Source organism: Cydia amplana, chromosome 1, assembly GCF_948474715.1.
Source record: "Cydia amplana chromosome 1, ilCydAmpl1.1, whole genome shotgun sequence".
Lineage (NCBI taxonomy): Eukaryota > Metazoa > Arthropoda > Insecta > Lepidoptera > Tortricidae > Cydia > Cydia amplana.
Genome location: NC_086069.1, coordinates 16,882,869 through 16,954,957, shown reverse-complemented (window position 1 = coordinate 16,954,957; position 72,089 = coordinate 16,882,869). Strand labels below are relative to the sequence as shown.

The 72,089-nt window shown below is 36.1% G+C and overlaps 1 protein-coding gene across 2 annotated transcripts; it reads left to right on the top strand.

Annotated features, from left to right (window-relative positions):
- Positions 1 to 20,384: 20,384 nt before the first annotated feature.
- On the top strand, positions 20,385 to 60,550 carry LOC134649410 (uncharacterized). 2 transcript variants are annotated; one of them, XM_063504167.1, is made up of 8 exons: positions 20,385 to 20,891; positions 21,218 to 21,288; positions 40,104 to 40,182; positions 41,557 to 41,756; positions 47,577 to 47,787; positions 48,392 to 48,519; positions 57,361 to 57,529; positions 60,413 to 60,550. In XM_063504167.1, exons 3-8 carry the CDS (start codon positions 40,116 to 40,118, stop codon positions 60,541 to 60,543), a joined length of 906 nt encoding a protein of 301 aa, XP_063360237.1. In that variant the 5' UTR covers positions 20,385 to 20,891; positions 21,218 to 21,288; positions 40,104 to 40,115; the 3' UTR covers positions 60,544 to 60,550. The 2 variants fall into 2 exon arrangements, with proteins under 2 accessions (XP_063360237.1, XP_063360232.1); XM_063504162.1 differs by having other exon boundaries at positions 20,385 to 21,119.
- The last annotated feature ends 11,539 nt before the right edge of the window (positions 60,551 to 72,089 follow it).

Sequence of the window (72,089 nt, the reverse complement as noted above, 5' to 3'; positions counted from 1 at the left end):
GTTATCTGTAATATTTAGTAGTCGTTATTATTCCGGTCGGGCAAGGTTAAAAATTGAGGGCCTACCGCGAACCACGTTCGACGTGTTACCTCCCTGTCACACTTACGTACGAATTTACAAGTGCGACAGAAAGGCAATACGTCGAACGTGGTTCGCGGTAGGCGCTCTGACGCTGCGGTCTTAGTCACGTAGTATTGTGGGTTCGAGTCATTCGTCAGGCTTACCTAGCTCCTTATTGTCACAGCTTTGAAATAAGAAGTTTGAAATATAATTTAAGAAGCATTTTTTCAGCAACAGTAGATCAAACTGTCATCAAAATAAATTATTTATCTATTACTTACTATACTATACGTACGTCTATATCTGAAACAATCGTCCAAAAATCACTATGTATAAATAGTTAAATCGGCCAGGTAATTTGCTGTAAAATAATGAATAATATAGGATGATGTATGTTTGAGTTTCTATGTCTAACTCTAATGTGATATGTAAACTTGTTGTGTCAACTGATTTGACGCTATAAAACCCCATTAAAATATCCGTAAGTATACAGTATGTAAACTAACGAAAACCATTTACTCAATCCCGTTAATATGTAGGTCACACGGAGCAACTTTTACTATGGCACCGACCCCGAAATCGCGAAAAAAAAATTTGGTTGTTTCATACATTTCTATGGGAGAGTCAATTTTTTTTTCGCGGTTTCGGGGTTGGTGCCATAGTAAAAGTTGCTACACATTAACGGGTTTGAGTAAATGGTTTTCGTTAGTTTACATACTGTATTATTTCAATTAGCCCGCACATAACTCTAAGCAGCTATTAACTGAAACTATAACCGTTGTTCCAGTTTGTGTACTTGCAGCTAATTTATGGCACGTAAACATTACATATTGACATCGGAATAATCGCATCCAATAATTGTATCGGCTGATGATAATGCTCGCCGTTAATTTTAAATGATGTGATAGAACATCAATTGATGCCTACCACATACATTCAACTTTCCAGCACACAAAATATCATTAAAATTTGTGTCCAAAGGACGTAACAACTGTAATTCAAAATAGTTATTGTGATACAATTTTTATTAAGAGCCATCCCTACGAGTATCAATAATCAATTAAAGGTGCTTAAAATACGGGCGAATGAAAGTCTTTTAGAATGTCACGTCGCGTGTTAGGAATAGTTTACTTACTAATGAACACCAATAAAACTACAATGTAACGACATTACGCCTACTTCAGATTATATGAAATATAATTATTCTGCATTATCACTTGTAAATTTTTCGGCACTTCTATGTAGTTTCATTCTATGTATTCCATTCCATACATTTTATTTTTTGATGTAATGACAGTTTGTTGCCATTATAAAAAAAAAAAAGATTCAGTGTTCCGGATCCGGGACCGCACATGGAAAGGTGTCCTACTTCAATGCTGCGGAGCTGCAGGCGCGCAGCAACGTGTGGCCGGCGGGCGAACCCAACACGGTAGTGGATAATATTGAAGTGAGTGAAACCATGAGAAGTATGAAACTTTGAAGTGCGTTTCTTTTTGTATAATATGAGTTAGAGCCGAAATAACAAAACAAGTGTCCATTACTTGTGTTCTCGAACATGTAATCAAACCAGTAATTTGCTTGAATAAAACTCTCTACAGAAGTTAGAGGGTTTGGTCACTTTTCAGTATTATGGAGGACAATTTCAGAACAGAGGATAATAGGTACCTTTGGTTGTTAGTATACATAAAAATGCCGGGACTGATAGCTACAGTATTTGGAGTACCAAGGCCGCATGGATCAGGTTGATAGCCTGCTTGACAAATGACGTCCGAATATGAGGGCCGTGGTCGACAATGATAATGTCGACAGTTATAAATGGGTAGCTGCAGCAAATGGCGTGATCTGCGCTAGTTTGTAGCACGGAGAGTATTGCAGTACTGTAGTCATATGCATTGTCATTATTACAACAATTGTAATAATCAGATATTTTATCAACCCGTTATACAAAAATAGCCCATTAAAATGACTTACCCATCTTCAATATCGCACATTTAGGGCGGAAATTCATTCATTACGATATTTCAAGAACTCTTGAGAGGAACAAAACAGAAAATAATCGATTATCCTATTCATATATATATGAATGAATGAAATCGTTTATTTCAGGCAACTAGTGGCCCATACATAAATACCTTAAAACTAGCATACATATTATAAAAATATAACTAAACACTAAAAACACATTATGATTGCGATGCATTACGCAACCCCGCAGTGTCAGGGAACCGGCCGCGGAACCGCCGAAACTTGACACCCTTCGGCCAAAACTCCTCCTTGGTGAAGGTCGCTAGATGTTCAGTCGGAACGGTCACCACAAACGAATTAAAATTCGCATTGTGTCGAGATTCCAACTTCGCGGCCCTCAGGATGAATCCGGTTTTTACTTTCACATACTTTACGATATCATCGACCTTCGTAAGGTAGTGTAGACGGGACACATACAGCAGCGTCGACAGTGTTGCAGGACGCAGCAAATGATTGGGTCCGGTCGGTGCGGTACCGCACTGGTTCTGACGAGCTGGTTTCCTTCTCTTCTCCACCTTTTTAAAACCATCTTCGTCGCATCGCGACTCCCTTAGAGCCGGCTGTTGGTCCTTGTGAACATGTTCACGAAGGCTCTGCACCCCTTTCTTCGGCCGCTGCTTAGGCTTGGACACAGCAGGCGGCTTAGCGGCAGTAGCAGCGTAAGAACGTTCCAGGGTTAACGTACTCTCGCGTGACGTGCGCGTCTCCGGTGACGTAGACGGGCGGGCGGCGGGGCGCGGGTTGGCGGTCGCCTTGTCAGCAATCGCCGACGCATCCAAATTCGCGGGTTTTAAACCGCCGATGGACACATTCCGCGCAACGTGACATACGGCATTGTTAGAGGTATCTGACCTGTATGTTCCGAACTTGCGCTACGTAATAATGCCAATTCGGAACGTAGCTCACTGATGGTATTATTAGATACCTCTAACTTAGCCTGCACTTCTGCCAGACTCGTCTTCAGGAATGTAATGTCCTTCAGCAGCCTGGTGACGTCGACGTGATCGAAGGTAACCGGTGATATACTATCCTATTCATATATCCACCTAACTAACTAATACATTGATCTATATAGTAGAGTGAAGAGGCGTCGCCCGTGAATTTCGTACCTTTTATAAGACCTCCGGTATGCTGCTGCTTTTACTACTTTTTTCTAGTCCCGTACTTATATTTCTCATTTAAAGGGTCGTCCACACACTTTTAAACCCCTATCTTATAGTCTATTCCCCAAAAAAGTATTATTTATCTATTATTTATCAGTATCTTTTTGGCACTTTTACGATACTTCGTGTAATCACCACTTAAAAAATATTCTATGAAATACATTGTTGCCAACCTAATTTTAATTGTCATCTCTGACAGATGAGTGAACCATAGATATGTTTTTTTTTATTTCATTCATTCTTTTCCCGTCCGTGCCCTCCATTCTTTGCTACTTCTTGAATGAAAAATATTTGTTATTTTTACATTTTAATTTCAAAGTAAGTGCTTGGTCGTAGAAAAAGTATTGTATGCAACGTTGTTTAACTGAGTCAAAAAATACTGGTGGCGTCTTTATTAACAATTTTCGGCTTCGCCTCTAATTGTTACTCACGCCACTCGCCTTTTTTGACCTCTCTTAAACAACGGTTTCATAAAATACTATAATATTTGTCAACACAAATCGCTTGCTGTTTGCTGTACTTTACATAAAGCCACTATCAGCCGATATTTAGTTGGAATTTGATTCGTCAGTTCGAATTTATTACCTAGATTAATGGAAATCTGGTATGAACAGAATAATAACACGCATTCTATTACGTAATAAAGCAGTTTTGTTCACGTATAATAGGTATGCACATTGTAAAATGTAAGCTACTCATCACACTATGGTCATATCTCCAGTGGTCGTGTGATGAAGCTTACTAAGAAGTTGATGATTTAAGTTATTTATTTTCAATAAGTGGCAAATGGTGACAGATGTATGATCATTGTCACTTTTTATTTTAACCACATCTAACGAGATAAAGAAAAAGATAATTTTCATGAATAGTTTTGAGTTAAGTAATAAACAAAAAGTAATTGTTTATGATCAGCAACGCACGCTTCTTCATGTGGACACAAATTCAAATCAGCTACAGGCTTGTCTAAAGTCAGAATTATTTTGTTGTAAATTTTACAGGAGAGCGTTTTAACCTTGTGCCGCCCAATGTACATTAGGATGTACACTCAGTTTCGATGGAATGTCAACCTAAGCTAAAAACAAAGTAGGTAGCATTTCATTTGTCTAGTAAAATTTTCGAACAAATGAAATTCAACCCAATTGATAGAGATTGAGATACAACAAGATTCAAACTTCCTTTGCCATAATTTTGTATGGTGGGCGGCACGAGGTTTTTATAAATAGGAGGCTTACCATAACTTTTATACAACATCATGAGGATTGTAAGTCATATGGAATGTCATATTTCGAATGCGCCAATCAGCGTAAGCGATCTTCAAGGTCGTTTCAAAACAAGATCAAACCCGTAACAAATTGTTAAATCAGAATCAACCTCCTTATTAACTCCTTGTTATATCATATCGCACGTTCAAAAATATGGACTTCATTGTTATCTAAATTCAAACATCACAAATCGTTTATTTAAAGATCATACACGAAACTGAACATTTTTGACAAACCTTACTTAGGTATCTTTACACAAAAATAATTGGTTGCTACAGCAAGGTGAACGTAATTTCCTCGGTAGATTTTGTAAATGTAGTTAATGTAATAGGTAGGTACATTATTAGTTAAAGGTGATTGATTGTACAACATATTTTTGCTTTTAGCAACGAGTACGATAGCAGTAAAACGACCAATATATTTAATGGAACTATCACATCGACCTTTATTATTAAAATTAAACAGTAAGTACTTTTTGATCTACAGGTAACTACTTTAGCAAACTGCTTTATAAATAAAATATCCTGGAGGATATCAGTTAGCCTAGAAATCGAACCTGCTATGTTTTAGACTAGAGGAAATCGGTGTACCGTGTTGTTTTAGTCACCCATAATTATCTTAAAGAAAACAAAACAACCATACTTACGTGCTTATTCAAGAGCATCGCATCAAACCCCATTCATCATTTGCAAAGCGTCATTTATTAAACATTCAAAACTAATCTACATGTATCTTAAACCAGGGTTATTTAATTTACCGGGGAAAAACTCGTGCCATGACAAGAGATAGCTAAACGAAATTCAATTTCCGATACACAGCAAATTTAAAAAGGGACCGACCGTGCCTTTCCCGCGTTATCCATGCTTAATATTAATGTAGAATCTATTCTGGGTTGAATGGTGATTCCTTGGCATCCATTATAAGGTTTGGTAAGAAAACCTTGTAAAGATGACATAGATGTCGTAGCTTTATGTTTGCAAGCACTGCGGTGAAAATATTAAGTAGACTTCAATTTAACTAGCTTTTCCTCTTAATAAAATATGTAATAACAAAAACATTGAACTAGATACAGTAGAAGTCTAAGAATGAAATTAAATGAAACTTTTGTTTTCTACTAAAAACGCAGTTTAACTTATTTTACGTATTTTATAATGTTAATTTGGATAAACAAAGCTTTTTTTGTGTTATAGGTGTATGTATCGCTAAGCCACAACTAGACTCGGACTCGCCAACCGAGGGTTCCGTACTTTTTAGTACTTGTTGTTTAGTACTTGTTGTTATAGTGGCAACAGATATACATCATCTGTGAAAAAGTCAACTGTCTAGCTATCACGGTTCATGAGTCATGAGATACGGCCTGATGACAGACGGACAGTTGGATTATAATATAATAGGGTCCCGGTATATATAATATAATAGGGTTGGAATATAATAGGGTCCCGGAACCCGAAAAACGGGTTTGTGCGGTAACATAATATAGCATTATAGGTAGACCCATACCTACACCGTTGCATCTTATTCAGTATTATTGCTCTTCGAATACGGAATAACACTCAAGGGTATTACATGTTTGCATGATCTCCATGTTTGAGGAAACTTCGTCAAATGGGGTTGACGTAGTAGACGCGATCATTTCGTAGTACCTACTCGGTGCACGTCAAGTATTATTGGCGAGATTGGATAAGATGGGATCATAACCTTAGTCTGATAAATAATATTTCTTTCTTTCAAAATCGTTTAATAACACTTAAACCTGCGGCCCATTTCATTTTGCGTTAAAAATTTGGAGTTTATTCAATTTCTCCACGGCTTATATTATTAAATATTGGTGCAATATTTACAAAGGTATTAGGTACATCAATTTTAGACGACTTTTTTATGGGATCTCCTTTCTAACAATAAGCAAAATCCTAGAAAGTTTGACCACGTGGCGCAAATTTATTGGTAAATAAACATCAATGTATAAAATTAAAATTCCTTGCAGCCGAACATAAACCCCTCTTCTTTTTGCATTTGCGAGTGGCAATCCAATAAGGCGCCAACCGACTTCTTCGAACTAAGCCCCCGTACAAGACCTCCAGGTTTCACTACCCAACGACGTGTCTGGTGCCTGCTGAACCGCTTCAGAACTGACGTGGGCAACTCCGCATACCACAGGAACAAATGGGGATGGTGTGAGTCGGCGGCATGCGGATGTGGAAAACCGGAACAAACAATCCGTCAGATGGTGCTAGAATGCCCCAACACCAAATTCGGTGGCAACATTGAACAGCTCAAGACCTTGACTGGGAAAGCCGTGGATTATTTTAAGAACTCTAGCTTTAAATTTTAAATTTATAACGCAGTGACATGTATAGATATGCCATACGATAAATAAATTTTTGCATTTAACAAAAACATCTGTGTACACGGCAGATGCTTAGCAGAACCGCAACAGCTGAGCAAACTTAGCTCTGTTCATACTCGTATACCGAGTTCCTAACGACTTTCGACAAATAGTAAGTTCTAGGATATGGGTCACACTAGCCAAATCTTAGTTAAGTCTAATAGTTACCAAACGAGTTACTTTTTTAACCATCGTATGTTTGAATAAGGATGTTTTATTTGATATTGAAATTAAGTATAGGTTAATATACTTACTTACTGCGTAAGAGGGTTTTATACTAGAGTAAAGTACGAGTAATCGACAATTTCCGTTTGCCATGTCACTTTTAAAAAGTCTAGTGCAAGTTCGTTTAACTCGGGCACCGAGGGTCCCGAACAAACTTTAAATTATCTCATGAAACTATAAACAAGAAAGATTGTTGACCTAAAGTACCTATACCTACTAAGTTTAATTGTGTACAGCGCCATCTATCAGCAAATTGGCTAACTAATTTTTGCAACCTAATGTTGTATGTATGTCGATTTGTCAGGTATAATTCTTTATCATGGAAACCGATTTCTTCAAACAAAAACGTCATCTTGGTTTGACACTGACAGATCCGAAAAGCACAAACCGCAAACCGCGTCCCGAAAGTATTTTCTGTAGCTACCTACCTACCTATGCCGTCATGTGAATGCGAATGATGTATAGCAATATCAAGATTATTCTTACATATCGGTACAGGCGTAACGGCAGACCTCGAAGGAGATGGCGTCGATCTTGACGTCTTTCGGGAAGATTGGCCTAAAATTGCCCTAGAAAGAGACGCGTGGAAGAAAGAGAGGGAGGCCTTTGCCCAGCAGTGGGACACAACAGGCTAACAAATAAAAAATAAATAATCGGTACATTTTAGGATGGTTTAATGACACCAAAACTCATGCGGGAGCAAATTCTCATAGTGCCATATAGCGAAGTGGAAATGCTGATGAGGACCACGCTTGAAGTCGTTTCGTTTTTGTCAATTCATATTTATACCCTTACATCATTTCTAGCACCAATGTGTTAGCTATTGCAATATTCAGAAACTACCTAAGCATTACCAAAACGACCTAAAGGACGATGAAGGGATTATGTTTGTATAATAAATAAATACGTTTTGCCACATTAATCTTAGTGGACGTAAGCTCTTTTGTATCAAATGGCTCGCATATGAACCCTTCGCCGCTAATACCGTGATGGCGACTATTTATCATAATAATTTTCTCACTTGCACGAGAAAGGACGCGCTTCATTAGGCTGAGATTAATACATCCAGGGATGAGAGGGAATGTTTTGATACAACCGTGCACTCACACATTGGGCGATGTGAACATCAGGCAAGAAATTTAATTGAGAGACGAATTCACTAAATAAATATCTCATGTTTCAAATATAGTGCATAATCCTTTGTCATCGTATTTTCTCGGAAACGTTCGTATTTGTCATGCTACTTTAGTCAACCTCAGTGCTTTCGGTCTTTGGTGTCATAGAAATAATTATAGATAAAATTAAAACCTACCAAATAATACCAATAATTATATATACCAATAGTAAAAATTGCCCATTCTGCTACCAAAGCTCTATCTAGTGTCAGGTAGAACAATCAAAGCGGCATTTACCACAACTAATTAACTAATAAACTATGTAGTTTTATTTCCGCCCCTGCAAGGATTTGAGTCCGAGTATACTTTTTAAAAAATAGCTTAGCTTAATTAGCTTAGGTTGTCTGGAAGAGATCGCTTACAGCGATAAGACCGCCTGTTGCTACCTTTATTTACACTGTAAATCTGTTATTGTATTTTTCTTTGTGGTGCAATAAAGTGTATTTACTTACTTACTTACTTACTTACTTACTTATAATAATGCCATTTCGATATTATATATGGCTTGTGTATACAAGTAAGTTTCAGTGTATAGTAACAGTTTTTCAATTCAAGCATATGTTTTATCAATTAATTCTAGCCCTTTACGTACTTAAACGTAGGTGTTGGTATACAGAAGTGTAGCATTTCTCATATTCTTTCATATGAAAACCCTAACAACTGGCTACGTAACAAGTATATTGTAAAAAAACAGTTTATATGTTTCACTCTTTTTTTTAAATAGCTCAGTCCCTGCACGTTATCTAAAGTTGGTGTCATACAGTAAAATAATGCTATTACTAAGCCCTTTCAAATGAGATATGTCTCAATAGTATACATCCATGGGACAAATTGCCCATTCTCCTTTGCTCACTTGTGACTCATAATACCTAAAACAATGGTTGAGTATTTCAAAACTACTTTTCTTAGTCTTCTTCATAATAATATTAGGTATGTATAAATGTTGCTAGTGGTTTCAACTTGCAGGAATAGTTGGAATTTAGTTAAAACATGGCGGACTTGTGAGTGAATTCTTCCGCTAGCAAATGGAGAACCGCTGCACTGGCAAACTTAGAACAACTTACCCAAATCTAGACCATACCTTACACGTACCTAAGCTACAATATGTAACTTAATTTACATATAACTTAAGGTATACTTTTGAATGCTCGGTCTACTAAAACAAATTAACGAACGTTCTACTTTGACTTGGTTTTGTGAAGAAATAACAAAAGAACGCAATATATATGTATCGTTGTATTACTTACCTACTTTATAGTTATTATCTGCAAACGCATTGTGAACCGAAAGTAGGTACGTACCTATATTATATTATGAGCTTTTCTTAGAACGTGGTTTTCAGTACCTATTATACAAAATAGTCATTAAAATTAAAATTAGACGGGTTACTCACGTAATATTAAGTAAGTGGAGTCATTTAAATTTACATGAAGTACTATAACTATCACATATATAATTATATTACATATCAACGTAGCAGTGAAATATTTACTCACACATTATATAGGTATGTATAGGCACAGTTAATTCATCGACTACTCCTTGAGTAAGTTCTTCGGACCACATTCCAGCTCCATAGTTAAATCAGCATTTGTAACTTCATAATTGTCCTCCTCTGACCCCTCAAGACACCCCCTGCCTTCATGCCTACCCCCCACCTCTATAAAAACCAGTTGAAAAAAATTGTGTAAGTACATTAATTTGAAAAATAGTAAAAATTGTGCACTCTGCAATAGAACTTTGGCCATTAAAAATAAGTGTTTCAGTAATATTAATCGTAATATGTTTCGAATGTTTCATCTTCATCTTTTCGTTTTATTTTGATTTTAATGTTAGCATGAATCACGATAGTTTGAATGTAATTAAAGTTTAGGTCCAAGCTGTGCATAGAAAAGCATGTTAACTATCTTTCTTCCTCAAAGCAAGATAGGAAGCTTCCGGAGCTTAATGAGAAACACCCCGACTGTCACTTTGCTCTTCACTCTACGAATGAACATCCCTCCTACCTACTTATGTAGGTACTTGTGTGTATATCGTCTTATAGTTTGAAACCAGGGATCTTGTTTCATGTATCATATTAATTTTAATCTTATCTGCGAATGTTTTAACTATTAATTTCATGATATAATTTGAATAAATAAATTTTGTATCAAGCAGAAACGTCTGCAAACGATGCTATTTCAGCAAATATAGTAGTATGTATTGCGATTGCATTGAATTTTTTCACTTTAAATTTATAATTTGCGTCGATAGTTGTGATCGTTTATATGCAGAGATGACGAGTGAGAGCACGTTAAATAGAGTATGTGTGGAAAGAGAAGAGTCGTGGAATGTGTTGGGCTCCATACCTGCATCTTCGACCTCTTCCCTTTCCGAAAAGACTCTACACACGGTAGTTACAATGTCAGCGTTATATGTATAGGGAGGTTTGACATTTATTTCTTCTCGGCATTCCTTTCCTAGAAGTTGATTATTAAAACCGGCTCGCAATATTTATGGTTTAAGCAGTGTTGTTTCTAAACCGCAGGCCAGAATCCAATGACTTAAATCTACCAACTGTCAATCCATGAAATGACTACTTATACGTACTTAAATGTTTACTGTTTATGGTAGTCTTTATACTAACGTGCATAAAAATAAAATATCCATATGTTAAAATTAAATGTTACCGGGCAGGAGTCGTATCGTCCTCACTGCTACACCCTTCCATGAAAGGTCAGATTGTTCGATTATAACGGATTAGAATATAAAACAACCGTATACATATTTTTATATATAACCGTGAAAACCCGTTTTATTGGAAACACGTTTTCCCTAATTTAAACTAATTTACAGTATCGCGTTAATGAAAACCAGTTGTTTTCCACAGAGCAAACTAGCAACTCTCTGGTGAAAACTAGAAATGTTACTTGGTGAAAACTAGTTTTGAGATATTGTTAAAAAAATAATTTCAGTCAAAAATAGTACCTTTTATCCTTCACTTATTTCGATGGGAGCCGCTAGGCGAAATTACTTTGCGTAGAATGCAATACCAACGAATAAATGGTGAAATATTGTTGTTGGTTTTGGTATAGCAGGGCAACTTGAGACCCGAGAACTGGGAGAGTGGCGGATTATTAATTGTTTACGAGTTTAGTTCCATTTCATATATAAGTAGGTAAATAACAGAATATAATATATTACAAATATTATTTATTTTTCACCTCAGCAGCTCGAATAAGGGTACTTTGCTACTTAAAAACAGTGAGCAAAATCGCATTTTGCTCATTTAGTGAGACAAAATGAGCAAAATGCGATTTTATTCACTCATTCATTAAGTAGCAAAGTACCCTTATTCGAGCTGCTGAGGTGAAAACTTAATTGTTGGTATATCTTAAGAAAACATGAGTGAATAGGTAAGTGATGAAGAAGGAATACATTTTTCGGGTTCTCTAATATGTTCTCACTGCTGAGGTGAAAAGTTTTGTGAACTACACGAGATCAAAGTTATTTACATCTCGTGCGCTTTTGAGTCCCTTACTTAGTATAGAATCTTTCGCTTGCACGGGACTCAAAATAAGCACTCGAAGAAATATCAAACTTTGATCTCTTGTTGTACAAATAACTATTTATGTTAAAAAGTATAACAAACCAATTGTTACCGTTATCATACCACACCACTACCACCAGTTTGGCACTGACATAATAAATGTAATCGAGAACGTAATTTACTTTCTACGCATCTCGCTCGTACTGGCATATTAGTGCAAGCGGGATGTATAGAAAGTAAATTACGTTCTCGAAAGCGTTTATGTCAGTTTTGACACTGTCAATGACTCATGGTACGGGCTCTACTCCGCAATCTTGCATTTGGTGAAGGCGATCATGTACGGCATGTATTTATTTTTATCAAAATACGTACGTATATATTATTCTTATTTCAATTCAAAAAAAGTTCGTCAAATATTAAATTACTTACACATAAACACTTTTTTAGATTCCAGTGTTGCTCGTTACTTCCTGTAGTTTATTGCTCGAAGCTTTACTTATGTATTGTAAGCTACATTGCTGACCTCAGACGCGGTCAAGTTAAGGACAAAGTTGCGCCCAGAGGAGCACTGTCACGTAGGTATTTAGTGAGTATTGCTACTAAATATTGATCCTTTTGTGACTGACTTAAGTTTCAAACCTAAAGTTTATTTGATTGGTGTAAGCTTTCAATACATTTAGAATTATGTATACCTTCATACACAGTTATGTATATTTCAAGAGCAGTATTTGTAAGACTTGTGTGCACTTGCAGTGCCGCCAATCCGCCTGAAATAGTTTTATAGCCTACATGTAAGTATCGGTACACATTCTTAAATGAAACAATCAGGCCAATTCGAACGTATTACTCACGAGTATATGAGAATGACATCTAACTGATGTCATTCAGTTATCGTGCATTTCGTTCGTACTTGTCAGTACATGTATTGTCGCGGGCGAGATATTATGTCACAGTTCAGCTATACTGACAGACACCTCACAGCCTTCATTCTACAACGCAATACTACCTAAATGAAACCAGTTTCTAATATTTATCACTACATAGTATAAAACAAAGTCCCTTCCCGCTGCCTGTCTGTCTGTCTGTATGTTTAATTAAATCTTTAAAACTACGCAACGGATTTTGATGCGGTTTTTTTTAATAGATAGAGTGATTCAAGAGGAAGGTTTATATGTATAATTTGTTAACCCGTGCGAAGCCGGGGCGGGTCGCTAGTTATAGGTAAAACAAAAACGCTGACCACGAGGAATTTCGTACATTGGTGCCCGTTCCTATCTCTAAATATTGCAAGTGCATAAATATATTGCTGTCCCGCTCGCATTAACCGCCGGCATCATGGGCAGGACAGCAATATAATTAGGTACTAACGTGCGATAGAGATATGAACAGGCAGGTCAATGTACACATTTCCTCGTGGTAAGTGTCCTTTCTTTATGGAAACATCTACCTTCTTATTTGATTGTAAACATGCAACTAAATTTGCATCATAAACGTACCAAGGGGTTCAAAGACAGATTTAATCCACTTACTAGGCAATCGGTAAAGCTAATAAATAACTGGAGCACCAAGCGGACACAAAGTCCGAACAAACTCGAAGATTATTGGCTAGCTAGTTTGAGGCACGATTTATTGGACGTCTGCAGTAGAAGACAAAGTAGTTACAAAGCTTGAACACTAGAACAACAAAGTTAACCTTAACATAGTGCTACGTTTACATGCTGGGCCAACGTAGGCCAATCTAAAGGACGCAGGTATACGTAGAGGGAACAAGCGATATTGCTCTCTCATTCCACCGCGTAGCTGCGTCCCTTAGATTTGGCCTACTACGTTGGCCCAGCATGTAAACTTAGCGAAAGATAGGTACCTATGTTCATGTTGTATGGTTTATGGTTTTAATGGTAAAAAAAGATATGGCAAGTGAGTGCATACAACAACTGTACTCACACCTTAAACATCTGATTTGATATAAAATTGATTGACAATAATACCTAATCGATATTTAATATCAATATTAAATCAAGTTGAGATTTTTAAAATTTAAATGCGGCTGCAGAAGTTACTCGATAGGGAAACTAACTTGACCAATCTGATTAGAAATAACTAGTCCGGGTGAAGTCCCCGTCAAGTGGTCCTTCGTTAGTATGACCAAAGATATATATAGCTCCGTATAAGGTAAGTAAAGTCTAAGTAGAAAAAATATATGCTCGAATAGATAGCGCCACAACTTTAGCCGATACTCGGGTAGCTGGCGACACCGACACATATTTAACAATTTTAACACATATCAGTGAAAGAACATGGGTCAAAGTCATATGGCGTTCTAAAAATACTTAGATCCAAATCCTAGTTAACCGCTGAGTTTCTTTTTGATAACGTGATTTCTTGAATCTGTATGTAATTCTGCTGTATAATTATAAAGATGTATCGTTATATTTGTAATCCTAAATGAGCGCTCAGCCGGCCTAGACAAAGTGACAATCGCTATCGCTTCGACAACGAAACGTTTTGTATCTCTGTATCACTCTTCCATATTAGTGCGACAGTGACAGTTGCGTTTCGATCGCTAAGAACTCCTACTTTCACAACAGACCTTGCTTATCTAAGCTAGATAGACCAAGAGGTCAGACACAATAATGCTTAATAAACAAGACTCCCGTACGTGCGTAATAAAAGTCTTCTAACCACGGGAACATTGTATCCCGGTTGATATATTGGTTGGCGAATGCGTGTACCGTCCAATCTAGTTGATTTACAGTACCAATAATCTTCCGTGTCACGCCGCACCCGTCAGGTGAGCGTAACCAGCAGCTTTTGTCATATGGAAGAACCCGATTATATAGATAGGTACTGCATGCATATATTTTTCTAAAATATTTTCTATATGTTTGGTGATGAAGTTACATAGGTGTCCATATAATTGTGCTAAATATTTATTATTTATAACTTTCACATTATAAGATAGTGATTGTGGAAGATTGTAGCTAAATAATATAAAGTAAATAATCAATACACTCTCACTAATAGTAAAGTTACTTGCCATGGTGATACCTCGTATTTATGAATAACTGACTTGTCACTCTAGATATTAAACTATAAAGATATTATAACACCTGAACAAAGCAAAAAGTAAATAATATATCTCGAAAGAGTAAAATAACATTGTTAATCAAATATCTAAATGGGTATATAACCGTATTCGCTACGTGCACGACTGGTGCTGCCCTCATTTTGTCGGACTTTCTACGTTAAATCTTATGGAGTAAAATTAGTTCAAGCGGCTGCCGCTAGTACTAATAAGGGACATTCCATATTTAAGATTACCGGTGTTTGTGACGATCAGCGCCACTTCCCCCTCCACCGACTCACATACGTAGATTTCCCCAATCTAGGCGGCCAAAAACATTTTATCGTATAATCGAGTTTAATATGGGATATTTAATAAAAAAACCTTGTAGTCTTTTATAATTAAATATTATTTCAATAAATAAGTAAAAAAAAAAGTAATAATTTTTTTTATATAAAAAAATTATATCAAAAATTAATTTAAGCTATAAAAATACACTTTTGCATCGTAGTCATTTTCATATACAGTATAAAATAAATAAAAGTATACAAAAAACATAAAATTTTACTTTTATTATCTATTCGGCTCAGCAGCCATTAATAATTCCATTGCTTAGCTGGAAAACGTCTTGTGTGCCCTTTTGTTTTTGGTCCTCGTACTGCTCAAAAGTGGGTCCGAGGTTAGCAGTAGCCTGTGGCAAATGTCCAGGTTACACGCTTCCCTAGAAAACTTTCTCGCATAGTTTTGCCTGTAACTCCGAAAATGCTTATTCCGGGCTTCTGCCGCTTCCTCAGACAGTTGACCGATTGGCAATATCGCGTTTTCTATAATTTTCGCACCATGTATTAATACTTTGTGCATAGTTGGCGTCATGGGATTGGTTGGGTTAGTAGCCCTTATTATTTCGTATTGTCGCCGAGTAAGATCGGCTTCCACAAACATCTGGAGTGCTTCAAAAGGAGACAATGGTGCGATTGATTCTGATTCCTTATTACAGCATTTCTTGTACTTAGTGGCTCGTGTTGGAGAATTCGTTATTTCCTTGAGGACTTTTGAAGCATCTCTTTTTCCACCTGTTTGTAAACTTGTGCAGCATGGACTATGATATCATCATCTACAGTAGCTCGGATTTCTTCTGTTTTCCTCCTTTTGGTCCGTTCACTCGATTCCGCAAATAATTTGTTGGGACGACCCTGCCGATGAATCGTTTCACAAGGGATTTCGAAGGTTCCTTCCAACCAAGCCTGATTTTGAGTTAAAAACAGATCTTCTCTCCTCTTTGCAGTTATCCACCTTTGCTTTATTTGTGCCTTAAAGTTCGAAAACTTACGTTTGAGGTTCTTTTTACTTTCTTCGGTGTGGCCAAGAGATTATTTTCCAATTTCTCCAAATTTTCACTGAAACTTGGTAAATTCTGTTCTTTTATCTGTTCATACAAATATTTACGAGTCACTTCTTTAATACCAGAAGCACTGGATAACTCTGAAATAAAAAAAAACGAATTATGTTAAAGTAGAAAAATGTGAAGACGTTTTAGAGTTTTTGCCCTGTTAACTTAGATTGGTTTAGAAATTGCGAGTAGCACGTAGTAGCAGCCGTTTTCACCGGTTTTGTTATGTTTAATATGTAACCAAAATTTTAAAATATTAATGGTCGCTGAGACGGACTAAAATGCATTTCAAAACAACCTTTAAACTTTGATAACTAAGAAAAAGTACCATTAAAAAAGGTCTCAACTTTAACTTATCATTTAGTATGAAAATAAGGTGAAAATAATAAATTTTATGAAGCAAATACATAGATTCTTACCTGAATTATTAGAATCCATCACGTTAACGTCACTTTAGATCGTAAAAAAATAATTATGAACTTTGTAAGTAAGAGTAAATTTAACGCGCTTAAAACTGATATGCACACTGCTAGCGATGATCTAGTTTTGAATACCTGTTGATAAGCACATGCTTTATCAAATAAGTTAAATAGGGTGGGGGTGGGTCCCCAGGAATGTCAACTATATAAGGTAATTAGTAAATTATACCGATAATGAATTTCACTAATTGGACTTTTGGCCGCCTAGATTGGGGAAATCTACGTATGTGCGACTTTGCACATTGCCAATATTGCTTCTTGTCCGTTCGCATTCAAGCAAAGTTTTTAAAATATACAAGCGGCACGCTAGGCAATTTAGAAATTCCTAATCCTCAATCAAATAAAAAAAATCGTAACGTTTACGACTGAGCTTGTTGCCTTAGACTTTCCCAGCTTGCAAGCACGTAGCAAAAAATGGCGGATTAAGGTCAGACAAACAATAGAGCAAAGAAAAGTGTCGCGTAGTGCCTGTTTTGCTTGGCCTGAAGTCAAATGCTGCATTTACGAAATTAGACTCGCTTTCATCCTCCAAAAATATTATTTGTGGTTCATCATTCGCGGCCCTTTTTGTCGAAACCGAAATGATTATAGAATTTAAATCCTCAAATAACTTTATTTTAGTATGCTTGAAGGTTATAATTAATAACAAATTATATCTTTATTATTTATTTGTCTTCGGCTAGGGTATATTTTACAATATGGATGTATAAATAAAATTCAAAAACAATACTAAATGCTTATAAACAAAATAAAATAAAATATTTTTAATTGTTCTTTCTTTTTAAATTATAGCTGGTCAACCAAATCTTGTCAGTAAAAAAAGGCGCGAAATTCAAATTTTCTATGGGACGATATCCCTTCGCGCCTACATTTTTCAAATTTGCCGCCTTTTTCTACTGTCAAGATCTGGTTGATAAGTAGTAAAATTTTTCCGTATGTATGTCGATTGAAACTATAGATAAGCGTAAGGGAATTAAGTTGAAATTAAGGTGCATTAGGTTCACAATGCAGAGTTCTTGAAAAATAGAAACGCTGTTTTAGATAATAATACGGTCGCCCAAAAATATGAACAGCAATTTTGGGGCATTTTTATAGTAACTTCATTGATTCAAAACCAGATAGATTTGTTTGTATTGTATTTATACAGTACGATTATTGTAGCAAACTGTACCAAGCAAGACGCAGTGCGATGAAAAGCCTAAAAATCTCATTTTAGTGAGCCAGTGAGCAGGGGACCTACATTTTTTGGAGGGTAAACTGAGTTCAAGTACGTAAAGTGACATAGCTCACTTAATATTGTTCTCTGAATAATTTCATAATAGTGTGAGGGCCTGTGAGTTAACATTTGCGTTCATATAAAGGTACTAGAAAGAACAACATATTTATTTCATAAATAAGTGGTCAGTGAACAAAGTTTGTACGGAGCACATAGGAATTTTCGCCTGTTCCACCTATCCCTACCGGTAGCGATAGGTGGAAAAAAAGTTCATGTATCTCTACTAAGCTATGCCCCCTGGTAGGGATAGGTGGACTTATTTTCCATTATTCGCTACCAGGAGGGCTAAGTGGACATTTTACTTCATCAATCTCTACTACCTATAATATTTTTTAACAAATTAAGTGACTGTTATGTATTGTGTCGATAATGTAATAAAAAAAAAAAACGATATTGCATTAATTGCATACCTTGTCATTTCTTGGTGGTTTTGGAAGATTGTTCATCGGAGTTGATTAGATTATTTTAGTATAGTCAAAATCAAATAATAGACACATCATATGGTAAAACCCTTACCGGCGAGCTAGCGTATTTTAATTAATTTGTATATTTCATTTACATCTCCAAAATATTGCCATATGAAGCTCATTTTACTCAGAGTCATTTGTACTTTCAACATAAAAAAGGTGACCCAAAATGTTGTATGATTTTTTTTCCCAGAGCGTAACGTTCATAAAAAAAATTAAAAGTCAATACAAAAATGAGACTATCTGGAATTGAGTCTTTGGGGCACATTTTTTCTTGTACGAGGCGTGAAAGTATCATATCTATCATATCATATTTTTGTATCATATCTAGACACTCAAGAAAACACTTCATGTTTAGTAGACAATAGAGATGAGTGGAAATATTTTGTCTAACTATCCCTACCAGTAGAGGTACAAAGCCATAATATTTCCACCTATCCCCACTAAAAATAGGGGCGCCTAAATAGGTTCCACCTATCCCTACCAGTGGGGAAAGACGGAAAAAAAATCCATGCATCCCTACCAGTGGAGACAACCCGGTAGGGATAGGCGGAACAGGCGGGAATTTTGACATTTTTAACTTTATAAATACAAAAAGTGCAAATACAAATGCATTTATTTAATTACTTTTATTTTATTATGTTTTTGGTATGTTGTTAACTTTATCACACTAACGGCTTGAAAACTTATGTTTATAACTGATTTTTATTTATATAAGTACAATTGTACTTAAATGTTTCTTATATTAATAATTAGGTGGGATAGAAAGCAATTTTTTATCTTATATTATACCGTTATAATATTTCGAACTAGTAACATTGCGATATGGATATTTACAAGATTGCATTAAGTTTGCTTGATAGAACATCTTTTGTGATAGGTTTCTTCCAGTAAGAAATGTATAATCTTGAGCGGCAGCATTTCATATCGGAGTCGAGCACGCCTTGGCATTTCCCGAACCTCCAGGGAGCCGGAGGGTACGTGACGAGCTTTCACTCCTGAAATATTTCTACTATTCATCGTCGCGAGTATTAAAATTCGCGTTATGCGGTCCCTTATTCTCACTTTATATTTTGAGGTCAGTGATGTTTTATAAACAGTTATAACTCACTTGATAACGGTTTTATTTTAAATGTCATGAAAGACAGAGTTTTGAGGTAGAGTCTGTGCGGAAAGAGAAGAGTCGTGGAATGTAAGTATGGGGCCAATAAATACATTTCACGATTCTCCGCTTTCCGAACAGACTCTACTTAATACATTTTTGAAACAGTTGGATAAAGGCAAGATTGTCAAATTATGGCAAACATTTTATGCAGTTTCATAAAGCGTAAATCATAATCCTAATTGTTGGTAAAAATTGGGTTTAGATTTCTTATACATACTAACCCTGTTATGGTCTTATTGCTCATCAGGACCATGGTATATATTATGTAGGTCCAGGGTCACCATGGCCAGGCAGGACAGGACTTGAATACTTAGGTTTTGATATGGCTACAGTGCTAGGTATTATCATCACACGTTAATAGCCTCTTTACCTCTGTCTCTCCTAATTAAAAACTTATGCCTATTCTCTCACACCTCTGTTGAACTTGGTTTACGGCGGTATACAGTTTTGCTTTCTTCAAACCCAAGGTCGTATTGCTCAAACGTCAAGAGTGAGATCGCGTATGTATGTATTTGCTTATGTATTTTGTTCCGAATGCGCCCTTTTATGAAATGACCTGCTTTCAAATTACTTAAGAGCAGTTCCAAATTTTCTCAAGCAGACAAATTTATAAATTAGATGGTTGGATTATAAATAACAAATTGCGCTAATTGGTTAACGATAACAACAGACCCTGTTGGAAGAAAATAAACTCAAAATTATTATTTAATCCTCGACTCTGCTAAAATTTTATTCCGCTGAACAGACTTTATGCTAATTTTGCCGGTCAATTATGAGATTAAGTCGGGTGTGAATTACTGGGAAAGAAAAAAGGTAGTTCCGGCTTGTTGTTCCGGTGATTACGTTCTGTGGGAACATCCCCTGACGACGGGCTCTTTATCGTACCTTCAATGGCCGGCGGTTTCGCAATTTAGCTGGTACGGGTAATGAGAAAAGTGTACCGAGAAGCGTGTTCGTGGTATGTACTAGGACGCATGCGCGCTACGCTTACCGCGACAAGCCCCGCAGTCCGCCGGTAACGCCACGGGACCCGCCCGCGCCGATCGCTTCCCCCGCGACCCCGCCACTTGTCAAAATAACTAATTGATTTATACCCCCAAACATTAGCCAAGTAGAAAGCGAACTTCACACTTTGAACCCGAGTCTGCAGCAATTTATACCGGAAAGTTTTGACGGAGCACAATAATATGTTTAGAATTAGTCAACGCGGTGAACTCTCGATTAAGTTGGTGATAAGTTTCAAACGTATGTCGTAGGCGGGAACGGTTGCTCATGTGCGATTAGCTTTAAGTCGCCGCCGAGCGGCAATCTGTCACGGTAAAGTGACAGACAAATGAGTGATCGTAAATATTAGGCGGTTCTTTGTAGTATTTCGCTGCCGAGTCACGATGTCATACCCGGCCTAATGGATTCTCCTTGTATAAATAAAATGGTCCTAATCTGAAGAATTGCGGTGCTGTCGCGGCATCTTAATTAATTTAGGCTGTGACTTGTCATTGCTTCTGTCCATTATCTAAATTAGATAAACATTGCCGAACATTTTACTTTGAGTACTTACACGACATTCGTCTGAAGTTCCGTAATAGCCGTCGTTAAACGCAGCTGAGTACGTTTTTAATCAAGTGAGTACGAATCTTTCATTACTATCTACCTACGCTACACTGTACGCTTAATAACCGTTCACTATTAACGATGTTTATGCAAACTAGATCCAGTTGTAAACTTTAATAATAACCTTTATCTTTATGTAGGTACCTAAATAGCAGTAAGTACTTACTGCTATTTTAATGCTTTAATAAAAGAAAGTGAGTACCTATTGCGTCCATTTCAAATGAGCACTTTAGGTGAGTTTAAATATAAAAAATATTTTGAATAAAGGTTTACAGGTACGTACCTACTCAAAATTAATAAAAATGTGGATTTGCTTATACTCGTAACTCGTAATGCTACGTATTTAAAGATTTTAAAGACAATATCTGGGTGACCGAGCTTCGCTCGGAAAACATATATTATCTCGGAAATGCGCGTTTTCCCAGAGATAAGACCTAGCTAGATCGATTTTTCGCCCCCGAAAACCCCTACATACCAAATTTCATCGAAATCGTTAGAGCCGTTTCCGAGATCCCCGAAATATATATATATATATATATATATATATATATAAATAAATAAACAAGAATTGCTCATTTAAAGGTATTAATTAGATATATATGTATTTTATAATTTAAAAAACCCGTTTGTGGGGGAGATCTACGGTATGCTACGTTTACAGGTAGGTATATGATTCTATCTATTTTTAATCTACTACGTAGTAGTTGAACCGGGCTCCACACGGCTAATAAAAAGTTTGGGAATAGTTTAGATATTCGGACACGTTTCAGTGAAACACATTCGGCATTTCAATGAAGGCCACTAGAAACGATCGATATACCTACAGATCACTTTTTAGGAATCCGTAGTAAATTAGGAAGTCTTTTAGTTTCGCCATGTCTATTCTGTCCATCTATCCATCACAAAGTTGCAAATTAGAATCGGTACTTATCTTATTATATAAGTACCTATACAATTATACATAAATTATATTAACTAATAAATCTCATATATCTAATAAACCTGCAAAAATGCAAAAACTGTCCTCGCCCCTCGAAAAAAATACATGTCATAATTATTATATAATACCTATATTATCGAAATTTGTTCTAAACAATATCGGTTGAGTTGACACATTTCTGATAGATAACGTACCTATCATTTACGAGTCACTACCGTAAAATGGGGCGAGTAGGCGCAAAACTGACATTCAAACCTCGATAACATTTTATTTTTACACATGCAAACTGAATGGTTTATATGTATATAATAATTGTTCCGGACGTTTGTATTTTAGTTTTTATTTTATTTTGGGTAGATCAATTTCATAACTTTGACGATAAACAGGAAAACCCACCTCACCCCGTAGTCCCTCGTATTTGGGGTGAGTTGGGTTTTCATACAAAGGTGATTTTGGAAGATTGTTGGATCGATTTTTTTTATTATGATTATTACTATAGCTCCATTTTAAATTGGAATACATTATTTTTGTAGCAGTAGCCTTAAAAATCCATCTCATCCCCCTTTTATCCCTTCCCTCCCCATTCATAACCCAACTCTCCCCTTGAACCCTACTCACCCCATTTTACGGTATAAAACGTAGACTAAATGAGCTAATCAAGTAAATAAATGAGCTTAGACCTAGACCTACCAAGTATCTCCTTCCACTTATCTAGGGGCTACGATAACAATAAATCAATACTCCTGTCAGATTAAGAGACGATTCGGAAGATTGAATACGATCAGCACATCGAAGTTTCAAGCAGTTCGGATGGGATATAACTCAGAAAAAGTTTCCAAACACGAATATAATTTTGTTCCGTCGGTCGACCTACATACTTCAAAGCTCAATAAGACGCTCCCTCCCTTCATATGGGAAGCTACTAAGATTAATCATACAATCTAAATATATCCCTTAAATATGACGCATCAATGAAACACACTTGTAACATTTATGGAAGAATTTTCTTTATGACGGATCTCATAAGAAAGTAACTTCGCGTTGCCTGCGGGGACAGAGTCAATCTTAAACGATACGAACCGGAAAAACTCGGAGATGCTATGCCACGTTGTATACCTCTTGGAGAACTCTTATTCAAGCATGAAGAATATGACGCGTTTGTTTGCTTTTCAATGTGAAAGCAGGCATTTTACGAGTTTTGTTATTAATAATTAGTAGCACTGTCAAGTAAAGTTATATTGACACCTATGTTTGTCTACTAAAAACGCCACGGTTGCTTAACGGCTCGGCCACGACATTGAGCGACTTGCGATGGCGGCAGCGATAACCATAGGTTGGAGCAAGACACAGCGATCGGATCTTTCGTTCCCACTTATGGTTGTCGCTGTCGCCGTCGCAAGTCGCTCAATGTCGTGGCCGAGCCGTAAAAACTAGGGATCATATAGGTACATTGCCAGTTTTTATTAATATTATTTTTAAGTGGATATAATGAATTAATTATTTATAGGTTATTAATAAATATCTGGGTGACCGAGCTTCGCTCGGAAAACATATAATAACTCGGAAATGCGCGTTTTCCCAGAGATAAGACCTAGCTAGATCGATTTTTCGCCCCCGAAAACCCCTATATATCAAATTTCATCGAAATCGTTAGAGCCAGATCCCCGAAATATATATATATATATATATAAATAAATAAATAAACAAGAATTGCTCGTTTAAAGGTATTACAAGAATTGCTCCTTTAAAGGTATTAGATTAATTAATAAATATATAAAGCTTAACTTCCGATTACGACTACATTTCCGGGGAAGGGGGAGGTAGCTGAGAAAATTTCTCCAAGGAGACTATAATAATTAATCATATTCATAACAACACCAACAAGACCATTATAATTAATTATATTTATTTAAGTGTTGCATTTTTTGTTCGCTTGGAAACAATAACTCCCTATGATGTAAGTACTGTGTTGACAGCGAGTGACCTAAATTATTTATCGACATTTAAAGCGAAACTGACTTGAGCTTGAGACTTTTGTAACATATGACCAGAAATGGTAAACATTGACAGATTATATCCATTAGCTAGGTATTATAATCAGAATAATCCTCCTGTATTGATTGGTGCAGCATAAGAATTATAGTAACTTCACCACGGTGCGGGATTGATTGATGATAAGTCTTAGGATACATTTCTATTAGTCATTTACAATGTGTACCTCTGTGAATGAAGTTTTTCTTATGTTAACGTTACGTTACGGTCTACTAAGCCTTTAAACCCAGATTTTATGGAATTAAAATTAACCAAACATTAATTTTTGTGGTACCTATATGCTCCTTCCACAATGGGCTATCTACCAAGCACGATAATATACCGTTATATAAAAGTTCTTCTAACAAACTGTGCTATTATTATCGCCTGGCAGACGGAACAGAATGGCAACTAAGTACTCAATTCTAGTTTCGGAGAAAATGTGTTGTGATAGACGGATGAACAGATTATACGAGATAGCCTATATACCTACATAGGGTTCTGTTTTTCTATTGAGGTATGGAACTCTAAAAACTGAAGAATCATAAAACTTTTTGCTTAATTTAGGACTCGTTTCCATAATCATAATCTGCTTAACTTCATGAAATATCATCTGAAGCGGTAGCTTGTTATTTGAATTCTCACTACAATAGAACGTTACCACACAGGGATATCATCGAAATAGTCCCAAAGGAGGTATCGACCATACAGGTGAATTTGTGAGGACTTATGTGGATCATTTGACGGCCTTACGTTTGCGAATTGTGGACATATTTGGAATATATATATAGGTATGTCTATTCCAGGGTGACAGATACTTTTAGTGCGTTGTTTCATCCGCTTACTATTGATGATGACTGTATCTGCCTACATAAAATTAAACCAAAAGCACTGCCGCAAGCCGCAACATAGTTCCTTCGAAATAATTGTGGAATCAAGTTTTCTAGACTACAAAACACATGCTTAGTAACCGAAGCTTCAAGCAAAAAGTTAATTTATTTTTTGTTTGTACCCAAGCACTTACAACTTGTGCTTATGGCTTTGGTCCAAATTGAGCAAACAACGGAGCAGTGTTCGTTCTCACACAATTGGGAGAGTAAAACGAAGCTAAAATTAGAGCGCAGTATTCCTAAAGAAAAGTACTTAATGAACTAGAAATCAAATATTTCAAACTTTTTCATTGAAAATCTTTGATTAAACTTATGAAATATTATGAATATGTTGCTGATTTATAGTAATAAAATTGATAATGGTCACTTGGCTTAATTCTTATCTGATATAAGTAAATATCATGTACAATTAAACTAGCAATATTATTTTCGATAAAATATCGATCTTCCTAGGTTTCATTACTTAATTTTAGGAGGAGGTTAATTAATTTTGCAATTAGTATTAAATTAATTGCAGGAACAAAAACGCTTTTAATGTTTATCATCACTTTGAGAGCAATCGCTAATAGTGATATTATTGAATCAAACCTCCAAATAAATTAAATTCACCTCATTTCATACGTAAATATAACAAAGTAATTATTACATCGGCCACCTTTAGTATTTTTCAAAGAGAGTGGGTTTTAAAAATGTGTACTATAGATACAAACTAAGTACCTATTTGAGTGTAAGCGCTTTTTTAAAACTCTAGTACAGTAGTAAATATACTAATTCCATTTTAGTAGCATTAGCTTGAACACCACAGAAATAAAAAATCTGGTACTTTTTGAAGTAATTATTGGGTATGAATTTTAATATTTTCTTAAAGTTCTTTCTAATGAAACTAACGGGTTCACAATCTTACGGTGTCAAACCTATATACCGTTTCACTGTTATCCAGTGTAGGTACATTTTGAGTCTTTATTAGCTAAGTTACTGGGTCAATCTAAGGGAGATAAAATCTAAGAGCCTATTAAGTAAGGATGCTCACAACACTTAATTTAAAGATATTCGTCCATCCCTCTGTAGCTTAGCTCAGTTATTTTCAAATCAGAGTCAAGTTAAGAGACGACTTAAGACAGCGCTCTATGTTAAATGTATAACATATTTTATTTGAAAAAGCCACAAATCCTAACTCGTGTTCTTTTGTCATTGACATTCGCTGTAACAATAGAATGACCTGTGTAACATCATCAATAAGATGGTTAGACTCAACGAGCGGTCATCCTTGTATCATTGTGGTTGGTGTGAATTGAATAAAAGGCTAGCTTGAAACTCAAATGACGTAAGCGCCGGTTAAAGGAAAGGGTACCTTAAATGTAACTTGTGTGGGTTGATTACATATTGACCAAATTGTCTGTTGTCACATTTTGATGTGGAAGGCCAGGTGCAAGGACTGTTGTAAAGCTTGGACTTGATGTCGATTGTCACATCCAGTCCTAATGGAGCAATCATCCGATACTTTTCCTCAAAATGGGGGGTCCAAAAAGATGTTCAGGTAAATTATACGTATCCTATTGAAAGCGTTCTAAATAAGGGGTAGAACCTTGCATTAAATAAGGGTTGGCTGGTTTCTTTTTATATGATAATAATAACAAAATGCTCTTCTTAAGTTCAAGTTTCCTATTAAAAACATAAGTAAGTCTTTAGAAGAGATTTTTTTTATATCCGATTTTTTTTAAGTATTTGACAAAGACAAGGTCAGAAATATTAAATATATTAAAAAACGGGTCACTCACGTATTTTAAGTCGAAAAACGCTCGACATGTTTCACTTCGTACCGAGAAGTGTCATCAGGAGCTTGCGTTTACGGTGACGGACCGGCACAGACTGCGGGCCGCAGCTCTCCGCGCCCGATGACTCGGCGCAGGCGCCGGTGGCGGCAGGGGGGGCGAGAAACTACCCTCATTTATGGCATTATTGTCAAACGATGGGTTGCACACAACACTCACTACGTCACTCGCTAATGGATCGTCCACACTGTTCACCGACGTAGTACCCAAAACAGTTTTCCAGCTTGTAGGCACTGACCAACCACAATCACGGTTAAAATTCGGATGACGACTAATTTCGATAGCCTCCCGTACTTTTCGCTGAATCACAAACTTTTCTCTCGCCAGCACGGTTACCTTATCGAAACGTATATAGTGAGTCGAATCCGAATCCAATACGTGTTCCGTCACCGCAGAGCCCCGGCTATCCCTGTTCTTCATACTACGTATGTGCTCGGATAATCACGGCAGGCCCCTCTTAAACAACGGTTGCATAAAATACTATTATAGGTGTTTAATAAAGAAAGTTGAATCTTAAATAACTATTATTGATGTCAGCGGTAACTTTATATTCATACATAAACAGAACTACTTAAATTTTTACGATTATTATACATAAAGTTTTCGCTGCCATCAATAACAGTTATCAAATAATTATTTTCTACTCCAGCACTTAAATGTGTCAATTAAATGACTGACAGTGATATCTAAAGCAATGTCATTTGAATGCTTTGTCTATAGGCTCATAAGATGACTGCTAGCAGCCAATTACCCAACCGCAGAAAAACACTTGAGAGAAAAACTTCCTCCATAAACAGTGCATACTGTATTATAAATTTATAAATAACTTTCCCACTTCAAATATTTTTATGCTTTGGTGTCTCAACAGAGCTTACAATATATTTATTCTTAGTGCTTTTTGGGTTACTTAGACAAATAAAGACACGAATATTTTATTATAAAAAGTATTATTACGTGTATGTTTTTCTTATCATAAACTAGCAAATTACCAACAATACGTACCTAAATTAATAATCATACACCTTGCATGTACCCCATGTACTAGCGTTTTACCTTTAAAATTAATGAATAAACGTGTATTTATATAAACGTGTATTGATAGATTAACTGCGATCAGCTTTTAGACTTTAAATTTTACCATAAAGTAGGTAAAGTTTTTAACAAAGTCATCAAAATAACTCCAGGAAAGTTAAGTAACACCATTCCACGTTACTATTTGGCCGCTCAAGTTGCTCAACCGACCCGTTAAAAGTAAAAAACGAATCCGAAAATGAATGCCCCGCACAAAAGTGAATCCTCCTCAATTAACCGATCCAAAAACTTATTACAGTTGAGCTAGGTTAAACGTAATATATATCATTAAAAGTATATAATTTTAATCTGATTTATATATATGAAGTCCTAATTCCAACAGTTATGTTACGTACAAAAAAAAGACATAAACATACCTGCCTTTAACAATATTCACAAAGTCGCAAGCAAGGTCTGACTTGATTTACTTAGCTCTGATTTTGTTTAGTACTTGTGTCGTGTTTCGAAATTGTAGGTAGGTACAATGGATTCCTATATTTAGCAAGGAATATTCTTGAGTTCCTTAAACTTTAAATATATTGAAATAAAAAAAACCGGCCAAGTGCGAGTCGGACTTGCGCACGGAGGGTTCCGCACCATCAACAAAAAATAGAGCAAAACAAGCAAAAAAACGGTCACCCATCCAAGTACTGACCCCGCCCGACGTCGTTGCTTAACTTCGGTCAAAAATCACGTTTGTTGTATGGGAGCCCCACTTAAATCTTTATTTTATTCTGTTTTTAGTATTTGTTGTTATAGCGGCAACAGAATTACATCATCTGTGAAAATTTCAACTGTCTAGCTATCACGGTTCGTGAGATACAGCCTGGTGACAGACGGACGGACGGACGGACGGACGGACAGCGGAGTCTTAGTAATAGGGTCCCGTTTTTACCCTTTGGGTACGGAACCCTAAAAAGGTTTACCATTTATAATACGGTTCTCTATTTGTTGTTTATTGTCGTTAATAGTAGGTAGGGTATATGTATCACTCGAGTTTTCGGACGCACTCTATATTTGCATCATTTTGTACTGATGTGAAACAAGAGGATCTGAAATGTGTAATATTGATACCATCTGTATATATTATAGGTATCTATTTTATACATACTTCCTCAAATTGATACAGAACAAACTGACTTTGTTACAGTTACCGGAACCCGGTCTTCGAAACGGTTAAATGTAGGTACTTCATACCTGAAGTACCTACCTGTACCTTCATACCTGTCTGTCTTACATGGCCCCGTTTGTGATGGACATTACGGGGCAATATTGTTTACAGCCCACATAAAGGAATGTCTTTTTATCACAGCTCAGCTTAACTACATGAACATAATAGTAGAGCCGCGACACAAGAATATAAAAGCTTTGGCGTTTGCGATTTCTTGTTACTGTTACTATATACCCATGCCAATTATTGATACAGTAGGTAAATGACACGCAAACTAAAGAAATATTAAATTAAAATTAATCTTAAAACGGCCACTTTTTGTAAATTAAATTAAAAACACATTAAATTAAACTAACACGTAAATACGATGTACTTAGGTACTTTTAATAGTTGTCCTGACGTTTCGAATGTGACATCATTCTTGGCCGCAGGCGACTATCGTTTGTTTCAGAAAATCAATGAACTAAATACACATATTTAAAAGTAGGTATACATATTTTTAAATCAATTGAGAATTTATAAAGCACGACTCTTTATGTGGCTTCCTAAAATTCAAATATATTCTCAGTTTCGGGCACGAAACATTTCATTGCTCGTATGCTTTCATGCGAAATAGCATGACAATAAAACTCCGTACACATGTAATATAAAGTCCCGTAATTTGAGAGAAGTGTGTGTGTGAGAAGTCTGTTATTTGAAAATAAATATAGAAATATATGCTGAATTTTAATTGTATAAATAAACATTAAGCTTCAATAAACTTGGAAATATAGAGTACCGGCCAAAAATAAAATATGAAGTTGGTACATAAATACATACGAATTAGGTACTTATAGAGTAGCTGGCTCGGTCAATCAGTAGTAGGTATGTAAAATTTATTTCCTTTTTTCATTTCATTATGTTTATAAATTGATTAGCAGACAGTTTTGCTAAGTGTTAGAGTACAAAATTATAACAGTTCCAATGATATTTTGTTCACTACACTAACCTAACTTTTTTCTTAAAAAAACGTGATTTGCAACTGGATCGACTATCAATGCTGGTTTATATTATACTTACTTAATAAGAACTAATTTATTTCAGAAAAACAGTGTTCCGTTCCCTTATGTCGGGATCTGTAAAAATATAAAGAATATATTTATTCTTATATTTAATGATATAAACGGGTCTACCGCGATATGTTTCAGTTTTTTTTTCAGTTTCAGTTTCTTTTATTTTTTTTTAAATGTTATGATTTCATTATTTTCACTTTAAATCTAAAGTTCCGTACCTGAGAGGCATAACACTGTAAGTGCCATTTTAGTAATTTTACAGGAGAAGCGATTTTGTGTCAAAATTTGTGTTACAAGGATTTTCGAACAACATAAAATGACACACAAGAGGTTTATGTCACATTTTTTTAAATTAATCAACAGTAAATATATTTGACATTATTATGTGTTACTTTCGAGTTATCATTTTGTACTTATAAAATATATTTTTCAATAAAACTAAAAAAACTACCCCACATACAGTATTCTGCTTCTAAGCTTATTTCAAATTCGAGGAGTTACAGTAATATTAAAGATCCTTAACGTGATTGAAAATACTGTAATATCATTTTTATAACAATAACAAGTCCGTTTAAATGTAAATGACCATTGTAATCAACTTAAACTGATTATAATATGGAAATTTTAATTTTAGTCAGGACATACAGTTGTCGCGCACAGCGCGATTCGCCATATAAAAGTCGGTATGTATCAAAACTAGTAATGTCAGTCTATATTTTGATGTGTGGTAACACCACTTGTTCTGACTAACTTTTGCTTGATGGTACTGTGTATAAGATGGCGGGAAAGGAGTGCCGCGTACACGAGGTAATGAGCGGAGATCGTGGTAGTAAGATCAGTTAGGAGCCACGAGCTTCTAGGAGGCCCAATGCCCCATCAGAAACACATCAGGTGAGTGTTTGCTTTGCCATATTATTATGTCGACATAAACGTGCATCATAAGGTGGAAAGATGAGGAGACGGTTATAGCATATCGTTCTTTCCGTTAGTAGTAGTCCAATCTTGCAGTGCACTGCACACTTGGTAGTCAAGGAAATTGGACATGTATTTGAGGTGTGTCCGGGAACACACGGGCACGGTCGACTGAGTTGGAGCAACCGTGGCGAGACTATGGGGAAGGTGGAGGTCTCCGGGGGGGCATAGCCCCCCCGTCCGGCTAAGTGACAAATGTGCAAAGAGTCACCAGGGATATGGCCCTGTATAGACCGGAGCAAGTCGACCGATGCCCAACTGGAGGTGCATAGCCATTAAGTAGTATGTGGGTTAGCAACCACACAGAGCTTAAACGAGATGGAAGGGCACCAAGTAAAACTGAATCATTCATGTGAGTGATACAACCACATGAGAGAGGCAAGTCCTCATTTTATCTGTATACACATAATTAAGTAGAGTGGAATAACGTTGGTCGACTCATCTTTCCATTCTAATGATATAAATGTGTAATTTATATATATTCATGCCGTCCATATGTATATGTGAACCCAGCAATTAGTATTTCATACATATATTGTACAGGAGGGACGACATTTTGGTGGAGCGTGCTGGGATAACTATATAAATGAGCCGGATAAGCGAGGCTTATTTTTATCAAAATTATTTATTTTATCATGATTTGCTGTTGCAATCATGTTATATAGTGTTTAATAATAAAGAAATTAATCTGAGTACCATTTATTTTAGTAGTAAGGAAAATATGTATATTTGTATTTTGAAATTATACTAGTTCATAAGTCCTTTTATACTGAGTGATTGTCAGTCTCTAAAAGGGGAGAACTGAAAGGCACACAGTTCAAGAGTAAAAGGATAATTGCGTGGTTTGGAAGTGCGTAGAAAGTTTGAAAAAATTTCAACTGCAAATAAAAAAAAAAAAAAAAAAAAAAAATATATAGCACAAGTGTATGTAAAGCTTAAACTAGGATTAATTTTAGTAGAATATCGTGTAAAGTGCACTTAAATGAAATAATAACTTAAACCATTCATTCGTTTCATCCGATTGTCTATGGTGCTAGTGCGTCCCAAGTAATCGATTCTAACCGATTCGTTTGAAGTGAGCGATACTTGAAACTAATATAATGTTTTAGGTGATATTAATACAAAGGTAAATATTAAACAAGTTTTAATCTTGTTTTAGTTTGCATAAATATGTAAACGATAAATATTTGTTCTTGGTTTTACAAATTGAACGAATAGTCAAAATCGGTATTATGTAATCTCAGCGTGACAGCACTACTATGGAATTTTCTTCTCGGTTTGCCGCCTTTTCGTTTGTTGTCAAATGCCAAACTTGTCATGAAAATTTTGCTGTCTGGTGGTCGAGTATTTTTAAATGGAAAATAACTTTTAATTAGAATTATCCATTCTAATTGGATTAGTGTTTGCGAGTATATTTCGGTGTGACAGTGAATAGTTGTTGATAGGATACAACGTTTAATGGGAAATATATCACGGATCAAGTTCGTAGAGGATAAAACACGGAGTCAGGGGTTTCGTGTGAAGCATACGTAAGGGAAGGATAGTGATACATTGTACCTATTCACAATGGAAGATATCTTGGCTAACATGGTCCAAATGCGACAAAATAAATTGAAAACGTACATCGAAAACATTCAGTCTAACGACGCCGGTGATCTCATAATTGGAAGTGGGTCCGGTACGATAAGACAGTTACAGAATCTAATTAGCAAACTACAAAATGAAATACGGCACTATACGACTACCTCGTCGAACCCGGAAGCTACTGTAGTTAACCAGGCTATGGAGATTCAACTCCAGGCGGAGGATTTAATCGTGAATATAGAGACATCCATGGCAGTTGTGGCTGATCAGCATAATACAACAACGGAACGACAAATGAATATCAAACTTCCAAAACTGCAACTACCTAAGTTTGATGGTGATCAGCTACGGTGGTCAGAATTTTGGGATCGGTTTGTGTCCAATGTAGACAACCAGCCCATGGCCGAGGCTGATAAACTTAATTATTTGTTAAGTAGTCTGGAGGGCAAGGCAATGGAAGCTGTAGCGGGCATCAGTATAACAAATCACAATTATGCCATTGCCGTGGAGGCTCTCAAGTCGAGGTATGGGTCGAACGATGCTCTGATAGATGTCCACTACACTGCGCTTACCAACTTGGGTCGAGCAGAATATTCGGCTTCCAGTTGTAGGCATACTTTAGACCAGATTGAGCGGCATCTGCGGGTTCTGGAAAAGTTAGGTGAAGACACAGCAGGAAACCACCTACGGGCAAACATACTTGCCAAATTTCCAGAAGAAGTTTTACACCAATATCACCTTATGCCTCAACATTCAACGGATAATTCAACCTCGACAGTCAGACGGGTTTTACTGGACATTGTTATGGCTATGGAGAAAGCCCAGACCCAACCAATTCCAAAAGGACTGGACACGAAACAAGTCATCACTACTGAAGTTCTCCAAACTAGATCTGATCCAGTACAAAATGACTCAAAATACAGACCAAGAAGAAACTTAAAAAGGAAAGCAGAAAATCCCGTTAAAGATAACATTCCTCCAAAAAAGAAGACCCGGTTACCTTGCATTTTCTGCAAGCTCCAAAATCATAATAGTGTGGATTGCAGGAGGTACAGTGACAATGAATCTAGAAAAAAGCAACTGTCTGGTAGATGTCACAAGTGTCTGAAACGGAACCATAATACAGATCAATGCCATAGAAAAATAAAATGCTACCGATGTGGTGATGGACACCTCCAGCTTTTGTGTCCAAAGCCAAAAGGTAAGGAAGATTTGCCTGTCAGTTGGCAAACAATGGTAAAGTGCTATATAGCAAATATAAATAAATACAATTTTTTACAGACAGCAGTGGCACAAATCAGCAACCCCAACAACAACAAAACAAGCAAACATAAGTGCAGACTTGTATTGGACTGTGGCTCACAGAGGAGTTACATAACTGTACGGGCTGCTTCCAAACTACAGCTATTACCGGATAATGAAGACCGACTCTTAGTGTTCACGTTTGGAGAAACAATTCCAAAGGAAATGCCGAGCCCTTCAGTGGAAATTGTGTTAGAAACCAAGCGTGGCACCAAAAAACAAGTAAGAGTAAATATCGTTCCACATATTACTGAGAAGTTACCGATAGCTAAATTTGATCACTCAAGGGTTGATCTAGCGGCCGATGACGATTCTATTGGTGAAAATGTGAACCTCTTAATAGGGAACGATTATTATGAAGGTTTCAGACGTCAAGAGAAGATACAACTTAAGGATAACCTGTATTTGATCGATACTGACTTTGGTTGGCTGTATTCTGGAGATGAAAACCGTAAACGCCATACCCCAGAAAATATTCTAACTGTGACTACTTACTGCCACTGTCATAGTTCAAGCTGCCCTTATTTTACCGAACCGGACTTACCGCTCAGGAACATTGATATTAAATTTCTATGGTCTCTTGAGTGTATTGGCATAAATGACTCTCCAAAAGCCACTAGACAAGAGGAAGCTGTAAAACATTTCAATGACACCATACAATACAACAATGGACGTTATGAAGTAACGTGGCCATGGATTGAATATCCACCTCAGCTTCCTGTAAATTTCGGCATGGCGTTAGGAAGACTAAAGAGCTTGGTCAGTAGATTGGATTCAGCAACGCTGCAAGAATATGATGATATTCTGAAGGAGCAACTAAACGGAAATGTCATTGAAATAGTTGAACCACATAGGAATGACACCGAACACCCTGTGCACTACCTTGCTCATCACATTGTAAAAAATGAAGGAAAACGCGGGAGGATTGTGTACGATGCTTCAATGAGAAGCATGGACAAGAAAAGCCTGAACGAATGTCTGTATAGTGGGCCCTCCATGCTTGAGGATCTCACAGCCCTTCTTCTGAAGTTTAGGACAAAGAAAATAGCAATCGTCGCCGATGTAGAAAAGGCATTCTTGCAGGTAGGACTTCAAGAGAAGGACCGTGATGTGACAAGATTTCTGTGGGCTAAAGACATCACAAAGGACCTAACGGGAGACAATCTGTTATATCTTCGATTTTGCCGAGTCCCGTTTGGCATAATTTCAAGTCCGTTTCTCCTGACAGCGACTATTAGATATCACATGTCACAGACAGATGGAAACTTACTGAAGGATATAGCTAACAATTGTTATGTAGACAATCTAGTAACTGGAGCGAACTCTGTGAAAGAAGCGCAAGAAATTTATGAAAAGACGAGAGAAACCTTTGGGCAAATATCTATGAATATAAGAGATTGGTTATCAAATAATAAGGAATTTCTTGATCTTGTGCCTTCAGAGCAGCAAGCAAAACATGAAAATACAGTAAAAATTCTTGGATTGTCGTGGAACGTGAAAAGGGACACCGTGAAATTAAGAATTACTGATCAACACTTTGACAAAGATGCACCAGTCAACACTAAGAGGAAGGTACTTCGTACTTTAGCCCGGATCTACGATCCATGTGGTTTCATTTGCCCATTAACCTTACCATTGAAGGTGTTGTTTCGGAGCACCTGTGATCAAAAACATAAATGGGACACCAACCTACCGGATGACTTGGTGCAGTCCATGCAGGAAATATTGAACGTAATAAAAACAGCAGTAAATCTGGAATTGCCGAGATGTGTAACAAATGTCAATCCAGAGCTAGAGACAACATACCAGTTACATGGGTTTTCTGATGCCTCAAAGGCTGGATATGCTGCTGTTATTTATCTAACAACAAGAAGCAACCAAGGCACATCAATCTCATTCTTAATGGGAAAGTCTAGGATAGCCAAAGGTGAAGACACAAGTGAACTTCATATCCCGAAATTAGAGCTACTGGGTTTGCTCATAGCAAGTAGACTCTTGAAATATGTGAGAGAGAACCTATCTCTTCCAATAAGCAAGGAAATGTTGTGGACCGATAGTTTGGTCGTACATGGATGGATGCGGTCAGATAAATTGTTACCGCCCTTTGTATCAAACAGAGTAGAAGAGATCAGAAAAAACCAAATGGGAGCAGAGTTGTACTATATCAACACTAAAATGAACCCAGCTGATGTTGCCACAAGGCCTGACAGATGGAGTCAATCCAAGGAACTTTGGTTTAATGGTCCCACATTCTTAAAAGAGGATGAGACAATGTGGCCTACAGATAGATACTATATGAACCATATGACAGTCCTTTCTGTTGCGGAGGGCCTGGACCAGAGTGGACACAGTAGCATACCGGAAACTGATGATGGTCCAGGAAATGAGCCAAGAACTGTTGAAGCAAATGATAACCAACAGATGGAAATTGAAGACCAAATCGACCAGTTGACAAACAATAATTTAAGTGACGACATTCCAGAGATTTACTCAGTACAGGACACACCACCTTCACTGAACTCGGCAGCTAGTACTATAGCAGAAATAAAGAAACTGCAAAAACTTCATTTCGCCAACGAGATTGCAGGAAAGGTAACACATCTGACTAGAAATCTTGGACTGTTTCTAGATGTGGATGGTGTACTGAGATGTCAAGGACGAATGGTCAACACCACATGGAATTATGATATGAAACATCCTATATTGCTTCCCAGAGACTGTGAATTCACAAAAAGGATAATCAAGGAAACTCATGAAAGCAATTATCATGTTGGCACTACACATACTCTTAGTCTCATTAGAGAGAAGTACTGGATTCCACAAGGTAAACGTCAGGTGGAACGAGTGATCTCGAGATGTCAGCGGTGTGTCAAACACGGCGGTGGCCCTTATCGTCTGCCAACTGCGCCTGATCTACCTACTGAAAGAGTGAACTATAGCACACCATTCACGTACTGTGGAGTAGATTATTTTGGACCTCTTTATGTGAACACCCCAACTGGCAAACAGAAAAGGTGGGTTGCCCTATTCACTTGTTTAGCTGTTCGAGCCATTCATCTTGAGATTGTTAACAACTTGACTGCAGAAGAATGTCTCCTGGCACTCAGAAGATTTGCTGCTACTAGAAACACACCACAAAGACTGTATTCAGACAATGCCACATGTTTCAAACTAACATCTGAAGTTGTTAGTAAGCCATATTGCATTGAAAAGGGAATTGAATGGAGGTTTATACCTCAGCTGGCTCCGTGGCATGGTGGATTCTATGAACGACTGATAGGTGTAGTGAAGCATTCTCTAAAGCGCACTCTCGAAAAGCACCTTCTCGGAGACAGCAAGCTGTTAACTGTGTTAAAAGAAGTAGAAGCTGTAGTCAACTCAAGACCACTTACTAAAATTGGAACCGAAGTGATCCACATATTAAGACCAGCCGATTTCCTAAGCCTGGGGAAATGCTTAACTTTGACTCCAGCAATGAACAGTGTTTGTACGGTAGACAGTTCCAAACTTCAAGTTAATCTAATAGAAAGCTGGAAGAAGGGTCTGATAATCCTAGAGGAATTTAAGAAAATATTCATGGCACAGTACCTGACGAGTCTGAGGGAGAGATACCAAAACTCTCCTAAACAACCAAGAACTGTCTCTGATTGCGAACCTAAACTAGGGGACATCGTTCAAATAAAATCAGATCTAAAAAAACCGCGAGTTATGGAAAGTCGGGAAGATAGCAGAGCTCATAAGGAGTGCAGATGGTAAACATAGGGTCGCTAAAGTTAAAGTTGGAGACTCCATAATGACTCGGTCTGTAGGTCATCTCTACCCGCTAGAGACTGAAACAGATGACTCTCCACAAACTGGAGCGACTGAGGAGGAACAAACTGCACCACCTCTAGACACGCCAATTGAGTATTTGGATCTGGATGCTGCCCCGAGCGCAAGCGATAGCATACAGCCACCACAAACCAATCCAGTACCTGAGAATCATGACGAGGTAGTCGCTGCTGAGGAAGTAATGAATGTGCAAGAATCTATGATGGATACTGAGACATCAAGATCTGAGGAAGTTACTTCCAACCCTGACAGTATCCTGCCGGGAACTAGAACTAAGAGGGACGCTGCTATACGAGCCAGAGAGAAAATCCTGGAGTGGACGCGTCACCTGCTCACACTACTGCAATAAGACTCCTTTTTGCCTGTGGAGTGTCGCGCACAGCGCGATTCGCCATATAAAAGTCGGTATGTATCAAAACTAGTAATGTCAGTCTATATTTTGATGTGTGGTAACACCACTTGTTCTGACTAACTTTTGCTTGATGGTACTGTGTATAAGATGGCGGGAAAGGAGTGCCGCGTACACGAGGTAATGAGCGGAGATCGTGGTAGTAAGATCAGTTAGGAGCCACGAGCTTCTAGGAGGCCCAATGCCCCATCAGAAACACATCAGGTGAGTGTTTGCTTTGCCATATTATTATGTCGACATAAACGTGCATCATAAGGTGGAAAGATGAGGAGACGGTTATAGCATATCGTTCTTTCCGTTAGTAGTAGTCCAATCTTGCAGTGCACTGCACACTTGGTAGTCAAGGAAATTGGACATGTATTTGAGGTGTGTCCGGGAACACACGGGCACGGTCGACTGAGTTGGAGCAACCGTGGCGAGACTATGGGGAAGGTGGAGGTCTCCGGGGGGGCATAGCCCCCCCGTCCGGCTAAGTGACAAATGTGCAAAGAGTCACCAGGGATATGGCCCTGTATAGACCGGAGCAAGTCGACCGATGCCCAACTGGAGGTGCATAGCCATTAAGTAGTATGTGGGTTAGCAACCACACAGAGCTTAAACGAGATGGAAGGGCACCAAGTAAAACTGAATCATTCATGTGAGTGATACAACCACATGAGAGAGGCAAGTCCTCATTTTATCTGTATACACATAATTAAGTAGAGTGGAATAACGTTGGTCGACTCATCTTTCCATTCTAATGATATAAATGTGTAATTTATATATATTCATGCCGTCCATATGTATATGTGAACCCAGCAATTAGTATTTCATACATATATTGTACAGGAGGGACGACAACAGTAAAATGCCTTACAATATGCCTAGCATTATAGTGTATGTGCACTCAGAACCGTAAACTCTCTGGACATACCTTAAAATGAACCTAGTAGCATTTTACTGTATTTCACTTGCATCAAAGTGTTTCCCAGAGGGTTATACACTTACAGTAAAATGCATTTGGAAAACTTCGAATTGGTAGTATTATCGATAAATATAGTTTTATGGATCGATGGAGCATCAGAAATTATGTACGATACTGTAAAAAACCGAAAATCACAAAAAATGGACTTACAGTGTTATGCCTCTCAGGTACGGAGTTTCTGGTGGAACACCAACTTTACTGTTGTTACGAAAGATTGACGTCTCAGTAAAATGACAAATGAGATATTGGTAAACAACACTAAACTACCCGAAATTAGTTTATATTAATATTCGAGGTAGAAAAATAAATTGAAACTACCCGTTTATGTTTTATGGTTTATTGTCTACACAGACAATATCCACGCACTGGTCCGAAGATCCTCTGGTTTCAACATTTCCCCGAGTTGACGATAATATTGGATTTAAGGTTAAAATAATGAATTAATATCACCGTATAGGTACCCCTTAACATCATGCAATATGTGTACAAAACCCGAAAGTTTGAAGTATGTATAGTTCTTTGATAGATGGAATATATTTGTTTCGCATTGAAAATAAAATAACAATTTAACGTAAAAAAATAAATCATAAAAGGCAAAATACGAGTAAAATAACTCGTATTTTGCAAGAACAGTGAAAACAATAAAATTATTCAGAATGTTTTGGAGTGAGCAAATGCATCTTATAATACTAAAAGTACCTAAAAGTAATGCTGTATTCAAATTTAAAACCATTTACCGTAAGCAAATTCCCATATTAAAGCTGTACCATTTTTCAGCACGCCACCGGAATGGGCCAGACTGGGACGAAATCCGCTTTATTGCTATCTCTTCTACATGGCTTCCTCTTCCTCATTGGTACGTATGTGTGACACTGGCATTACCCTGAATAATCATGAATTATGAGTGTTATCGGTATGTGAGTAACCATTGCTACGAAACGGGTGTAGATAGAGGCTAGGGGGAGAGGAGATATCTGTTTGGTCTTTTGTCTTTAGATGGTATACGGGTAATACTGAGAATTCATCATTGAATGAATAATTACTACGTCCTCAGTTAAATTACTTTGTCTTTAATTATGTTAAGACTTTATTTGAAAAAAAAAGGTGTTTCAAATCGGAGTTTGCAGACAGCACATCTGTATTGGTTTTTCTCCATACATTGACAGATTTTTTCGACAGGCACATACAGATCTGATAGACACATCTCTACGTACCTATATCCCTAATAAATGTAATGAGTGTTACAATTGTCGGTATAGGATACAATTTATTTATTGCAGAATGTCTATTCATTAAATATCTTGTATCCGATCTTGTTCCCAACAATATATTAAGCTTTAGTCGAAAGATCACCTAGTACACTCAATCGACCGTTCGAGCCTCACGAACATCAAAAGGCTAAATATTTGTAACATGAAACGAAAGAAAATCCTAAACGTAAAAGCACATTATTAACTGTTAACCGAGGCAATAAAGGCGTTCTTTCTTGCTCCGTTGCCAAATAAATGTACGCTAACAGTTCGCCTCAACGAAATGACGTTCGTTCTCGTAAATCATAAATACGAGATTCTTTGTATACATCTTGTTATGTATATATATATATTCATATTTGGTCCGCTGCTTTTGAATGACTGGGGTGAAGCAGGCTGTACCATAAGATGGGATGTAGTAGCTGGCCTTTGTATCTTGAAAGACCCCCTTCAAAGTGAGCCATTAATTTTTAAAAGAGGCGGTTTTAGTTCAGTCATTACGAGCTTTACGACTTTAAACCTTAATGTTATGTGAGGCTTAAAATTGTTTTAAGTTCGTTGTTAATTTACTGTGACGATAAAATGTTAGGTGTTAGGCTTAACAATGGCTTAGAATTCATTTTATAGAGATTAAGCTAAGTATTTGTATTAAATTCGATGTTATAAAACATATCTCTTTAGAAAAAATTACTACGTAACTTATAATACAATACATTAAAGCTCTTAAATTAAATAATTCAGTTGACGCCTAACAATATCATGTTTTCATTTGTCTCATTAAATATCTTGATTTTTCTAAACATTCTAATAAAGCATGTTAATGCAATATGCGTGAAAACATGTTTATAAGATTATTATAAATCTGTTATATTTTAATAAGTACCAAAACGTGTATTCAGAGAAGTAAAAGGATGTAAAACTGTAAATCGTATTAATTACCATTAATGTATGTATTAATAACATAATATTATATCCTACAGCTGGCTCCGGAACAGATGCCCCGACAGAGAACACAACCGTGGACATATCTTCTCAACGCTTTCGGGCAGAGTTTTTGCAAGAATGGCAAGGATCTGCTGATGCTCCTTACTTCGATCCTAGCACCCCAAGAAACATAACTGGACTAGTTGGACATCCCGTCAGATTATTGTGCCGAGTCAAGAATTTGCAGAACAGGACAGTGAGTAAATATTTGGTAAAATAATGAGTCGTGCGTACTTAGGGCCTAATAATACATATTTATAACTATTACTTTAAGCACGTCGACTCTTCGGTTTAAAGAACTTTATTATCTAAGAAATTACAGAAATTTCACTTATAAGACAACTTATAAATAGATAACTTACAGTACTTAATTACAAGTTACGCAATAAGCAAGCACTTATGACAGTGTTTATATATATAATTATATATATATTTAAAAAAGAGACTTGTAGAGTCGAACCAAGCTATCAAAAAACGATTGACGACCAGTCTGGCCTATGGGTAGTGACCCTATGAAGCACGTGGTCCCGGGTTCGAATCCCGGTAAGGGCATTTGTATAATGAACACAGATATTTTATCCCTGATGCATGGGTGTGTTCTATGTACTTATTAGTGTCCGACCGAAACATGTTTTTTTGCCGAAACCGAAACCGAAACCGAATGTTCGGCTCTGGCTCTAGTTTCGGCCGAAACCGAAACCGAAACCGAAACTTTTAAAGACTTGTTAAAATCGTTGAAAAAATGTCATAAAACCGCTTTTAAACTCATATTAAGGGGCTGTTAACACCCAATGTCCTTGAAATCCATATTTACTTCAAAGTTCATTGTCATCGAGATATTTGGCATCAAAGAGTATCAATTTCTTTCAAAATCCGGAGACAATAATGGAGATAAAAATTGAAGAACCGATAGCCTTTTGTCTTATAAAAATCTATCTGTAGTGCAAAAGTAGGAGAAACGATTCAAAACTTGTCAAAAATCGATGAAAACCGCAGGTAGCCCCTTTTAAGAAAAACTATTTGATTTAGTAAAACAAAAAATATATTAATACCTATGTTAATATTTATTATATTTTAAGACCGTGGCCGCACTCGATACATGATTGAACGACATCGGCTCAATAGAAAATAATTGCAATGATTGGTCTTAAAATCACCATTTAAACGGTTCTAATGTCTTTATTTTTTGACTTATGTGTCTGAAATTAAAATCAATTTGTCAAAACATTTACTTATACCTAAACCGCTAATGAGTAATATTACTTACATAAATAATCCACTTTTATTTTTATTTCAATAGTTTTCTTATTATTCCCTTGAGCGCTGGTGGCCTAGCAGTGAGTAAGAGCGTGCGACTTTCAATCCAAAGGTCGCAGGTACAAACACTACAAACCCCGGCTCGTACCAATGAGTTTTTTGGAACTTATGTACGAAATATCATTTTATATTTATCATTGAGGAAGCCGGACTAGCCCGATAAAGCCTAGTTTACCCTCTGGATTGGAAGGTCAGTCTGATGGCAGTCGCTTTCGTAAAAACTAGTGCCGACGCCAATTCTTGGGATTAGTTGTCAAGTGGACCCCATGCTCCCATGAGCCGTGGCCAAAATGCTGGGAACACGCGAGGAAGATGATGAGTTTTCTTATTATTCCCTTGCCCAGGCCCAGTAACATGCGACAGTGCTATCTCATTTACTACGATACAATTAGACAGTGTGCGCTTTTTAGGTATTGACAGCCTCTTAAGACTGCGTCGACCGTTCAGTGGCCCCACATTAGTTGAATTGTGTTTAATAATAAACCAATTAATTTCGGTATACATAAATCAGTATATGTATTAAGCCGTCGCCGGAGTGGTCGCCAACTTTTGGTCTTTGTCATATAGTTTAGTTTCATAGAACGAAGTACCATTGCGTATGTTTCGGCCCGGCCGAAAGGTTCGGCCGGTTTTTGGCCGAAACCGAAACTACGGCCGAAACATGATTTTTTGGCCGAAACTGGCCGAAACCGAAACCGAAACCGAACCTTCGGTCGGACACTAGTACTTATATAGAATCTATGCGGAAAGACAATAGTCGTGGAATGTATGGGACCCAATACATTTCACGACTCTTCTCTTTCCGAACAGACTACGTATGAATTTATCTATATACGTATGTATATCGTCGCCTAGTACCTATACTTAGTACAAACTTTGATTAGTTTGGGGCTACGTCAATCTGTGTAAGACTGTCCCCAAAATTTAATATTTATTTAATTGGCTTCAAAATCTTCATCCTGTTCTCCAGCATAATCTTCATTTCATTCATTTATTTATTTGCCATAAAATTGTATGTTTACATAAGATGGTACCATTTTACATGTCGTATTGTCTCAATACAATTTTACCAGATCGGTGTAGCATAAATTAAAATACAATATTTACAATATTAGCTAGCATGCAATTCATTCTATCATACATTAAGTTTTATAAAGTACTCATTAAGACTATACGGACACAGGTCAATAAGATATTTCTTTAGACTAGGAAAGAATTTAGTAGGCGAAAGAGACTTAATTTCGGTCGGTAAGGCGTTGTAACTAATAAATCTCCGTAGACTAAGACTATAAAAAGTACTTCCATACTTCCATCTTCGGTATTAAATGATCTAATCTTTTTGTACTTGACTCTGCACCCCTTTTAAGCCAATGTGTCTCTGAGCATCGTTAATACAAAACATTTCTATCCACCATTTTACCATATTTATAAGCCCGTCTAGTTGCTGCAAAATATTATCCTTCAAATTTACTGAAACATGGCTATGATTTTGTCGCGTATATTATTATAGTTTCGTACATAAATTATTTCAATAATTTAAATTAAAAATTTACATATTTTTAAGTACCTGAGATAGATGCAAAGTTAATACAATGTCGTTAACTATCTCCAAATAAATAAATATTTTGTATCTAATTTAATAACTCTCATTCTGTGATAATTAAGGTCATTTTAACTGCACCAATTTTCAGGAAAAAAATACAGGAAAATAACTCGTGATGGTATAATATTGTAACATTTCTTCTTCCGTTCCAAAGATTTACAGTTTCAAATACCACTCATAACCCGTACCATGAGTCACTGACAGTGTCATACTGACATTTATGCTATCGAGAACGTAATTTACTTTCTATACATCTCGTTCGCACTAATATGCGAGTACGAGCGAGATGTATAAAAAGTAAATTACGTTCTCGACGGCGTTTATGTCAGTGCCAAACTGATGGTAGCCGTACAGGATGTCAGTCAGGCGTTGGAGAGGAACCGGTAATCTAATTTGTGGATTTCGATCAAGTCGGTTGACCCTCCTTCACGGTTGCATTGATCTTTTTATTTGTTTCACGATAAAGGTGACAGTCCATTTCCAACCGCAGCTGCACTACTGTTCATTTTACTATGGAAATTGAGAGTAACAGCGACGCGTTCAGTACCAGTAGTGCAGCTGCGGTTGGAAATGGAATGTTATCCTAAACCACATTATCCATCGCTATAAAAAGTAACTTTGATATGTACAAGCAATTACAAACTTAATAAAAGAGAGAATTGGGATATTTTTTGTAGATATATAGGTACAATATTGATAATTGGTCCTATTCTTAGAATCTCGTGATGAAAACGCTTTATGGAGTTATTAATAATATCTGGGAGACCGAGCAAAGCTCGAGAAACATAAAAACTCGAAAATGTGCGTTTTCCTCGAGATAAGAACAAGCTAGATCGATTTTTCGCCACCGAAAACCCCCATATAGCAAATTTCATCAAAATCGTTAGAGCCGTTTCCGAGATCCCCGAAATATATACACATATAAATAAATAAATATACAAGAATTGCTCGTTGATAGGTAAAAGATAAATTTACTCCATCTAAAATTAAACTCATGAGTAATGCTGCGATTCTATATTATCTAGTTATTTTAGGAATTCTGCCAAATAAGCTGAAGTAAGATGTCTGATGTAATGTAAGGGCATTCCACCGACCGTGCAGGTTATGTAAGAGAACTTATTCAAGTTCAACCATTAGTAGTTTTTAACCGACTTCAAAAAAGAAGGAGGTTATCAATTCGATCGTATTTTATTATGTACCTATGTTACCTTAGAACTCCATCACTTCTAAACCGATTTGAAAATTATTTTTTTGTTTAAAAGTATATAGTTCCAGATTGATCTTATTTATGCCAAAATCCAGTTCTGATGATGGGTTTCATGAGAAATTGGTATTCCTGAAATCTTGTTACTATAAAATTAATTATAGTGATTTTTGTAGTTTGTAATTGAATAAAGTTGAACTCCAACGTAGAATTTATATTTGTATGATAAATGATAAAAGAATTCATTTCTCCGGTCATTTCACGTAATAAATGAAATCCTCCTAATCTATGGAGGGGCATTTAAAATTGCGTGCTAAAGAAGCTCAAACTAGAACCTACTCAATATATATTTTTCGTTTACCTCCTCTCATAGCGATCGTTCCACGGAAGTGCGCACTTAAGCATCACCATTGATAGCACGTAGACCAGTAAAACGCCTCATCACGTCCCATTTTATAGAATCCCAAATGAAACCCAGGATGTAATGGGTATTTTTCTGTCAGGACAATTTTATACAGGTTTTACCTGACCGATTTTTAAATTCTTATCTATTAATTAATGTTAATTGGTTATGGTATTTAAATAGAATCAAAACTCACAAGCATCCTTAACATAGGTACAACTTGAATATCTATAAAACTAAAACTGACTACCTACGATTAAAATAACTAAAGCTAACAATTTAAAATACTTACCTATCAAAATTTAGTGCTCTTGGTAGGGTGCCCATCACGCAGGCAGCGTTAATTTTAAATAGTTAAGTGGTAAAATCTTGTAACGTTTAATGGTACGGGGCACGAAGAACTCGTTTCATAAATAAATCGTAGACTCATTTATTGTACAATAAGTGTTATAAAATGAATATAAATCTAAAATTAACTATAATTAAGATAACTAAAGCTAAATTAAAAATACCTATCAAAATTTTGCGCCCTTGGTATGGTGCCCATCACGCAGGCAGCGTTCCCGCGCTGGATTGCTATGACCAATCTTTGCGCGAGAAAGCTGCCTGCGCGAGGGTCTGCTGTGGCCTCCCTTAGGCGTTTGCTGAGCGCCTTGTGGAGTCCCCGAGCCCCCCTACCCCACGGACCTAGTGTCTCGACGCCATAGGCTACAAATTCGTAGTGTGCGCCGAGACAACTATATTTATTCGCCAGCGTTCTCGGGCGTCAGCAGCCGCCCCGGCCTGTTTGCTGGTGGCTGAAATGTAGGACGCCGCCAGCGTATCTGCGCAATAAGTGGCTTCCCACACCAGCGTGCGGCATAAATAAATCGTGTAAGAATTTTGAGAATTAAAATACAGGGATAAAATAAAATCGTATTAAAATGCAGCCGAGACCTTATTAAAATGGGTGTAGGTAACAACAGTAAAATTAATTGAACTCACCAGGGTTGCTTTTGTTATTGCTCAACATTGCTTCGATTCCCATTGTTATGTTTTTTGTTATTATTTAACTGGTACTGACTCTAGCGAATTATTTCAGTGAACCGGGACGAGTGGCTAACTAGTGAAATTAGGTGAAACGTGACTAACAATTTATTTATGAATTAAATGTTATTATTAATCAAAACGTACTTTATACTCAAAAAGTCCATAGCAAAACATCACAGAATTTAATACGTGTACGTAATGTAAAACTGGTGTTAAGCGAACGAAGTTTTGCATTTACTTAAAACTAAATACTTACTAGGCAACATTTTAGAATCACTATCAACTCGGAAAGTTCCAATTTATAGTTGGAAATGCGCACCGCTCCACTTTCCTAGCTAAGATCTTAGCGAGACTGAAATTATTCTACTGTCATTCTTATCCTTTAAATTCATGCATAGTAAGGTACATTAGTATGTGTTAAGTACTTAAGGGTAATGTTATTTTCACTTATGACTCACAGGTGTCATGGGTGCGTCATCGTGACATCCACCTGCTGACGGTGGGGCGCTACACGTACACATCGGACCAGCGGTTCGAGGCGCAGCACAAGCCGCGCTCCGAGGAGTGGGCGCTCCGCATCCGCTCCCCGCAGCGACGAGACTCCGGCCAGTACGAGTGCCAGATCTCCACCACCCCACCCATCGGTCACGCTGTCTTTCTTAACATCGTAGGTAAGATCCACTCCAAGCTATGGAGGAGGGAGCGTAGCACTGGAGGCCAATATTGTAATGTGCCCATTTCTATACACCCTCTGACAGGAGGGGAGTGGAGTTAAGCAAATAGGTAGTCTTTTCAATACCTACCTATTATATAATGACAATATTTTTACTTGGAGCTGCTTTTTTAACTTGATTACCTAGTATACTTCATGAAATTAATGTTTTCTTGTATTTTTCCGATAACAAAAATAAAATAAGTAATTAATTATCTTGTTTTAATTATCAAATTAAATATTACTGAAATTCGCGTGTTTCAATATAGGTAATTGAATCTCATTTGAAATGTTGAAAACTCGTTTCTGTATACCTACAACTTTAAATACAGAGTCCCAAAGTGTTCAGTGATTTTATTTTATAAATTTGAGCACCTAGGTATTTGTTAGTTATTTTTACTCCATATTACCCCACCTTCCCCTAGTTATTATGTAAGTAGTCAAACATAAATAATTAGAAATCTACACGATTAAATCCCGTTTAGTTAATGTCTGCGATTTTTTAAAGTTTAATTAAATATAAGTACCTACTTACCTAATATACGAATTTTGTTTTGGTACAGAGCCTGAAACAACGATTTCAAGTGGCGCCGAACTTTTTATTCAAGCCGACTCCACCATCAATCTCACGTGCACTGTGCGACATACGCCCGAACCCCCGTCTTCAATTACTTGGACTCACGCAGACCAGGTATGTACCTATGTACCTATTGAGTATTTCACTTTAACCATTATAAGTGTATAACAATAGTACATTATTGTCGAGGTTCGGAAGTAGCTACTTGCAGGCTGAGGATTCGTTTTAAACGGATGACCTTGGGAGTCCGTTTAATTGAATCCGAAGCCAGCAAGTAGCCTTCCAGCCGAGTCATATTTACTGCCGTATTCGAACTTCAAGATATTCACAAGAGACGACACGTACTAGATACGTTATAGTTTAGATTTCAAGTAGTTCTCTTTTGCAGCGCAATTCGGGCAACCAATGTCACTTTTACGATAGATCGTGTTAGATATCTATTAGATGTGAATTAGATCTCTAAGTAATATCTTGTGGAAATCATTCGAAAGTATCTCCAGAATCGCGGAAATGTCAAATTTGACAGGTTAGATCTTAAACATATCGTTATCGTATCTTGGCGATGTCTAATAGATATCTATTACAAAATCCGAATCGGGCCCATAGTGCTTTTCTCAAAAATGGTGCAAGAAATAGAAATATTTTACAGAAGCAACGTTCTAATTTTCACGGAAAAAAGTAAAACCATTAAAAAGATTTGCTTGCCGCCTTTAAAAAAAAACAGAAGTGTATTTTTCTGCTGAAAATACGCCAACGTATTTGAGACACCTTAATAGTTGCGGTACCAACATTATAATAATAAGTGCTGATCATCTGTTTGGCTGTTTAATGGACCGATGCACATACGTAGATTTCCCCAATCTAGGCGGCCAAAAACATTTTATCGTATAATCGAGTTTAATATGGGATATTTAATAAAAAAACCTTGTAGTCTTTTATAATTAAATATTATTTCAATAAATAAGTAAAAAAAAAAGTAATAATTTTTTTTATATAAAAAAATTATATCAAAAATTAATTTAAGCTATAAAAATACACTTTTGCATCGTAGTCATTTTCATATACAGTATAAAATAAATAAAAGTATACAAAAAACATAAAATTTTACTTTTATTATCTATTCGGCTCAGCAGCCATTAATAATTCCATTGCTTAGCTGGAAAACGTCTTGTGTGCCCTTTTGTTTTTGGTCCTCGTACTGCTCAAAAGTGGGTCCGAGGTTAGCAGTAGCCTGTGGCAAATGTCCAGGTTACACGCTTCCCTAGAAAACTTTCTCGCATAGTTTTGCCTGTAACTCCGAAAATGCTTATTCCGGGCTTCTGCCGCTTCCTCAGACAGTTGACCGATTGGCAATATCGCGTTTTCTATAATTTTCGCACCATGTATTAATACTTTGTGCATAGTTGGCGTCATGGGATTGGTTGGGTTAGTAGCCCTTATTATTTCGTATTGTCGCCGAGTAAGATCGGCTTCCACAAACATCTGGAGTGCTTCAAAAGGAGACAATGGTGCGATTGATTCTGATTCCTTATTACAGCATTTCTTGTACTTAGTGGCTCGTGTTGGAGAATTCGTTATTTCCTTGAGGACTTTTGAAGCATCTCTTTTTCCACCTGTTTGTAAACTTGTGCAGCATGGACTATGATATCATCATCTACAGTAGCTCGGATTTCTTCTGTTTTCCTCCTTTTGGTCCGTTCACTCGATTCCGCAAATAATTTGTTGGGACGACCCTGCCGATGAATCGTTTCACAAGGGATTTCGAAGGTTCCTTCCAACCAAGCCTGATTTTGAGTTAAAAACAGATCTTCTCTCCTCTTTGCAGTTATCCACCTTTGCTTTATTTGTGCCTTAAAGTTCGAAAACTTACGTTTGAGGTTCTTTTTACTTTCTTCGGTGTGGCCAAGAGATTATTTTCCAATTTCTCCAAATTTTCACTGAAACTTGGTAAATTCTGTTCTTTTATCTGTTCATACAAATATTTACGAGTCACTTCTTTAATACCAGAAGCACTGGATAACTCTGAAATAAAAAAAAACGAATTATGTTAAAGTAGAAAAATGTGAAGACGTTTTAGAGTTTTTGCCCTGTTAACTTAGATTGGTTTAGAAATTGCGAGTAGCACGTAGTAGCAGCCGTTTTCACCGGTTTTGTTATGTTTAATATGTAACCAAAATTTTAAAATATTAATGGTCGCTGAGACGGACTAAAATGCATTTCAAAACAACCTTTAAACTTTGATAACTAAGAAAAAGTACCATTAAAAAAGGTCTCAACTTTAACTTATCATTTAGTATGAAAATAAGGTGAAAATAATAAATTTTATGAAGCAAATACATAGATTCTTACCTGAATTATTAGAATCCATCACGTTAACGTCACTTTAGATCGTAAAAAAATAATTATGAACTTTGTAAGTAAGAGTAAATTTAACGCGCTTAAAACTGATATGCACACTGCTAGCGATGATCTAGTTTTGAATACCTGTTGATAAGCACATGCTTTATCAAATAAGTTAAATAGGGTGGGGGTGGGTCCCCAGGAATGTCAACTATATAAGGTAATTAGTAAATTATACCGATAATGAATTTCACTAATTGGACTTTTGGCCGCCTAGATTGGGGAAATCTACGTATGTGCGATGCCTTCATTTGATATGGCCATTTAAAGTTTTAAAAAGTTTGAAACTCGTTAAATAATGGGATTTGTATGCAACATTGCAGTCCCGAAATCGAAACTGCAATGTTTTTAACTTTTTAATTTTTTGAATCACCATAAACTACGCACTTCGCAACTTATTTTTTAACCGGCAACGTCGACTTTGCCGTCCATTTTTGAGAAAAGTATATATACTATAACTATACAATATAACTGTATATTGACACGAATAGCGGAAACCTTGAGCGTAGAAAATACCTTTTTGTTTAAAAATAGGTAGGGTCACTTGTCGAACATTGAAACAATCCTACACAGTGAAACTTTGCGATATCTCGGAAACTAGGTGTTATCAGCTAGTGCCATCTGTCAAGAAAGGGCAGGCTCAGGGACCCCCAGCACCTTCCCAATACGCGAGCGCGCCTCGGAGAAGGAGCACGTTGCTACAAGCGTTATTGTGAATTCGTGCGACAAAAGTAATATTTTTCATTTATGTTTCGCAATTTTTTACCAAGATATAGAGTCTAGTTTGGCGTTATTTCATTTTTTGTTGTGTTCTATGTGTATTAAAGTTACTTTGGAGCTAAATATTTTTAAATTTCGTTCACTCTTTGGTAGATTTTTTTTTAATTGTTTCAAAAAACGCCCCCTAGTCTCACAATGAAACATTTTTATGTAGTAAACAATGAAACATGATGTTCACTGAACACCAGTATCAGTACACAATGAAACAAACTCATTATTTTTTTAATTAATTAAAGACTATGTGCGAATTTTGTGAAACTAAAATACCATGAAAATTGATAATAATTTGTCTATCATATGACAAAATATAAGATACTTAACTTTAGAAATGGCTGAGATAGGATAGTTTATATGTTGAATGTTTCATTGATGGCAAGGTTAAGGTCACATGTCTAACATTGAAACAGTCGTTTATAAACACTATGTTGCAATAAAGTGTATGATATCAAGCATGGAGATGCTTAAAACCCTCCCGCGTCCACCTAGTTGGCAATCATGCTCCGTGGACATAAAAGGCGCCTTTCTCGCAGCATGCCGTAAGTGCCGACCAGATTTTCGATTCACAATGAAACTTAGGTGTGAGTACAATGAAACAAGTCTTTCGCTTTTAGATATTTCAGCAATCTTATAACGATTCCATATTTCGGAAACCTTTTAAATAACAAATTTCAGCCTACCACTATTTTCTCCTTTCCTTTCTCATTAATTGATTGAAAGGATGTATGTATTAATGTAACTTATTTATTACAACGTTTCAATGTTTATTAAGGATGTTTCATGGTAGACTATATATATTACATCTGTTTCACTGTAAAAATTAGAGTGTTTCATTGAAAACATGCACAAGTACACAATGAAACAAAACTCATTTTTCAAAAAAAGCTTTATAATACAGAAACTGTTACAAATAAGTAGAAACCAAGAACGCCATATGATAGCCAAATAAATTGTTTATCTTCGTACGAAATATCACACTCATAACTTTAAAAACACCAGAGATAGGAAGGCTTGAACTTTTAGTGTTTCATTGATCAACAACTGGTTAGTTGTTGATCAACCTCAACAACTGGTTAGTTGTTGATCAACCTACTTAATTCGCCTTAAAATGGTGCAGTCCAGGAATTTAATTTCCAACCAACCTAAGGTTCAATATCGTACAGCAAACTGACACCTTAAGAGCTGGCTAGAACCCGACTTTGACATGTCAAATGTCGCATGTATTGTTTTATCACAATCAGAACAGCCATTTATTAATACATGCTTAGTACACTGTTTACAGTATTTTACATTCATCATTGATTATATATTTAACGAAATATTTTTTTAGACTTAGGACTTTTAAGTGAAACTATAACAAGATTGATAAGTTTTCGCAAAGCGGTTATCTGTAATTTGGAGTGACAAATAATACGTATTGACATTTCAATGCTAGTTATAACTGAAATATAATTTTCAATTATAATGCATTGCGAATGTCTAACAACATTTCAACGAAATGGGTAGGGAATTAAATTCCTTGACTGTGCATTTCAAAGGTCGGGTCACTTTAAGTTAATAACGTATCCCGAACAACAAATTATAAAGAATTATGCTTGCTTCATATTAGAATTATATTAGGTATATTTTTGTTTCCAGGGCGTATTAATGAAGGGACAAAATAAACATTAATCATAATATTAAGTTAGTATCCCGCCAGGTACACAAATATATGTTATTATTTGTATATGTACAACAGATTTAGCTCTTTGTAGACTTTAGCCACCACTCCTAGGATCCTAGGTAACTCGCTGAATACTCTTAACAGTGCTGAATACATAATCATATTTAAACATATACTGTAGTAAACTTATGTATTCCCCTCGTAGGTGGTTCTGAGAGAGATTACTTTGAAACTAAGAGGGACTTAATCTTAACTCGGTTACAGTATAACTTGCTATATTAAAACAAAACTTGACTACGCTGTTCAAATTTAATTGCTTAAACTTTTTAATGTTTTCATAACATCGTCCTTTGTCGTTGATTATAATCTCAAACAAAATTATAGCTGTGTGTTCATAATCATCAAAGAACATGAATACAAAGCGTGGTTTATGAAGAAGGTGGTTAAAGACAGCTATGTATGTATTCAACCAATGTAGTTAGCAAATATTTGCGTTCATACGATATGAACGCAGACATCTTAAAACCTACCACTACTCGTATTACTGTGTAATATCCGTCATGCTTTCGTTCTGTAGATACCACAATATGAAAACATGACATGATTTTTTACGATGCATGTTATTAATTCCCATGCCATGACGTAGCAGCGTACCACAAGACGATGCTGTATCGTTTAATTACATTTTAGGCCCTTATTTTATAACTTACAACCATCACTCATATTTAAGAAATACTTAGTCAAACATGTTTGGAAGAGTATAAGTCCTGATTTATGGAACCATTTGAGTATGATGTTGACATCTTAACTAGTTGTTCAAGACAATAATTAATATCAGAATTTCTGGATATGAGTAATGCTGTCGTAGAAAATGTCGTCTGCCAGATCTTAATTACAACTGTTAATTATACCCGAAAGCTAAAGATATATGTAATATAATTTATAGATTGAATAGAAAATATACAATATTTGTATTGTACAAATTAGACGTGTGCGCCGATTAAAAAATGATCGGCGGCGGCGGCGTGTTTTCGGCGTGAAATCGGCGTGACCTTGACTTTTAGGTTTCTTAAGTAAAATCATTAATTTGTTGTTTTTCTTGACAATTTGATCAATCTAGGTTGCTGGTCAGTGAACTACGTATAGTTTTGAACAGCCTGTGAGTGAAATAAGATTTGTAAATGAATATACTTCAATATAGGATAGGCATGATAACTTGATTTCCCCAGTAACTGGCTTGCATTAAGGGGTTACCTGGTCCCAATGACCTTCGATCTTATCTGTAACTCTCCATTTTCTCATGATTTCCATGGCTTGTCGTATTAAAAATGACGAACGTTAACAAAACAGAACTCCAAATATCCTAGAAATTTGCTAGATATAGTGGACTGCTATGGTTTCCTTTTAACGGTTCTCTTGTCGTACAAGCTTACGGAGACGGATCTTCTTTCTCGTTTTCTCATTGCTGAGGATCGCGACCACTTGTAATTTGTCTCCATTTCGCCCGGTCATAAGCTGTGTGCACGCAGCACACTGCCGCAAGCCGACCTCTTCATAGCGTTCGACCATCTCACACATGCTCCAAGTCGAGCACTTTTGCCATTCATTCGGCCTAATTTCATGTGTTTCTCTATAATCTCTACATCATGCATTAGAAACCGCATAATATGCCCGAAGAATTTAAGGGCTCACCATGGCATATTGTGAAGAGCTGAGTGGCGATATTGAGATCTGAGCTCTCTGAGAATGGAGGGGTTTGTTCTTCTAGCTTTCCAAGTTATAAGTCTTCGTTAACACCACATCTTAAAAGCGCCTACCTTTGCCAATTTGCACTTTTTGAGGCTTAAATATGTACGAGTATTCTTTTTAATCAGAGGCCTCCAGGAAAACGATATCATCGAATCATCACTAATTACTGTTTAATATTTTATGTTCATTCTTTCCATTCGCCCACTCTACTCGTCGGAAGGAATGGTGAAGCTATGGACCCCACATTACGCACAAACAAACGTACGTTTCGGCACCATACTGGAATATTGAAAACACGACAGCTCGTACCAAGCGCACTTTAGTTGCATTCGAATACCTCTGTTCTTCCAGATTTTGTCGAGGTTAGCCATAGCACTGTTAGCCATGCCAGCTCTGCGGCGTTTCTCGGCGGTGCAACCACCGGTACTGGTTATCAATCCAAGATATACAAACTAGCTCGCTTATTCGTAACCGCCGAGTGCGTCGTGCGTCAGTAAATGGGAGTGCGTTTGCCCTATCTACTACCATTACTCTTACTTTGGTCTTGAAATGGTTGATCTTAAGACCTCCTAGAACTTTCATCTAGAATTTTCTTCAGAAGAGCCGCCATATCGATGTATTACTTATTGTTACACCACCTTGAGGTCCTATGGTAAATGAGCCCTGTGATTTCGTTGCCTAGTCAATTGTAAAGCCTACTTCATATATCGCTCCCTCATCTTTCTTGACGCTGAATATTGAGGATTACTCAATTACATATATAATTTAATTTAATTTAAAGTTAACATATATAATTCCAAATAATCCATATTGTAATCAAAATACCAACTTGCAATAGCTAATTAACAACACTCAAGGTCACGCCGATTTCACGCCGATCATTTATCGGCGGCGGCGGCGTGGCAAAAAAGCCCGGCGGCGGCGGCGCGCCGGCGCGGCGCACATGTCTAGTACAAATACTCTAACACACCTTACACACCTCAATAAAAGCAAACAATACAAAAAGAAAACAGAAACGCCAGCAGAGGTAAACAACAGGCGGTTTTATATAAAAACATAATTTAATAACAATTAAAGCAACTCATCTTCTTCTATATAGAAAATCATAGGGTGGCTGGTAGATACATTTTAAAAGCGACGTCCCTTAATAATGATTACTTATGCCATAAATCCCCCGCTTAACGCGACTACCAGGTAACCCCCCGGAAGGATTGGAAACTCTATTCTAAGTTCTTTGGTTCATTGAGTTTTAAATTTTACTTGAGAAATTCTTGCGAGCAACTTTAGGTGTTATATTGAAAAAGAGGGTTATGAATTTGTATAATGTGTGTGAGTAGATCTAGAGTTTATCTATCGTTAATAGGTAGGTACTCTTATGTAATACTCCAAGGTATAATATTAGCAAAAAGGAATTTAATTTAATTTATAGAATAATATCGTACAGAAATTTCTTCTTTATATGTATTTACTAACGTATCTTTGTTACACTTCATATTTTAATATCACTACATAGTATAAAACAAAGTCGCTTTCCTGTCTGTCTGTCTGTCTGTATGCTTAGATCTTTAAAACTACGCAACGGATTTTGATGCGTTTTTTTAATAGATAGAGTGATTCAAGAGGAAGGTTTATGTATAATTTGTTAACCCGTGCGAAGCCGGGGCGGGTCGCTGTTTCTACACCTAAGTATAAGCTTCAAGTTCTGACTATTCATATATCAAAGATAAACTAAATATATCTTAGCTATCTACAAAAAAAACATTAAATATTTAGTTACTAACCAACTCAAATATTTCAGTTAGGCACTAAACATAATACTAAAGTGTGCCAATTTCAAACGTTTATAAAATATGAGGTTTTGTGTTGTTGCCAAAACGAGATTTTATTTTTTAGATAGAAATACATTTTAAAGTTACAAACTGCGTGGCACAAGACTTTTATTTTTGGTTTTAATTTTAAATGTCTAGTGTGACAGGGCTGTTACACAAGTCGACGCACATGCAAGAGGTGTGGCTCGGCTTTAATTTTTTTTTTTAATTTAACATTTGACGGCAAGGTAGAAAACCGTACCTACAGCCTCTTAACATTTTAGTTTAACTTATAGTAAAATTTTCACTTATTAATTCCAAAATGACTGTAAATAATGTAAATTATGGTGACAGTCCATTTCCAACCGCAGCTGCACTACTGTTCATTTTACTATGGAAATTGACAGTAACAGTGACGCGTTCAGTACCAGTAGTGCAGTTGCGATCAGAAATGGAATGTTACCCTTACGTGTTTAAATGTTAAAAGTTATATTATTTCCAACTCATATAAACTCTTCTATTATGAGTTTACAGTTACCCAAAGTGTTTCATTAACAGGTTATAAATTTTGACTCTGCACGCGGTGGTATCTCCCTGGTCACCGAGAAGGGCATGAAAAGCACGAGCCGGCTGCTGGTGCAGCGGGCGAGGGGCGCCGATGCCGGGCTGTACACGTGTGGGCCGAACAACGCGCCGCCTGCCTCCACTCGAGTACATGTGTTGTCTGGTGAGCAAATACGTGTATGAATATGTTAAAAGCACATATCTACTGGTGTTAGTACTTGCCCTATAGGTACAGATGTTTACGTTACAGTTATGTACAAGTTCAATAATGACTTAAATTATAGTGATTGGAATTAAATGATAATTTATGAAAATATTTACTTGTAGCATAACTCTAGACCGCAAGTTACACGCTCACTACAGTTTCCACACTCGTTTCAGTTTAGATTCAGGCCATTTTGATAGTCCTAAGCATAATTCGATTACCCTGTTATCATGTTTTGCGATATCTTATCATATTTAGTGTGACGGAACGAAGGTATTCGTGCTGATCCTTAATAGTAATCAATAGTACCTACAGTCAGCTGCAGAGAAAAGATACCCACCCTACATAATAAGTTATGCAAATGTTCTAAACGAATAGTGTTGCTGACTTAATACAAATTTAAAACTTCATTTTTCTTGAAATGATATTTCGTTCATTTGGAGTTTTATACTTTTCTTATTGTAATATCCCAAGTAACTCAGTACCTATACCAATAAGTGCAGAACAACATGAAAAAATTATATAATAACCACATTATTTATAAAATTTTTAGCTGCCAGTAAAATTCAGCCGCTATTTATTCAACAAATCTGCCAAAATGTTCGTTTAACATCCAACCAATTCATTTAAAAGGACAGAAGTTTTTAACCTAATGAAAAAACGTTCAGCACACTCCTAATTAATATTTGCCTAGCATTTTTGTTTGTTTTCATTTGCATGTCATATTTTCAACAACCATCTCCACTGGCATAGAGATTATTTTAATTTAAAATGGTGGTAGGTCAGTAACAAGTTGGCAAAATGAGCAAAACTTTTGAACTACCTCTTATTTTTCTCGCCAATAATCATAAACATTATAAAACAGAAATAAAATTGAGAATTTAGTGTACTTCTAAAATTGATTATATTAAAGTCTCCCGTCGCGTCTGTCTGTGTGTATGTATGTTCGCGATTTGTGTAGCCCGTGCGAATCCGGGGCGGGTCGCGGGTATATATTATAAACCAGGACGAAATACTGCTCATTTTTAAATTCCATTTTTATAAGCACAGGCGTACTTAAGTACTTAGGACTTTAAAAAACAAACTCCAGTATGAACTCAATTTAATGTAAAAATATGGATTACGGAATATTCACGGCATGCGTTAACAATAAAAATAAAAGCATTCCATTTAATTTCCCTGGGTACGGGTGTGGTTAATAAATTGGGCAGTTAGCCTAAACAACCGAATGCAATCACTATGAATTTTTTTTTGAAAGGAGAAATAATGTTTTTATTCCAGTATTTTATTTTAAGCGCGAAAGAAGAGTTTAATAACAGATTCACTAAAACAAGTTTGATTTACTTCAATATTTTAATTAAATAGAAACCTGAATACAATTTAAAAATTAAATTTGTTATTCCGTCTTGCAAGATCCTCTGGACAGGAGCCACCTAAGAATTATCCGGGGGATTATCTAATCCACCACGCTTGTCTTGTTCGGGTCAAGCTATGAATATTTAACTGAAGGTATTTTCAGACTTAGCCTTCCGTGCTGTTAATACGGTTTTACAAATACAGGGTTTTGGCACAAAGATAAATGTTGTAATAAATATTTTTTATGAAAGCCAGATGCCTAGGTACTTACATGGAAGGATTCCATTTCTTTAATCTTCATTAAACTACTAATAGAGTAAATGCGACTTAGTCAATTGATATTTCGATCATGATATATTGTGGTTTAAATTACGGTTAGTGAAAATTTAATTTTTACTATAATGTAGAAAATCTAATAGTAAATACTGTTATGAGAGATATTGTTTTTGTTTTTAGTAAATAACACAGACCGTAGACTGAAATAGTTTTAGAAAACAAGTGTGTCGGTTTTGTTTGCATATTACACAACCACTTAATTAACTTCAAAAGCACGCCCCTCAGGTAAAAACGGGAATCTTCTTTATGTAAAGACAAAAAAGGCTTCAAATAGTCCAAAATGTTCTAGAACATTACACAACATTTGAGTGTGTTCTGGAATATTCCACAATGATCTGGACATTCTCAAATATTCAACAACATTCCAGAATGTTCTGAAATGCTGTGGAATGCTCTCGAATACTTTCGAATGTTCTGGAATGTTCCACAATGATCTAGAATGTTCTCAAATATTCGACAACGTTCCAAAATGTTCTGAAACGCTGTGGAACTATCTCGAATACTCTCAAATGGTCTGGACTGTTCTACAAATGTCTAGCCTTCGAGACCCGAGACGGCTTCGAATGTTACAGAATATTTCACAACATTCGAAAGTGTTCTGGAATGTTCCACGATGATCTAGAATGTCATCGAATAATCGACAACATTTCAGAATGTTCTGAAATGCTGTGGAATGCTCTCGAATACTCTCAAGTGGTCTGGACTGTTCCAGAAATTTCTAGCCTCCGAGGCGGCTTCGAACGTTCCAGAATATTCCACAACATTCGAAAGTGTTCTGGAATGTTCACAATAATCTATAATGTTCTCGAATATATATAGAAAATCTAATAGTAAATACTGTTATGAGAGATATTGTTTTTGTTTTTAGTAAATAACACAGACCGTAGACTGAAATAGTTTTAGAAAACAAGTGTGTCGGCTTTGTTTGCATATTACACAACCACGCAACGAGAGCAAAGCAATTTATGTACTACATTTTAATTAATTGGATGATTTATCCAGTTCATCACGGCCCAATCATTATAAGGCATTTTCTATTGTAGCAACAAACATCTTAATTCATACATAGTATGTGGTCATAATATAGACTTATTATGAATATATATCAATTTATAATTTCATATTTATTAAAAGGCATATTTTTCTCAGGTGAACATCCAGCGGCGATGCAGCAAGGCTGTGCAAAATCATCTCTTGACAAAATGACAACAATACTGTGCTGTCTTTTGACCTTCTACTTTCTAAATAAAACGTTCTCAGATGTACAGTTTGGTACTTAACTTCATCTATATACATAAATTAATTTATAATTACAAAAAATTACATTTACAGTACATATGGTGCTACTTTCCCAAACTAGGGCGGGAATGAGAACTTTCCGTGCGCATGTCTAAAGTTTAAAATGCCATAATGTACTGTAAAACGTTGTACGATACACGTGCGAATAGGCAATTCGCAACTCGTGTCGACTTAAAACACTCCCTTTGGTCGTGTTTTAATTTATAGCCACTCGTTTCGAATTTCCTCTTTTCCGCACTTGTATCGTAAATAACTATTGTTGTTTACTAATGTACAGTTTTTTTGTATAGGTATATACATCTAAGAATAGTGTTTGTTTAAACTTTAAACAATTCCATTGCACCCTGTAATTAAAACATTTTGTGACTGTTATTAGTACATAAATTTAATTTTATAATGACTGTAAAAAGTAGATTAATTAAAAATACATCAACGAAAAATAAATACTTGCATTGGAATATTTAAGTTGTAAGTGTTATTATTGAGACCTAGTATCTACTCTTTCCATTTTATCTACAATAGTCCCCAATGCCTGCTGAGACCGGTTCACGGGTAGGTATACTCGGTGAGTGGGCCAAAATCAATTATCTCCTTTTCTAAGCTTTTTATACCCATGTTGGTTAATATGGTGGTAAGTAATATTTTATTATGCTGAACTGGGTATGGCGGTGAGCGCACTTCTGATCAGTGATCGCCTCTAATTCGATACTTGTAATGTAGGTACGATGCGTCTTATTCTATAGGTATTGCGCAGTATAAATATTTTTTAAGCAAATTGCAGTAATATTTTAGCACACTAAGTTTTTATCTCCAGTGGATTACTAAGTAATTTGCATTTATAAATAAGTAATTATCATTTAATGAAACATGCGATCATTAACGTTTTTTATCGATTGAGTGTTCATAATAATTTTACCAAATATAATATTATGTTGTTACTCAGCTTTTAGTAGGTATTTATATCCCCGTAGGTACCGATTAAGTAAGTAGCTTAGATTTATTGGGTAGGCACCTAGGGGTTTTCAAATCCTTTCAATCGCCATAGAAGGATGATCTTTTTAAGGGAATAATTTTATTGTAATAAAAGCTTTTCAAAGCCGCCCTGATGAACGTCTTTGGAAGGTCGTTACCGAAGGCGAAGTGTTTCGCACTAAAATATGGGAGCATTTCTTAAATTTTCAAAGGTAATTACGCAGTTTTAGCGAAAACGGGCCTTTAATGAGATGGTTTAATTTATTTTATCACGCAATTTGTGTGCATTGCCGTACTCAGTTTCGGAGCAGGTTATTTTTATGGCTTTGTTAAGAAGCGTTAATGTTTATTTTAAGAAAATACTTTGATATTATTAATAATCATAGAAATCGTCGGGAGTAATGTTCCAATCCTACACACAAATTTTTGGTTACTGTACACACACACATTTTATCATAAAACCTAGAGTATAGAGTTGGCAATCGAACTATTTGTAACGTCCAGATTTATTTAACACTAGCTTCCGGAAAATTACAGCATCATCAGCTGATATTCTAAACCTTTTCTGTGAAGTTGTACAGCAAACAACTTCAATTTGGATAATACCAGTGACAGTAAGTAGGAAATGATTGAATGACACCACTGAGATCGAGTATTGTTGACTTCTGTCTCTTTAGGTGTTTTATACGGAAACTTTATTTATTTATTGTAAAACACAATTCGAGTATTGTATAATTTACAAATTATGGTGTGGAAGTCGCTAAAATTTAAGAAATATTTTCTTCTTCAATAGGTATTTTATTCGGAACAAGCTGTCGAAGTTATGATTGAAAAATATTACTTACTAGCTGAGGTACCCGGCTTCGCTCAGGGAGCTGACATGAGAATTGTGTGGTGGTTGGAATAAAAGGAACAACTTTAAAATATATTTAGATTTTTTTTTACTACAATACCTGTACCTACTTCTACGTACATTTTTTTTATTTCCAACTCGAGAACAACCTACGACCCGTACCTATAGTTACCCGTGAGAAAAGCATAGGGAGTAGGGATAACTGGAAGTGTTTGTCGAAAATCTCCTGAAGTTATAAAGGCTTCGAATAGTCCACAATGTTCTAGAATATTCCAAAACATTTGAATGTGTTCTGAAACACTCCACAATGATCTGGGATCCTGGATTCTAGGCTATTTACAAATATTTTATAACATTCCAGAATATTCCGGAATGTTCTCGAACATTCGAACCTCACAACTGTCTTGCTTACACCTACTACCGTACTATATATACCCCTACCAATAGGTAGCCCCAACCCTATAAAAAGGCTTCGAATGGTCCAGAATATTCCACATTTGAAAGTGTTCCGGAATGTTCCACAATGATCTATCTAGAATGTTCTCGAATATTCGACAACATTCTAGAATGTTCTGTAGCTCCACCCATACAAAAAAGGCTTTGAATGGGCCACAATGTTCCAGAATATTCCACAACATTCGAGGGTATTCTGGAATATTCCACAATGATCTGGGATGTTCTCAAACATTCGACAACATTCCAAAAAGTTGTGAAATATTATAGAATGATCTCGAATACTCTCGAATGCTCTGGACTGTTCTAGAAATGTCTAGAGGGTGTAATTAACTTCAAAAGCACGCCCCTCAGGTAAAAACGGGAATCTTCTTTATGTAAAGACAAAAAAGGCTTCAAATAGTCCAAAATGTTCTAGAACATTACACAACATTTGAGTGTGTTCTGGAATATTCCACAATGATCTGGACATTCTCAAATATTCAACAACATTCCAGAATGTTCTGAAATGCTGTGGAATGCTCTCGAATACTTTCGAATGTTCTGGAATGTTCCACAATGATCTAGAATGTTCTCAAATATTCGACAACGTTCCAAAATGTTCTAAAACGCTGTGGAACTATCTCGAATACTCTCAAATGGTCTGGACTGTTCTACAAATGTCTAGCCTTCGAGACCCGAGACGGCTTCGAATGTTACAGAATAATTCACAACATTCGAAAGTGTTCTGGAATGTTCCACGATGATCTAGAATGTCATCGAATAATCGACAACATTTCAGAATGTTCTGAAATGCTGTGGAATGCTCTCGAATACTCTCAAGTGGTCTGGACTGTTCCAGAAATTTCTAGCCTCCGAGGCGGCTTCGAATGTTCCAGAATATTCCACAACATTCGAAAGTGTTCTGGAATGTTCACAATAATCTAGAATGTTCTCGAATATTCGCCAACATTCCAGAATGTTCTGATATGCTGTGGAATGCTCTCGAATGTTCTGGACTGTTCTAGAACCTCCGAGACCCGAGACACCTCACCAGGTACACATTTTTATACTTCCCGATCTATTCTGAACTTTATTTTATTAAGTTAAGGTTCAAAATTCAAAAACAAAAACAACCGCTTCTTGGTCTCAGAGGGCGAAACTTTCAGCCCTTATATCTTCAAAAGCACACCCTTCAGGTAAAAACGGAAAACTTCTTCATGGACGGCAGATAGAGGGCTACCACCCCATGTAGCTTCCTTGATCGTATCGGGACTCATTTCTGAGTTTTAGTGGCACGCACATTGTACACCTTCGTTTATTATATATATTGATTATTTTCCTAAAAATTGCACTATAATCCTTAAACAGGTAGTGTATCTATAAGTACCACATAGCAAATGATTTTTTTTTGACGAGCTGAGTAAATGCAACGACCGCAAAATGTCATTGCCGTAAAGTCTATTAAGTGGGTGATATCGGAACGTAAAAACGTGACAGGTCTCAAAACAAATTTCTTTGCTAATTTAGTTGTCAAGTTCAAATCGACAACAAATGGCAGTTTTTGTACGTTTCTCCCGCTGTATAAGTTCGCTACGCCGGAAAAAAGCCGGAAGTATTTTGTTTTGTATTTTTATTATTATTAGATAATGTATGTGTAGTAAGTCATAACTTACCTTAGTTATTGTTTTCTTATAAAATAATCGATCTTAAAGTTTGTGGTTCGTATGAACCCTCTGCCCGTCTGGGGCACGTTCGAGTGGTTTATAAGTGGCCTCTGCCCTGCAGGGAGTTTACATGACATTTAAGGGTAAGATTCATTACTATGAATGAACCCTCATAGTACAAAAGTCATTCAATCTAAGAAAAATATATCGCAATAATATTATATTTTCCTTTGGTTTTTAAATTAAATATTTATTAAACGATTAATCTTACGAGCCACGATATCCGCGCGACCTCTATTTTCTTAATTAAATTGTGGTTTTATTATTTTATCGATTACATGTGAAGACGTGACTTACCCTTAAAACTACTCTGTATGGCTAACAAGGCAGTGGCCATATATGTGCCACACAGCACCATTTTTAACGGGCAGATGGCATATAAAAACCACCGGGTTTTTTTTATCGAATTAATGGTAATAAAAAAAAACAAGAAATTACTTTTCTTTTAACGCTATTATCTACCCGAATGAGTAATCAAAAGTAAAAAATTCGTCAGGCCTGTTTAAGAGATAAAGAACCATTTTTCCTTCTGTCTACTCCTATCCGGAATGGGGTTAAGCATTTTTTACAACAGAGTTGAGGGATTATTTCATAAATTGGGCCCCGGCCCGGTCCAGCGTGAGTAATTTTTAAACATAACATCAAAAAATTTGGTTCATTATTATTGACTTGGTAAATGTTATCTGTACATATACATAGTTCCTACTTTGGGTATGGGTAGTTCGTAATTTTTTTCCGGTGCAATCACAAAAAGGGAGATAAATAACAATATTAAATTTAATTAAAATGGCGATGGACTAAAGAATCAGAGATTGAATCCGGAAACAGACTTAATGGAAAGCAATGTTACCAATAGCCAATTCATTGGGGCCGGTAATAAACCCTTTTAGGGCAAACCCCATTAATTTCACTAAAAACCTTTGGTGAAGAAATTAATAGCACCGAATTCCTTCGCCAATAACCATTTGTCCAGAAACCTTTGCAATTTAATTATTTCTCGGAGCATTTGAGTTACCTAAGGGAAAGTTTCCGAGTGCCACCTTGATTTCAAAGAGCTATATCAATCGTGCAATTCAACCCGGTAGTGGAATAGCAGTCTAATTTAATTCTGCGTTCTTTGATTAAATTTTGCTCTTCAAAGTAGTTATAGCAATATTGTGCACATTCTTAGACGAAAGGGGACCACTGCCCCGAAATCGCCTTTCCAAACAAACGTAGTCGACTCCCCATCCCCATTTTCTCTCTGGATATTAATATGATTGAAAACATTTTTACACAAGTTGATGTATTTCATCTTGATTATTTTCGTTTTTTTAATTATGATAAGATTTTTTTAAATATATTTTTTTAGTATGAAACCTGTTTTTCGCTCCTAACGTATATATATATAGTTAAACAAACGAAAAAAAAAACAAATGGTCGGGCATAGCTATCATCATCCGTAATTCAAAAAACTTTAATGATCCCAAAGTAGTTCAGCTATTATACATTACATTAGTTAGAACTAAAATTGAATCGGGCTCTTTAATCTGGAACCCGCATGAAAAATCCTACACCTTGCTTTTAGAAAAGGTACAGAAAGCTTTTCTCCGCTTCTTGTATAAAAAAACTTACGGGTATTACCCCTTTTTATACCCAACCAAATTTTTACTCGGTATGCTACGCTTTAACTCCCTCGAGATAAGGCGTAATGTTAATCTAATGTCTGCTATATCTAAAATATTAAGGGGAGAGTCAGACTGCTTAGACTTGGTGGCGAAAACGACTACCTTGTTTGTTCCCGACAACTACCTACGTTGTCGTGGCCATCGCCTCCTAGATAATGGAACCTTTCACACGACTGCACACCAGTACTCTCCAATTGTCCGTTCCCGGACACTCCTTAATAATCTTTTATCTTTTGCACCTGACTGCGACTTGTTTGCCGACCAAAGTCGTAAACTTTTTAAAGATATTTTACGTTTTTGCGAATTAAACATGCAATAGGTAGCTTATTAATCGCTTTATTATTACTTACTTAATTTTAATACTTAATTTTACAGTGCATTGGTGTTAGCTGTAATGCTGTAAAATTTGTTTTCAATAAATATCAATATCAATATCAATAGGTAGGTACCTAAAACACATACAACTATGTACTTAAAAATATTTTACAAAATGTCCAGGGTGGAAAATGAGGACTACGTTTGTATGGAGAATCGATCATCGCCTTTCCACTTATTAACTTACAGCCATATTCGAACTTTAGGATACGTCAAATATTAGATATCGAAACGACATATGGATCGGATATGTCAGTGTCAAACAAGTGCCAAAAGTGACGTTTTTGTTTGAAACGTATCTTAAAGTTTGTAAACGTATCTTAAACTAACCTCGAAAAACGGTAAACGATTTGAAGAGAAACGAAACCTCTCTAGTTTGCTATAATACGCTGTTTTAACTACGTGCAGGCGTGTCATAAGAAATTTGTTTTGCCAAAAAACTTCGATATGAGCAGCTTTGCAAGTTGATATTATAACATTTAATGTTTTTATATTGTTCACATGAAACCATCTTTACTAAAAAAACATTGGATACCTACTTGCATAGAGTTACTCTCTCGAATTCAAACTTCTGAGGCAATGTTACGATAGTCGAAAATCGGAAGATTTTATGCAAAAAAGACATTACAAGGTAAAAACAATAGTATTTTGTGCAACAGGTACAGGTGGTAGTATTATGCCTACTAGTCATAATTAAAAAAAGTACGTAAGTAAGTTGCATTATCATGCCAATTTTTTAATATTTTCCTCGAGGAAAGCCTTAAACTCATTTAAACTCATAGTCACGTCGGAATTAGTAACAACCTTTTCTTCGGTTAACTTAAATTAAATCACGTTTTTCTAATTAAGGCTGCTGAACATAATTGCATTAGCTTTGTGAAAAATACAAAAAAACTATAAAAATTAACGTTATTTTTTTTATTTCATTATTTTTCTACAGATATCACATAGCTACATTAATTTCCCAAGTTCACACAGAAAATTATACTTCTAAACTTTTATTTTTTACTTGCTTCTGCGTGCAACTTCGTCTGTATGGAATTATGAAGATTTATAAAAAAACATCAGTAATATAGTACTTCGTAAAGACTGGCCTTACAGACACTACGAAGTGGGCACTGGCCCATGAACTGTCGTTGGTGTCAAAATCGCATTTGTGACACCAACACGATCCACTCGTGAGTTGATCTGCGCAGTGTGAAGTTCTCACGCAATGCCATTTCCAATTTTTTAAATGGCTAATATCAAATATATTGATGAGATCTCATCAATCTGTTCCTTCATGAGTTCCCAAGAGAATTCAGAGCCTTCCTGAGCTTACTAGAAAGATACAAGAATATATTTAAGTAGTGTGCGACCTACTATATCTATTATTACGTGATTATTACCCTTTGTATCTTAGTCGAGAGAGGAAGCCCTAAACGACGGCGTTGCATAAACAAGAGATTTTCTTTGGCAGGATTGGCCCCCTTAGGATGGATTTAAGAAGTGGAGCCACCGAGATTTTTGATGTAAATTTTGTAGGGGGGGGGGGGGGGGGGGCTCTCAACTTTATCTTAATATCTACATCATTTTAGTTACTAGGCCAAGTTTGGTATCGTTTTCGTGTAAATCGGGATGCCGATTTCATTTATGATATCATAATGGCACCATTCCGAAGTAAAAATACATAAAATATGAAAAAAATAAACGCGCTTCACGCTTAAACTGCTGAACCAATTTAGTTGAAATTGAAATTTGGTAAAGAGATTGTTTGAGTCCCACGGAAGAACATAGGATACCTTTAATATTAAAAATAATCCCTTAAGGGTGTGAAAAGGGAGGTGGAAATTTGTATGGGGATTCAATAACCGCTGAACCGATTTTGATAAAATTTGGTATACCTAAAGATAGTTTGAGTCACGGGGAAGAACATAGGATAGTTTTTATTCCAAAAAAAACGTCGCAGACGCTTAAAAATCCCCCCACCCCCCACCTGCATCAAAAATCTGGGTGGCTCCACTTCTTAAATCCATCCTTGGGTCCTAAGGACCAATCCTGCCAAAGGAAATCCCGTGTTCATGCAACGCCGTCGTTAACTTTTTTGGTCTCTGAGCACACTCGACTATCTTTAAGTTAATGGGGTAGCCTAAAAATAAACCCATTTAACTTGGCTTATACATAAACAATTTATCCATAGCCATATTTCAAATTTATCTTCGCTCATCAAATTTTTACATGTCTAGAGTACATTTATAACTTTCAAGCGGATTAACCTGGAACACGACAAGACGAAAGTAACTTCAGCTAAGTCAATTTGGGATCCGAATTTCATGTCTGTCCCGAAGACCGCACGGCTACCTCAAAAATCTCATTAAAACTTAGTAGCTTTCTGAAGTCAGTACGTCCAAAGTATACACATAAAACCGCCATATGCCCAAATATTTGATCATCATACATCTCAAAATGCTACAAAAATGTTAAAGATTAATACCCAATACTTAAAGATTAAACTAGCTAGCGCGATTTGGGCGGTAGGTGTCAGTTTCGACATAAACCAGTTGAGATTTTGGACAAAATTTGGATAAGTCTGACTCTAACATGGCCAGTTTCTCATTATTTACAGTTCTTAGTAAGCATGAATCTAGCTACGTCATTTTTTAATTTAATCAAGTTCTTAAAACATCAAATTCTTTATAATCCAAAATCTGTGTAATTGAGATTCCGATAAAATCAAATTCTGAGTACGTCAGATTACTACAAAGCCCGAATATCAGTTTTGTCTAATTGTGAGTACGACAGATTTTGGATGAATTGGGTTCCATATAGGTTGTATTGCTAGTAAGATAAATAATTTGTCAATCGATTTACGGGTAAGGAAAGTGAAAGTACAGTCAGTAAGAAAAAAATGTGTAGGTATATTGAAATATTGTTTATTAATAAGAAATCAACTGTTTCCGCTTACAATGAAATAAAAAAATCAAACTCAACTAAATTACGCTTTTTCTATTTTTTTTTCAATTTTCTATTTTAAAAGTTAAAAGAACCTAATTTCGTTTACATGGCCTTTTTAGAATATAACGCATACAGAAACGGTCCTACTAAGATACGGCATGTTTTAGGATAAATTTATGTCATAATTTGACATATTTCAAAATCAACTCTATTAAAATCTGACCAAATGAGAAATCTCATTTTTTCGTATCAAACTTAATGGTCATCTGATTTGATACTATAATGACCGTAACCTGCTAAGAATCTGACCTACTCAGAAATTGTATTGAAAAAAAAGTGACATAAACTTCATACGTTTTTTCCCGAAACCGTCTCATTCAGAAACCGAACTATAGGTAATCTGAAGTAACCAGAATCTAAATTATAGAGATTTTGTCCAAAATCTCAACTGGTTTCTGTCGAAACTGACACCTACCGCCCAAATCGCTAGCGCGACATTAAAATTCAGGTATGAATACATATCAATCGATAAATTAAATAGATAGGTATGCCTCCTGGATGGGGAATGACAGACATAAGAATCAAAATATCGAAATAATTTACGCTGGGGCATAGCTATACCTATATGATAAACATATTTTCCACAATGTCAAAATCCAGAGAAGAAAATGGGAACTCGTTTGTATGGAGAAGTGTTCCTTCACTATCCTCTTAATTGTTGGCATAATTACATCACATTAGTACAATAATCGTAAGCTGCAGATATAGCCCCTGCAAACAAATTTCTATGCAGGGGAGTTAGTTAACTCTGCAGCTTAATTACTGTACATTACATTTTTCGACAATTTAATTGCTGTCAATTTCTTTGAAATATTTTTTTTAAATAAAGACTTAATTAAATAAAAATATATACACCCTGCATAATTATATACATTTTTTAAATCAAATAAGCTTAAATGAAACGCAGTCAACTCAACGTAATTAGTAATTACTCTTAAATAACCTTCAACCTCCAATATTATCTTTTATAAATATAATTATTGTTTTTGAAACTTTTAATTCAATCATTCAATGCACCGTAAACCTTCAGATTTAAATGCAATACAAGTTTAAGTTAATGTTATAAGTTTTTATTTCAACGTAACGAACAAAGGATCAGTATTTTTTGGAAGGTACAGTTGAGTTACAACATTTTATTTTGGCTTAGCCAATGGCCATAGGTACACGCCGTGATACACCAAAACATTGTTACTATAGATAGTTGCATATTGTGTTTATTTCATACTCATCATAACCACGTATACATATTTAGTATCTGCCATGATGATATAAGTTACCAATAGAATTGAAATAACATAGAAATTCTTTAAAGTGAATAACGGAGTAAAGATTGAAATATTTAAAAACATACATAATATACCTGAAAACTATTATACGAAAAATTATCTCAGATCTGAAAATTTAATCTAATAAACGCGTGACATAAAAAAAGGTATTACCTAAAAGGCATTTATTTATTTATATCTACATTGCCAAGGTGTTTTTTTCTTATATGACACATATTTCAGTATAATAAAGGAATCCTGTGACCATCGCTTATTATTTCTGACACAATTGCATACCTACTAATTATGATTACACGTTTCTTTCCCAGAAGAGAAAAGATATGTTTTGCTGAATTAATTTCATACTTAAAATATAGAATCTCGAAAGTAAGTAAGTGCATTTATCATGAACTCAGCGAAGCAGGTGGCAAGTCGAGTCGTCTCGAAGTCAATTTACACCAGAAAATAATACACGATAACTCAAATACTCTCACATGAGTGAAAGAAAATGTTTCCCAACAAGCTCAAAACGAAGTCGACATGATAAATTATGTAATTTGCAACCCGCGTGCCCGAAGCAGCCGCAAAAAAACGTGGACAAAGTGGTTACAATGAACACAGAAGGCCCATTCTCCGAAAAACTTTTTGGACTTGAAAGGAGACTTGTTTTACCCACAACTAAAGTCTATCGATTTTTAATTACGCCGTCACGCCGTTAATTAATGAAGAAAAGTGATTTACGAAAACATTGCGATCTTAGATTGTACGGAACCTACGCATATTTAGCTAAACATAGTTATTTTATTTTCTAATATACATAATAATAATATATGTATGTGTTATCACTAAGCACTGCGTGGGTAGCACTTGGAAAAATGTGTTATCATAAATCTTCGTTTGGTTGGTGACACACGATTTTCAATATTGAGCTAGCATTGGTCTGCTAATTTTAAAATAGTGAATGTATTAATTTCTAATACTTGATAGTTGTTGAAAAACGGAAACGCTCATTCCATTATAATACGTCAAGGTAGGTACATGTAACACAGTTAGGTAAATCAAAAGTTGCTTTGTATTTCGCTTGTCCATTCATTTGATTATGAACTTTGCGTCTGAAATCTAAAGACCCCAAATACCTTGTAGGTGTACCATTTGGATTTTAATAACTTTTTAATTCTTTAATGCTATTCGTATTTCGTTTTAACCTGCGGGTGCCGGGTTTTTGGTTGGATGTTCATCTAG

Bases quoted from the DNA above. Each gene is read 5' to 3' on its own strand.
- LOC134649410 (XM_063504167.1), top strand. From the start codon at position 40,116: ATGGGCCAGACTGGGACGAAATCCGCTTTATTGCTATCTCTTCTACAT. The intron at 40,183-41,556 runs GTACGTATGTGT...TATATCCTACAG, and splicing joins TGGCTTCCTCTTCCTCATTG to CTGGCTCCGGAACAGATGCC. The intron at 48,520-57,360 runs GTATGTACCTAT...TTTCATTAACAG, and splicing joins CTTGGACTCACGCAGACCAG to GTTATAAATTTTGACTCTGC.